Source organism: Glycine max, chromosome 20 (genome assembly GCF_000004515.6).
Source record: "Glycine max cultivar Williams 82 chromosome 20, Glycine_max_v4.0, whole genome shotgun sequence".
Taxonomy (NCBI): domain Eukaryota; kingdom Viridiplantae; phylum Streptophyta; class Magnoliopsida; order Fabales; family Fabaceae; genus Glycine; species Glycine max.
Window position 1 is genome coordinate 39,158,528 of NC_038256.2, and position 72,089 is coordinate 39,230,616.

General features: G+C 31.2%; 6 protein-coding genes, 1 long non-coding RNA gene and 1 pseudogene across 8 annotated transcripts in view; 6 read left to right on the forward strand and 2 right to left on the reverse strand.

Moving 5' to 3' along the window:
• Positions 1-3,717: 3,717 nt before the first annotated feature.
• Positions 3,718-4,721, forward strand: LOC100814868 (transcription factor bHLH36-like; annotated as a pseudogene).
• A 9,342-nt stretch (positions 4,722-14,063) lies between these two features.
• LOC100815397 (PTI1-like tyrosine-protein kinase At3g15890) lies at positions 14,064-16,115 on the forward strand. The gene is made up of 4 exons (XM_014772392.3): positions 14,064-14,339; positions 14,450-14,603; positions 14,748-15,010; positions 15,394-16,115. Exons 1-4 carry the CDS (start codon positions 14,284-14,286, stop codon positions 15,938-15,940), a joined length of 1,020 nt encoding a protein of 339 aa, XP_014627878.1. The 5' UTR covers positions 14,064-14,283; the 3' UTR covers positions 15,941-16,115.
• An 11,977-nt stretch (positions 16,116-28,092) lies between these two features.
• On the forward strand, positions 28,093-29,538 carry LOC100777262 (probable carboxylesterase 120). The gene has a single exon (XM_003556031.5). The coding sequence runs from the start codon at positions 28,417-28,419 to the stop codon at positions 29,428-29,430; it is 1,014 nt and encodes a 337-aa protein (XP_003556079.1). The 5' UTR covers positions 28,093-28,416; the 3' UTR covers positions 29,431-29,538.
• A 121-nt stretch (positions 29,539-29,659) lies between these two features.
• Positions 29,660-31,650, forward strand: LOC102669640 (uncharacterized). The gene is made up of 3 exons (XM_006606844.1): positions 29,660-29,718; positions 29,860-29,947; positions 30,040-31,650. The coding sequence occupies exons 1-3, from the start codon at positions 29,660-29,662 to the stop codon at positions 31,648-31,650; spliced, it is 1,758 nt and encodes a 585-aa protein (XP_006606907.1).
• Positions 31,651-34,022: 2,372 nt separating this feature from the next.
• On the forward strand, positions 34,023-35,441 carry LOC100777786 (carboxylesterase 1). Its single transcript, XM_003556032.5, has one exon. It carries the CDS (start codon positions 34,215-34,217, stop codon positions 35,202-35,204), a length of 990 nt encoding a protein of 329 aa, XP_003556080.2. The 5' UTR covers positions 34,023-34,214; the 3' UTR covers positions 35,205-35,441.
• A 10,657-nt stretch (positions 35,442-46,098) lies between these two features.
• GA20OX8 (gibberellin 20 oxidase 8) lies at positions 46,099-48,254 on the reverse strand. Its single transcript, XM_003555313.5, has 3 exons — positions 47,509-48,254; positions 46,879-47,200; positions 46,099-46,753 (listed from the first exon to the last, which is right to left on the reverse strand). The coding sequence occupies exons 1-3, from the start codon at positions 48,072-48,074 to the stop codon at positions 46,490-46,492; spliced, it is 1,152 nt and encodes a 383-aa protein (XP_003555361.1). The 5' UTR covers positions 48,075-48,254; the 3' UTR covers positions 46,099-46,489.
• A 6,591-nt stretch (positions 48,255-54,845) lies between these two features.
• Positions 54,846-55,365, forward strand: LOC102662235 (uncharacterized). The gene is made up of 2 exons (XR_420361.3): positions 54,846-54,954; positions 55,110-55,365. It is a non-coding gene; the product is annotated as an uncharacterized lncRNA (long non-coding RNA).
• Positions 55,366-61,681: 6,316 nt separating this feature from the next.
• The window catches only part of LOC100778321 (phosphoglucomutase, chloroplastic), a 10,765-nt gene continuing 357 nt past the window's right edge, over positions 61,682-72,089 (reverse strand). The window contains exons 1-22 of one of the 2 annotated variants that reach the window (XM_003556033.5): positions 72,050-72,089; positions 71,875-71,940; positions 71,224-71,268; positions 71,053-71,145; positions 70,893-70,945; positions 70,627-70,678; positions 70,454-70,522; positions 70,023-70,091; positions 68,730-68,852; positions 68,540-68,592; positions 68,047-68,125; positions 65,475-65,539; positions 65,327-65,394; positions 63,719-63,837; positions 63,568-63,642; positions 63,338-63,453; positions 62,830-62,971; positions 62,645-62,726; positions 62,515-62,561; positions 62,329-62,406; positions 62,114-62,219; positions 61,682-62,028 (exon numbers count right to left, since the gene is read on the reverse strand). The exon at positions 72,050-72,089 is cut by the window's right edge and continues 343 nt beyond it. In XM_003556033.5, coding sequence (XP_003556081.1) covers positions 61,961-62,028; positions 62,114-62,219; positions 62,329-62,406; positions 62,515-62,561; positions 62,645-62,726; positions 62,830-62,971; positions 63,338-63,453; positions 63,568-63,642; positions 63,719-63,837; positions 65,327-65,394; positions 65,475-65,539; positions 68,047-68,125; positions 68,540-68,592; positions 68,730-68,852; positions 70,023-70,091; positions 70,454-70,522; positions 70,627-70,678; positions 70,893-70,945; positions 71,053-71,145; positions 71,224-71,268; positions 71,875-71,940; positions 72,050-72,089 — 1,708 coding nt within the window. In that variant the 3' untranslated portion in view covers positions 61,682-61,960. Of the gene's footprint in view, positions 62,029-62,110; positions 62,220-62,328; positions 62,414-62,514; positions 62,562-62,644; positions 62,727-62,829; positions 62,972-63,337; positions 63,454-63,567; positions 63,643-63,718; positions 63,838-65,326; positions 65,395-65,474; positions 65,540-68,046; positions 68,126-68,539; positions 68,593-68,729; positions 68,853-70,022; positions 70,092-70,453; positions 70,523-70,626; positions 70,679-70,892; positions 70,946-71,052; positions 71,146-71,223; positions 71,269-71,874; positions 71,941-72,049 lie in introns of those variants that run through there. The other variant, XM_041013323.1, reaches the window with a different exon arrangement.

Genomic DNA, 72,089 nt, shown 5'->3' on the forward strand with positions numbered 1-72,089 from the left:
TTTAATCATCAATACTTTATTTTACGTCATGATTGTAAGTGAGCCGCCAACTTGGTTCAAACTCTACCAACCAATTGAGGAGAATTTTATGGTAAATTTGCCGTCTTTTTGTAGTTTTGTTACCCCGAAAGTGACTTGGATTGGATGTAAAAAAAATATGAACATCGTTATATAACTATTGAAGTTGTGATTATATTTTTTTAGTAAAAATAGTAACGACTATGTTTTAATATTGATTTTATGTGGTTCATCGTTATATTGTTTTTTGGTACTCCTGTCACCGAATTGTCACATCTTGTGATCAAGTTTAGAGCTCATAATAAAATTGACATTTGCCTGTAAAAAAAATTCTCTTAACTTATATACAATATATTTTTAATATATGTGAAACTAAAAATCAAATTCAAAACTATAATTTTTAACAATTCAGATTTCTTTCATTGGAACCGGTGGTGGATTTAAGACTATTACTTTTTACTATTAAACTTTGGAAACTATTTTATACTCATTATAAACTTCCAAATATTTAGAGAAAATAATATAAATCTAAAGAGTTTGTATGAAAAATGACAGAAAATTAGATTTATTTAATTCTAAAAATAAGCATAATTAATATTTTAATAAAAATAAAAACTAAAATTACACATTATATAATTTGTGTGCGCTTATCAATGGAAAATTGACTTGACATTATCCTTGGTTTTCTTTTGTCATCTTTCTGAATTTCTATTTTCATGCAGGCTTTACAGCTACTATCGGTTGACCAAACAAATGGATAATATATCTATAAGCCGTTAAAACTACAGTGAAAAGCACGTTTTGCATAATATGTAATTTAATTTTATTATTGAAACATTAAAAGGTCAAGATCATAGCATACGCAACATTTTATACAACTTACCTAACATGTGCGTAAATTGTAGAAATTAAGTAAATTTTTCCAAAATTGTAATCTTATATGTCTATATTGATTTCATTCATAGAAAAGCTACTAAGGGTTTTGTTATGAGTTTCTTTCAGTTTAGTATGGCACGTGTGTGTTATTAATATGAAAGATAACTTAATTTACGTATAATTTGTTAATAAAATAATATTTTTGAAGACTTATAATTTGGTCGATGTTAACCATAATAATGTCCGTACCAAAAAAATGGTCTATATTGTTATTATATTGTACAACATTGTGTCTAAAGAAGAAAAATAACTAGCATATCATAAATATTTTAGTTTTGCACATACATCACAAGTGTTATTTAAATACATGGAGGTCATGATGTCAAGAAAATAAATGAAATGATAAAGAACTAAACTTCAATTAAGCCACCTTAATTTAGAACTTTAGCTTATGATCGAGGATGTTATACAATGATTGGTTTGTTTTACACTCAGAATCAATATATTCTCTTCACAGTAATATATATAAAATCTATATCCGAAATTAATTTAGGCACATAAATAAATTTTACTTTTTTTCATAAAAAAATAGACCTAAGACTTACAAGGGCCTAAGAATTTCAATATAATTATAGATTAAAATCTAACTAATTAAAGGATTAATATCGCGTCAACAAGAAAAACTAATAAGCTGAATTATGAAGTAAGTGTCATGTTCAGCAAAATAATATTAATGCAATAATGCAAGCATGATTTGTATTATTGCTTTAGGATAAAACTTAGTTTTGGTAAAATAATAATATTGCAAACACAATGTGTATATTTTTTATAAAATAAAGCTTAGCTACACTTTTCTAGATATTTTAGTATTTTTATAAAAATTACAATTTGAACTTAATTAGTATTCTACACTCATTTTTAATATAAACATTTATTATATAGGCAATTGAAATGAAATTCTAATTCTAACCGAAGACCATAAAAACACTTAAAAAAACAGTATAGACATTTTGTAATTTCTTTCACTGTGTTCAATAAAAGAGTAAAACTATATAGCCACCTTTATATGGCTGAATTAATACTTTCAAGGTTTAGATTCGATTCACAACGTACCAACCGACAAAGTCAAAATTAGAGGTGTTCAATTGGATATGTAAATCAAAAAAGTTTCAAAAGACACTGTTTAAAATTTGATCATCTGATTATAAAAGTAGAGCAAACACCGTGTCCCACGATAACATTAATTAAATAAGAAAAGCACAAAAAAGAAAAGAAAATAGAAACAAGAACATTGATATGTGATAATTGGTAAAAATACTTAACGTGTGATTTTAGGCAATTATTTCACCTTTTCTCTTATTTAAAGACTTTATTTTTATTTATGTCTTTGTTTAGGTAAATTGTTAAGTTGTAGTTTGTCCTTTTTAGCTTGTTATTTTGTTAGATTTTACATTCTTTTGTATGGATCATTTTGTAGGATTTTTGAACTAGATTGAATAGCAATTTTTTTGGAACAAGGTTTAATGAAAGCTTAAAATGAAGATTTCAACTCAAATGTGCTTAAGTTAGATTGGAGGATCAGATTAAATTTTCTTTTTGGAGAAGATGGAAAAAATTGGTTTCAGCAAAATAAGTTTAACTTAAGCTGAATTTGAACAGAGTTGCAGAGTTATAATATATGTTTAAGCCTAAAGCTTTTTGTTTGAATAGACACACATTTAATATAGATTTTTTGTATCTTTATAAATAAATTTTCCCGTGTATTTTAGGACAAACTTTCCCATTTTATAAAAACACTTCCTTTAAGAAAATTCTTCTTTCCCACTCTTTTCCTCTATTGTTCCTCCACTTTCCTTGCCTTTGGATGTTATTCATGGAGATGGATAGTTATACCCTTAGTTGTTGGGGTTAAATTATATTTGAACTTTATACTCTCATGTATTTCTTTTGAAATAATGTTATATATTTATCTTATTTTTTAATGTTAGTTTTTTATTTATATGCTTCACGCTTGTTATGATTTGATCACTTATAGCTTGATTCTTAGATGAAATTATTATTAAAAAATATTTTCTTTATCTTGAATTGTGGTAAAATGCCCATTAAACATCAGAGCTAGAAATAAGAAGAAAGATAATGATTATTTTTGGGTCATTGATCTTAAAACAAGTTCTTCAAGGGATTGACATTTAATAGAAGAATTTAGGTCTTTTCACCTAAGAAATTAGGAAGAATATCATTTTTGAACTATCATTGATATTAACATTGGATTATAAGTTGAATATTATGTTTTAGTGTAAAAAGAATTTGGTTCGGAGAAATTTAATCCTAACAACCTTTATCACTTGAAATTTATATTATTTTATTGCGTGTTTAACTAAAAATCCAAAAAATATCATCATTTATAGTTTTATTTGGTTTTTTTTTGTTGAATATTTTGTTTAAATCATTCTTATTTATTTGTTAGTTTAGATAGTAAAAACTTATAATAATAATTAAGTATTGTATAAATCTTCCTGGGACGATAATTTTTATATATAATTTTTATTTTTGATGACTTGGTACATTTACCAACAACTCCATAATATGACAGGTATGATGGATTCTTATCTTATTCGGGAGGGAATTTGAGGATCCTAGAGTATATCAATCAAATACAGGAAGCGATCTGAAACCCTAATCACCAAACCCTTTCAGAGCCAAAAGTCAGATTACGATGAATCCTTTATACCCAATGTACTTTCAGAGTATTACACATGATAATTATTATTCCCTACCAATCCAAACTATACCCCAGAAAATCAGATCTTGCATGATCCTGTGATGGATGGCAATGCTCTAATTCATTTTACAAGTCAAATGGGAACTAAGGGCAAGCAAAGAGAAGATTATCAGATTGCAACCATAGATGAAAACAAGAAGTGGATGCATAGAGAGACTGAAAAACAAAGAAGGCAAGAAATGACCAGGCTTCCCACCACCTTTAGATCTCTCCTTCCTCTTGAATATATTAAGGTAATTAATTAATTAAACATAATAGACTCCCAATTATTTACCATTTTTATTTGTAAGTTTTCATCTCATTAGCCATATTGAAGGGTATTAATATTATTGCATTATTACAATATTGAGTACATTATATCTTGATGATGATTATCACCAGGGACAGCGCTCAATTTATGATCACATGCATGAGGGTACAAATTAAATCAAGCACCTTCAAAGTAAGGTGAAACAATTGCAAGCCAAAAAGGGTCAAGCTTATGAAGTTGTCTAATTTGAGACCTGTTGGTTCTGAGAGTGGAAGATTTAGTATTACCCATTTTCCAATATGTGTCATTGTTCATCCTTGTCCAGGAGATGTTCAGATTGAGTGCAGTTATAGCTTCGGGAAATATGCGTGTCCTTTGTCAAGAGTGTTAGACATAGTGCTTAAAGAAGGGCTTGATGTGGTAAACTGTACTTCCACCAGAACAGATGACAGGTTCATACACACTACCCGATCAGAGGTACCATAACATGCAGATTCATTAATTGTTAGTTGTCACTGAGCATGAAGTTATAATTATGTTGTCCCTAAGTTCAAATTTTGATTATTGATATCTTTTTATAATCTGCCTTGAAGGTTCTGCATACGTTGACTGCGAATAATTACACTGAACTGCAAAGAAAGCTTGTTAAGGCAATATCATCTTCAAGTAATATATTATTTTTACAAGATTTTTTTATATCTATTTTTTTCTTGATTTTGTCCAAACATTCATATTACAGCATTTGTTGCAATTGTAGGTTCGGAGGAGAGACTTTCTGAAACTGAAAACTGCTGATATCTTTAAAAAGATGTATTAATGTGTGGTGAAGTTTCTGAACTCGTAGACAATTAACTTTAGTCATCTGTACATATTATTGTACCACTTGTTGCTGGCTGACATTGACCGTTTGGAGTAGTCTAAAGTGAATCCAGTTGAAAGAGTAACGTTCGAAATGATCATGCAGTATGCCATGAGCTCATTTAATTTCTTTTTTGTGGAAATTAGAACCATATGTCATGCCTTACGGTTGAATGTTTTGCAATCACTTTTGATAATAAATGTTTTGCTTTCACTTGATTACTTTCCATTTTTGAATTCAACTATAATTTAAAGGTACATTGTCATTGCTAGCTAGTTGATAACATTAAAACTTCTTCGGATATACGCTGGCACTGATCAATTTGCTCAGTTAGCATGAGCGACAATATGATAATTGGAATAGTACAGCAGCTAGCTCAATGAACTGTGTCAAATAAGTAATTTGATAATATATAATGGAATGTAACTTTCAGGTGCCTTTGTTGCCTATAGCTAGTGGAAACGGAAGGATGAAACGATTATTAAATACTGTTATCCATATTGTTATTCCACTTCGTCCCTTCCACTCCTAGCTAGCAACGTCAGTCTTGAATATTAATCTTGATATTTATGACAAAAATTGAATGTTTTTGTCTTGACATATTTCCATAACGCTGAGTTTTGACATCAAACTTCAGCTGGTTTCTTCCCACTCAGATAAATTTAGTAGCATTTTGTAACAGTTACATTTTTGTAACATCTCATCATAGTAAATAGCTAGTCGATTATAATAGACATATTACAATTTTAAAATAACATCACCTTTCGGGGAAGGAAGATTTAGCTAAAGTGGCTTGAATAAGATGTCAACATTATCGGTTACGAAATACCCACCGTATATAAGGACGCTATTTAATATCAAGCATGTGGTGTAAGTTTCGGAGTTCATGCAAGAAAGCATCAATTTAAATATATAATACCTTATGTGTTTATCAGTTTACTGGAGTGTTTTGAAGATGAAAAGATAATCGGTGCACATTTTTCGTGTGTGTATATATATATATATATATATATATATATATATATATATATATATATATATATATATATATATATATATATATATATATATACCTGTTGCATAAGAAAGGTAACTTATTATGGTCTTGTGAAGTTTAATTTGCCTTTTTATATTAAGCTTCTGATATTATATAGAGAGATGTTGAAAGCTCAGGGCCTGTCAACTCATAATATTACTTCTGTAAAAGAACGAACATGTATATCTATAATATTGTTGTATAAAATAGTTCTAGCTAGAAAGAGTTATAAATTTTTTCACACTCGCTATTTCTTTGGTGTCTAAAATAAGGTTCATAGAAATATTTTTTTTACACTCATTTTTAGCACTCCTTAGATCTCTTTCTTATCATTTTATTATGTCTCATGGGCCTTCCAAATTAAGTCCCTTGCATAAGTACTTGTATACATAATGCAAAAAGAGTGTCAAAATTAAATGGCTTTATCCCCTATAATATTGTAAAACACGTACGTACAGCATGCACGTTAATTGATGGAAATAACTAATAATAAAAATGGTCTAATCATGTTATAAAATTACAGAAACAGGCATTACAGAAACATGCTGGGAATTTAATTAATGAAATGCAGTTTCAGTCATAATTGAATCTTAGAAATTATAAACATAATGAATTAAATTAAAACATTCCCTGCATACGTAAGTCACGGTCTCGAACAATATAAGAGGCTGGATTACATATATTAACACAAAACCTTCTAATTGTTTAGAGCATCTCTGAATTTATCTTTGTTTGGAAAGGTATGGATGTTAATTGTGGCAGTTGTGTTTTTTTTTATCCGTCTGTGGCAGTTGTGTTAGAATTAAATAAACTGTATATCTGGGCACCATTGAGTCAAACTTCATATATCAATAAACAAAATCTGTTTCGATATTTTCTTTTGGCATCCCACACAATTTAAAATCAGCTCAGACCTACTGCATATCAAGTGATTACATTATGTATTTGGGTCCATTTTGATGTATGAGTTAAGCTAAACAGTATCCCCCATTATTCAGCTACTATATTATGTAATGAATTCCATATCCTAAGATGGATTTGTAATCACTAAGTATCGACAAAGCAACTTATAATAGGAAAGCAAAGATATGAAAACTAAGCTAATCTTGGCAGTGATGCTTCTTTATGGAATTAATCTCCGACACATTCGTAATATTTTATGAGCAGATGCTTGTTATTAATGTATCTACTAATTCAATCTGAGGTATTAACACGTGCACGGTTAGCATATTGATTTCTATCATATGATCTTATCCAAATCTTTTTAACCGTAACGAGTATATAACCTTTAGTTTGGGAAGAAGATAGACAAATTCTTGCCACTTCAAACCAGTCATTGATTTCCCGGATCTAGTGAGCTCGGTAACTTTCCATATAATTAAATTGCGGCTCATTGTTGTCAATTGTCATCATAGCAAAAGTGGCACAACTTGCATCATTTTACATTAACTTAATAAAATTACAACATTGATTCAATTTTTTATTTTTATTTTAAAAAAAAAGCCTTTTGAATTTCAATTGCGTATATATAGTTATCTTGGCATGTCATTAACTAATTTATTTTCAATTTTTTTCTCCATCAATGACAGACTTAATTAGAGTTTTATTAATTATAGCATAACTTTTTGTATGTGAAAAATGTTATTTATACAACAAATTTTATAACTAAGAAAGAAAAGAAATAGATGTTTGAAAATGAGATGTCATAAATGATGTGATGAAAAAAAAAGGCAGAAAATATTATTGTATGAATTACTATATAAAATAACACATTATTATTTTTATGCTTTGCTTACAGTGTGTGCTCTGTGCACCAAATAGCTGCAACTGTCTATAGTATCCTTACCACTTCAGATTGAACAAGTTATTTTCTAAACCAGGGATATATATGTTGTTATGATCGAATTCAACGTTGTAGCCTTGTAGGAATTCAACTGATGTTATGAGAATAATTTACATTTAATATATAAATATATACGAATATTTATTAAAAGCTATAAAGAAATTTTTCTTTAATTTTCATTTTATTATTTAATTCTACTTATTATTTCATTATTTTACTATTTATATTTACTTAAATTTTGCATATTTTTATTGTTTTAATGTCTACTGTTATTATTAATATAATACATAAGTAATTCGATATATTTACTTATTTATTACTATTGCTATATTGTATTTGTTTTTCCTTCTTGTCTTAGTTCTAATTGAAATATTAGTTCACTCTAGAATGGACCTCCCAGACCAACGTACGTACAACTAAAAATCACCTCATCCGGGCCTTAAATTTTTATTATTTTTTTAAAATTAAAATTTAAAACTGATAACAATAGCAAACACTCACACAGGGACTTACATAACTAATTTAAAATGAAATAAACTATGAACAAAGTTTAATTAAATAATTATTTTACATTGCTCAAGGTTTTAAGAGGTTCAACTTTTTCTGCCGTCACAAAATATCTATTAGGATAATGTTAATTAAACTGTCATATTCTCAACCTATTATTCATTAAAACTTTTGTGATGGCCATAACATGAAAAGTTCTAATTAAAAGTGGGAAACAGATCGAAACTAAAAATACATTAATGTCATTATTTTGATGTGATTAGTATGTTATATATTATTTAATTATATAATGATATGTAATTTATTTTATCATATCAAATGGTTAAATTTAATTTTTTATTTTTGTAATTAAAAGCACTTTAATATCTAATTCCTGATCTTCCAAATTCAAGATTATTGAAGACATATCCTTCAATTGATTATTCAAGATTTGGGTTCAAAGTAAGCTGCTCAACACTCATTCTTCAGTTCTCAAGGATCTAGCCATGTGCTCGTTCAATGCACGAATATGAGTCAATCTTATTATGCATATTTCTGAACGAAGGAATCTTAATCGCATCAGACACTCTATCATGATACAATGGATCAACATAATAATTGACAAGAGCCTCTACATCATTATCCCTTAGTTCCTCAACCTCATCAACATCATTCATCAAGTCTATGAGAATTGGAATTGTCCCTGCCTCAGCAAGTGCCATTCTGTGATCTGTTCCATCCAAACTCAGTTGAGCAAATGCTCCAGAAACATTGATAGAACGTAGGGAAAGTTAGATTTAGAATTAGGATTAAGAATTAAAGTATACTTTTATAATACATTAAATTAAAAATATAAAAATAAAAATATTAAACTTGTAAAAATATTTTTAGACTTTAATTAAAAAATAAAAAATTTAATTTAATTAATGGATACGATCTGTTTGTTTTGTTATATTATTACCGAATTCATATATAACAAGATCATGCGCGGTACTAGCAAGGGAATGCCCCCACAGAGAAAGACCCAGTTTGTGGAGCACTGACGTGTTAAATTTCTCACGTAAAACAAATTAAATTTATTTATTTTATTTTTATTTATTTTATTTTCTTGTAAAACTGCCGGCACAATATGACTATGTATTTTACACAAAAACGAGTTAATATATAACATTTGAGTGTCTTGTCTTCATTAATAAACAATTATATCTAACACATGTTCATGCGAATGATGTGGAGTTTTGCTTACAAAAATGACACAGTTTGGAGTTTTGCAAATAGAAAAGCAATAATAAATGCTTAGAGCACTCATCAAATCTAAGTGTCTTTATCTGATTCGATTAAGATTAATTGAGGTTTAGAGTGATTGAGTGATTCATAGACACTGCTAGCTATGAGACTCGTTCAAAAAGAATAAACAAACGAATTGGACATACTACTTTAATATGAATGGAGGTTAGTCGAGTTAAGTTCAGCCGATCGAAGCTAACTTAAGGTTTGACTTGGGGTCTTATAGTTAATAAGTTAATTAGCTAATTTTTAATTTAATGATGATTATTAAATTAGAAGTATGTTGTAAATTATTTGTTTAATTCACTAATAAATATATGATGACGTAAAAATACATATTTGTATTTTTTTTGTTTTGCAAGTGAAAATGTATTATTGTATTATTTTTTCATTAACTAATAATTATAGTTTTAGATTTTTAGTAATTTTTTAACCCTTGTTATTATTTTTTAAAAGATTAAATATTTTATTAAAAATAAAAATATAAAGTAAAATATTTAAAATAAATACTGTAACATTAAAAAATAAAAAAAAAGGGTTAAATGGAAAATAAAGGTGAAGAATTTTCACCTTCTAGATGCTTGGGGTGATCCATGGTGTATTATTGTATTATGTATGTTGCTTAGGATAGTATCTGGCTATCTGCCACAACGCAAGTCCAATAGGAGCTGTTATTCTCTGTCACTGTTTTTTTACAGCACACACCTGTTATTCTCTGTCACTGTTTTTTTACAGCACACACCTCTATATTTTTTTACAAAAATACTCTTGATAGAAACCCACTTTTGTTATATATCTCAATAAATCTTGTTTGTGTATCTCGATCGGATTTTTCAAATTAAATATATCAATATTGTCAAGATACATGACAAAATGCATTTTCGTCAAGAGTATTTTTGTCCAAATATAAAAATAAAAAGTAAGGTGATAGAGAGCATAAGAGCTATTCCTAATTTCCTACTATATAACTAGAATTATAATTAAAAACTAAAAAGTTATGAAGAAGATGAAAGTAACAGTTATAAATATATTTCTTGATTTCTTGATACCTCAACACATTACAAACCATACATTAAAAAAACAAGTTAATAAATGACAATCCTACATGTGTCATCATCTAATATTTTGGCAAACTTAAAAAAAAAAACTAAATAATATTAAAACAATATCATAATATTTTATTATCTTAATCTCACCCAACAAAGTCCTTTAACAATTTTGGTTTCAATTTTCAAGGCATTTTTAGGTCCTCTTAGGCCAATCAAACCAAAAGGTGTGAACTTAACAAAAAGGAGTCTAAAAATAACAAAACCAAGGCCAGCTTATGAGATAGGATCCAAATGAACTGTTAGTTAGAAGGAGAGAATTGATATTGGCTACTCCAAAAGTTAATTTTCATCTCTCCCTACCATCAATGTGTAAATACCAAAATATTCTTTGTCTTCTCTCCTTTAATATTTATCTCTCCAAGAAATAAATATATAACAAAAACATAATTTCATTGTGATCTTTGTTAAGACAAATGATAAAATCTTGTTTTCATTATGTATTTTTTGGTTTTAAAAAAATACACAACCAAAACATGATTTCGTTATACATCTCAACGAAGATGACAATAAAATTATATTTTCGTTATTTTTTTATGTTTTTTATTAATTATAAATGCAAATGATCTTTTTTAAAGTAATTAAATTAATTGTGATATAATTTACTATTTTTAATAATACTCTATATTTTCAATTAAAATTAAATTAATTAAATACAAGTTAATATTTATAAAAGTAATCAAATTAATTATTATAATCATAATGTAACAATTAATTTGATTAACATAAAAAAAGGTAATGTGTATTGTCATTAATATAATTTATATCAAAATTAATTCAAGTAAAAAATAACTTATTTGTATAATTAATTTTTCATAAAAAATGTCTAATAGAATCATAATTTTATTATGTAATGCACAACAGAATCATAATTATGTTGTATAAATTTTTTTCACACTTCCTAATATAATGAAATTATAATTCCAGTGTACTTTGGAGGAAAAAAAAATCTTTGTAAATTGAGAATGTTGATAGGAGCAAAAGGCAATTTGTTGTGGTCAATAACAATCCCTTACTAAGATATGAGTAATGCGAAGCTCATGATCATTTATAGCAAAAAACATATACGTACAGTATATGTTTTGATTTGCACCATCAATCTAACAAGTTTGACTAACGAATCATGTGCCAGGTGTTTTTATCTTGTTGCTCTAGGTTATTGAGTTACTTGAAAGTTCAAAATTCTAAAAAGTTGGTTAAAAGTTAAAAAATTAATTTATTAAATTATAAGTTTTTGGTAATATTAGTGGTTAAAATATTTAAAAAAATATAAAATGACATAAATAATAAAATTATAATTTATTTAAAAAAGACAAGAGTGTTAACAAAATGTTATAAACTATTAAAAAAATTATTTACTAAATAAATAAATAAATTTTCAACTTTTAAAAAAATTAAAAACTAATCAAAATGAGTTGAGTCCTAAATGCAACTATTTCTAACTTATTGGATGCAGTCCATGTTATTCTTGAAGAAGCAGCCCCCTCCAGTGCCTAATAACTGAAAAAGTAATTTATCTTCATACTATCATGTGATATAAACAATAATTATGACAAAAAGCGTTTAACACAGAGATATGGAATACCAACAAAAAAAAATGGAATGCAACTCCAACATATATGTCATCTATCCTTGACATGATAAGAGACATTTACAAATGATGAATGAGAAAAAAAAAACATATGACGTACTAATTTTATATTGTAGTCGTCATAAAGTGACATATTACTTACCTTGATTGGCCAATAATAATTAGGATGACAACAAATAGGATATGGACATAAGAAAGCAAGCAAAATTGAGGAAAAGGCACATACGCAAGAAGTCTGTAGGTAAAAGTATTGAGTACGTCAACAAATTAAATTCTAATTAATCACGACAGAAAGAATCAAAAGATGATAGGAAGAGATAAAATATGAGAAAGTAGTAATATATTTAGAAATTGATTTCAAACAAATTATTTTAATGATATTATAATTATTAATTATATTTATATCTCCTTTATCTTCAAACATCACTTATTATTTTGATAATGGCTGGAAAAATAGACTAATAATGTAATGCCGGTCATTACCAGAATGGTGTGTAAAAAAGAAAGGAAAGTATATAAATATAAAAAATAGATCATTATGCATTTTCTTTTATTTATTTAATTTAATTGAAATATATTATTATTAAGGTAAAGATTTTCGCAAAAAAATAGTATATTTATAGAATAGTTTATCTGTTAGTCACGATAATTATTTTGTTATAATTTCTTTACCAATACAAATTAAATGGCATGTAGTACTTTCTGTGTTAATTTAAATCATTTCTTAAACAAATCATGTGATGCAATGCTTATTATAATGATAATGTAAATTGACATAATAAAGTTCAAAAAATAAACTAAGATGACAACAACGACCATATTTTACAAACTAATTCTATTAGTAATCTTATTTTATAAAAGAAAAATTGTATCGCTGACATCAAAACGCCTCATTGGACCCCTGTTCTCATAGAACTTGTCCCAAAAGCATAAGTAATTACCCATGACGATTCTTTTTTAATTCCATAATAATAATAATATGAACGATATGCTGATAATTGTCTTTGATTAAGACATTTTGTCAACTTGCTAGAAGCCGAATGTTTTACAGGCTCCATTAGCTTTGTATGCACTCCTCTATGCCCAGTTTTAAATTGTTCTATTAGAAAAAAAGAGAAGCTATGATTGCGTGCGTCACTATTAGAATATATAACGTTTAAGATTATTGTTAAATATTAAGGAATATAATTAATTAAATTTTTAAAAAATATTAGGTAATTTCTTAATATATTTTTTTATTTTTTAATTAATAATTTATTTATTCTTTCTACACTATTCACATTAAGTATTTATTAAGGATATTTTTGAAAAAAAAGTATTTAATGTAACATTAATTTTGTAAAATGACATATATTTTGAAATAAATTTTTTTCTCTAAGCATATATTCTGGAACGGAGAAAGTATATAGAAGCAATTAAATTTTGGTCAAAAAAGTAATTGAATAAAGAGTATACATAAATTTTATGTAAAGATTGGGTTTTAAAAAATATTCGGCGAGTGTGATTTCAACCACAACGTAAGGTTTTTGGCATGTTTATAATCGCAACGCAACCAAAATTGTGGTTATATATCAGCTGCATTTGTTTGCAACTTCTTGCAATACCATAAAACGTGATAAAACTGCAACTTCGACTGCAATTTGAAATCTCGTAAAAAAAGTTATAAAAAAAGAGTTAAGAAGAAAAGGTTTCTGAAGTAAGATAATAGAGATAAAAACAAATAGTTGTACAGAAAAAAGCAAGTAAAAATTTACTGTGAGAATAATATAACTCTTGAATAAAACGCTTAAGAATGTTTATTCCGACAGGAATATTTAATTTATAAAAGTGTGACATTTTCAATGGAAAATGTTGCTTGACAAAAGCTTGTAAACACTACCATACGCCCATTTGAGGCATATAATACTCACTGAATTGGCTTGTGTTCAAAGTCCTTGACTTCCAAGGCAGAGCCCTTTGTCGTCATCGTTGAGCCTTAATAGTTCTTAATTCTTATATTGTTTCTTTGCATTTGCCGATATATTTTTGGTCCTTTCTTGCAAATCCATTTTTTCTCGTCTTCCCACTTCCCTCGAAAATTTCTTATACTTATTCATCTATTTTCCAGTAGGGAATTCATATTCTGAATACCATAATCTTCAAGAAAGAAATGCAGTTTAAATGTTTCAGTTGTTTTCTTTGTGAAAAAGAGCAATCAGAAATACAGTATGCTTTCATCAGCTTCATTCATTTCATGTCCACAAATTTGTGATGATAAGTGTTACAAATATGTACATATTGGCTCGAGTTTCCTTATTCTTTTTTACTTTTTGTAGGAATGCCAACAACAAGAAAAATAGGGACTATCCATGGGAAATATACACCTTGAAGGAGTTGCTTCGTGCAACAAACAATTTTCATCAAGATAACAAGATAGGAGAGGGTGGATTTGGAAGTGTTTATTGGGGTCGAACAAGTAAAGGCATCGAGGCAATTATATACATATAAAATATTTGTTTTCCTTAATATTTTGATCATTTAATTTGTTTCTGATAAACTTAATTTAAGCTAAGAGACATCTTTCCTATGCACAAAAAACTTGCAGGGCTAATATATATTGAATGGAACTTGCAGATAGCAGTGAAGCGCTTGAAGACTATGACAGCAAAGGCAGAGATGGAGTTTGCAGTTGAAGTGGAAGTATTAGGAAGAGTGAGGCATAAGAATTTGTTAGGCTTGCGTGGATTCTATGCTGGAGGCGATGAAAGGTTGATTGTCTATGATTACATGCCTAATCACAGCTTGCTCACCCATTTGCATGGTCAACTTGCCACGGATTGTTTGCTAGATTGGCCTAGAAGAATGACCATAGCAATTGGAGCTGCAGAAGGCTTAGGGTATGTGCTCCTTTTACCTCTCATTAATTTACATCTATATATCTTTCCATGCTAGCATATGGTTATCAAATCAGATTAACCAACATCATATATTGAAATTTGAATATAATTTGTTGATCAATCCAATACCTTCTTATTAAAATTGTTCATTCATATATCATTTAAGATTGAGATTAATGTTTATGTGCTGTAGTCAACCAATCAAAAATCATGTAGATATGACTTTTCAAGTAGTTATTGTAAAAATCAAAAAAATTATTATGGGTGACAATTTCTAATTGGCTAACCATGCAAAAGCTTTTACATGTGTGTTTGTGTGTTAGTGTTATATTCAACTTATTAAACTTTGTCATCTATAAATGAGGTGTTTCTGTTTGGTTAAGGTATTTGCACCATGAAGCAAATCCTCACATCATTCATAGAGACATAAAGGCAAGCAATGTTCTCTTAGGCACTGAATTTGAAGCCAAGGTTGCTGATTTTGGTTTTGCTAAGTTGATACCAGAGGGTGTAAGCCATCTCACAACAAGGGTTAAAGGCACCCTTGGATATTTGGCGCCAGAGTATGCTATGTGGGGGAAGGTTTCTGGGAGCTGTGATGTTTACAGTTTTGGGATTTTGCTTTTGGAGATTTTGAGTGCTAAGAAACCAATTGAGAAACTCCCTGGCGGAGTGAAAAGGGACATAGTTCAATGGGTCACACCACATGTCCAAAAGGGTAACTTCCTTCATATTGCTGATCCAAAGTTGAAGGGGCATTTTGATTTAGAGCAATTGAAATCTGTGGTCATGATAGCTATGAGGTGCACAGATAATAGCCCAGAGAAGAGGCCTAGCATGGCAGAGGTGGTGGAGTGGCTCAAGGGTGGCATGGGGAGAAGAAAAAAAGAGATTCCATATTTGAGTTACAAGACTGGAGATGACAAATAAGAAGAAAACTAAGGAGAGATTAGAACAACGCAGTCCAAGTTCAAGATACCAAGTGATCATGATAAACTTAAACTAAGATAAATCCCTAACGTGTAAGTGAAATTTATAAGAGTGGTGATATGTCGATAAATTTACACATTATATTCCTTTTTCTATCACATCATATTATTTATTATATTTACATTTATTTCTCTTTTACTCTTTATATCTTAAATAAAGATAAATGTTTATCAATCTTTTTTTTATAGTGTTACATCTTTATATTTTTTTTTTTTTATCTTTGTGAGATTCTTAGACATACATTAGGAAACCCTAATTATCTTTAATTTAATATATTATTTTTAGTTTATATATCTTGCAATACTTTGTATAACATTAACATTACTTTGTCTAATTTGTAGATATATATTTTTTATCGGAAAAAAAAAGAGAGAGATGTATATCTACCTAATTTAAAGGTTTCAATTTGGACTGATTATTATATCCAAATTATTTTTGGACAATTGGAATTAATTTGGACATAATAGATAGTTAATATGATTTTTTTTATGAATTAGGACAAAATAGCTATCTTTTTTTTGTCAATTTTTATTTCAACTCTATGCAAGTCCTTATTATACACACAACACTTGAAGGCCATAATCTTATACAATGAACATTGTAGTTCATTCCATGAATTTAAAAGGAACAAACTTATTTCCAAAAATTAAATTCTGAAAAGTATGCAACTTTTTTTTAATAATTTTGGAATTTAATGTCTAGAATCATGAAACTAACCACTTATATAAAGGTATTGTTGAAACAACTTGACAAAAAAAAAAAACTTGTTCAATAAAGGGAGATTCAAGTTGTACCCAAACACTTTTGGAATTTAATTTTTTTAGAGGGCACAAAAATACTATACTTCCAAAATGCTTATTTCGTAAAACATTCAAAATCATTATAGAAGAGATATTCCAAACACCTTATGGAAAGGTGTAGTTCTTCTAGAACACTTATTTTCTAATCAAAATACCATATTTTGGGAATGCTTATTCCGTAATATGTTCAAAATTATTATGGAACATACGATCCGGAATAAACAATGAGGGGTATTTTAGGAATCACACATAAGTTTTGAATGAGAAGGGGTGTGGGATGAGTTTTGTGTGTTTGGCCTTTTGTGTTTGGGCCGCTTTTACCCTCTGTTTTAGCAATAAAAAAATAGTAAACTTCGGGCTAATTGCATTGGTATAAGTAAAAGGGATTATTGTTGGGGCACCCAGTACTTGAAGAAAAAAAAATTGAAATATCCTTGATCCGTAGGTCTTTTAAGTTGATCCGTAAAAGGTTTACAGATCAATTTGATCTGTAAGCCTTTTTTATGGATCAACTTGATCCGTAGAAATCTTATGGATCAACTTGATCTGTCTTGATCTGTAAAAGGCTTACAGATCAACTTGATCTGTACGATTTACGGACCATCTTCACATACATCCATTACAAATACGAAGAAAACATAGGGTCATTTTTGACATTTTTAAGAAATACTGGGTGCACCTAGCAACACCCTAAGTAAAAATGAGCCGTGTCCATCTTTATTTTTTGAAGTATCCAAAAAGGAAAAGTGATTTTCCATTAGTCATTCTCATAACAATACTATGTTTGTTGTTGTCAAGAATTTAATTTTTCAATGGAAAACAGGAATGCATATATATATGTTTAATTTTGTTTTTTATGAAATTTTTTTGTATATTCTCAAAATTATTTGGTCATTACAATAATATTATGTTTGCTGTTGTCAAGAATTAATATAACGTTTAATTTTATTTTTTTAACAAAGAAAAATCGCTGCGTGAAATTAAGGCTAAATTGGAACCAGATAATCCTATCAACTACTCGCTAAAAGTAGCCATAAAATAAATGAGGAGTCCCAGCCATAGCATAACTTAAGCCAGCCCAACGATTCCTACTTGCCATAGTTACTTGTCTGGTTACAATTGTACACCAATCCTTAATGTAGAAATCATCACATTTCACTAAGATTATTACTTGCCCCGTAGCTGCGAGCTAGTTGCTGTAATTTTAGACCCCAACAGACCATTCTCAGTTTGAGGCTTCCACGCCATACTATACTAATTTCTCACGTTCCCAACATTTGCATGTTCCTTTTACCTCCTCCTATCTGTTGTAAACTCATCATCCGTGGTGGGCCCGAGTCTATGTACCCCGCGAAGCACTGGATAATCCCCAGCTCAAGCTACCCCTCCTTGTTTATTTCCACGGTGGCCCCCAATCATCCGTGATTTCTGCCTTAAAACGGCGAAATCCACCCAATCCCTCGTCGTTTCAGTCAACTACCGCCTCGCGCCAATGGACCGGCTACCGGCGGCGTACGAGGACGCCATGGATGCATTGCACTGGATCAAAACCACCAACGAGGACTTCTTTACTTCGCACGTTGACTATTCCCGATGCTTTCTGATGGGAGAGCGCGGGTGAAAATATTGCCTACAACGCGGGTCTACGTGCGGCTACAGAGGGCTGATATTGGTTCAGCCGTTTTTCGGTGGGACCAAGAGGACCCCATCGGAGGTGAGCTAGGCTGGCCAACGATCTGGCTTTGCCTCTGATCTCGAGTATTCGAATCCAACGGTTCATGGTGGGTCACCGGTTATGGATGGAGGGGTGTGATGGGGACCTACTGGTGAACCGTCGGGTGGGGTTCGAGAAATTTCTGGAGGAGAAGGGTGTGCATGTGGAGGGGCACTTCTTCCGTGGAGGCTATCATGGGGTCTTTCTCAGTGACCCTTCCATGGAAAACAATTTGTACCATCTCTTCATTCAAATCCAAAAATGAATGGTTCATAAACAGAGATTAAGTAAATAAAATAAATCCTCAAACCACTAGTCCACTAATCATATACCATGTGATGTAAATGTTACGTGGTTTATGAAATAAATAAATAATTAATATATGTGGTTTAGATTTATATTAGTTGCTTTTAGATGTTTTCCATGATCAAATTTTATTAGCAATATTTAGAGCAGAGAAAGATCTCTCCTTGAAGTTTTATATATGCAATTGTGTTATACAATTATGTTATTCAACTCAAATAAAATTATCTCTAATAAAAATACATATAATTTAAATAATACAAAAAGTAAAGAATGAGCTACTTATTCAAAAGAATTAATTTCTATTGACTATGAAACATATTTTTATCTTCTCAATTAATCAAAAATTATAATAAATATAATTTTTCAGATATTTTTTTTTATAAAAATCAATAAATTTATTATATATATAATAATAATTTCTAAATTATAATTAAATAACAATATAAAATAAGTGAATACATAAAATATTTATTCTATTAATTAACAAAGGTCAAGTAACAAAACAATCAAATTTTGTCATCATATTATCGTTTCGATTCGTTTAGGGGAAGGAAAGCTCTTGCTAGGGTTTATTTTTGTTGATCAGCTGAATCTGTTATTATGTTTTATTTTGTCTCCAAGAGTATAAGACCATAACAAATTAGAAAAAAAAAAAAAACTTACATATATTTTCAGTTTTTCAAATTTGAGACATTTTTTGTTGTGGTTCCATAATTAAAAATTTGTTTCTTTTAGTTAGTCTCTCAAATTTGCATAATGCTAAAAGTAAATTTTATTCTCTTTTAATTCCTTTTAAATTAATTGACAAAATATGATCTGTTTGATTCATTCAACAATTTTGAATTGTTGACTAGTACTGCATAAATGGCTAGCTGTAAATGTCAAACTGCAAGGCAGTCCAAATTCAGCGAGGAAATGGATTTTGTGTAGTAAAAAATTCACGCAATCAGTGCTTTGTAAATGTTGGATAAATATTGATTAGCTCTATCTCAAATGTATGTTCTAAATGCAATTCATTGAGATAAAATAAGTCATTTGATCTTCATGCAACAATTCTGAATTGCAGACTGTGAATACGCGTTAATATCTACCACAGGCCATCCAAATCGGTGGATAATTGTAGGGTTTGCAATTTGCATTCAAGTCTCAATGAGATCCAGTGACGATGGAGGCACAGTGGCTAGTGAGACAGTGCTAGTAAGCAACTGTGTGCAACTTTGAGCCGTGGGTTTGGAGTTTGACGGGTGCAAATTTAGTGCACAATTTTTTAAGGCAAAGGTGGTGACAGCTTAACAATACATGCATGTGGTTGATAGCTAGCTACATTATTAGATCAATTTGGAATTGGTGACCATAACTATTGGTGGTGTTGATTGTTATAGGTCTTTAATGCGATAGATTTTGTAGTGGCTCAAACGTAGGGTTTGCAAATGAAGTTCAGTGAGATGAATCCTTGATGAGTTTGCAATAGTAATGGGTTATGGTAATTAAGAGCTGGGGATTGTATGGTGATTGATTGGTTGCAAGTTGAATGTAGAAATGGATTAGAAGTTGAGTGAAAGTTGATAAACGTACATTCCAAAATGAGGTATATGATGAGATGAAATAAGGAGAGATATAAAAATTAGAGAGAGAAAAATGATAATATGATAAATGATATGATGAAAAAGAAAAATAGAGATAAAAAGAAAATAAAATAGAAAAAATAAAAACTAAGTTAAAAAGAAGAGAAAGTAACATATGTTATATTTAATATATTGAGAAAAAAGATAAAATAAATAAAATTAAGAAGGATATAAGTAACATGTTATTTCTGTAAAAAAAATGCTATAAATATTTTAATTATAGTATTTTTAAAAATGGTATTTCTTAGCTTCTTAATTATATTTTATTCATCTTTTGTACTTAAAATATTTATTAATTTTTTTAATTTCTTCCATTCATAAGGTAAGTTTTAATTATTTTTATCTTTTTTATATAATATAGAGTTTTATTATTTTTACCCTTTTATTACATAAGATATTGATAATCATAGATATAATAGATTTATTTTGTTTGATCTTTTGTTATTTTTTTGGATATTTATTATCTTAAAATATTAAATTTAACCATTATACTATTTATAATATTTATTTTATTATTTTACCATTGTGTTTTAATAAAATCAAAAATATCTCAAAATAATTTTTTATCAAAAAAATAAAATTGAAATATATCAGAAATAAAAGAAATGAAAGATAGATGAAAAACAGTTTTAAGATTCATTCATTAAAGTATTACAAAATTGATTTATTTATACAAAGACAGAAAACAACTAACTTGAGTAACCAACTAACTTACTCAACTTCTAGTAACTAATTAACTATCATAACCAATTAACTGCTCAAATAACTTTTAGTAACCAACTAACTACTCAAATAACTTCTTGTAACTAATTGCAATTACTTAATCGTGATACCTCAAGTTGGCGAATAGATGTTAATCATTCCCAACTTGGCAATGAATTTACCAAAAATCGGGCCTAGAAGTACTCTTGTAAAAACATCTACAACTTGGTGTTGGCTCTTGACATACTTTGGACTGAACATATTCTCGGATGAAATGATGATCAATGTCAATGTGCTTGGATCGTTCATGATGAGCAGGGTTTGAAGCAAGACTTATAGCAGATTTATTATCACAAAATAGCATCACAGAGGGCACATCAACTTCAAAGTAAAGAAGTAACTTGTTTAACCAAACAATTTCACTAGTAACACAAGACAAGGCATGCTATTCGGCTTCAGTGGATGATTTTGAAACAGTGGATTGTTTCTTAGAACGTCAAGAAAGAAGGTTGTTTCCCATAAAGATACAAAAGTCAGAAATGGATCTTCTAGTATCAACACAGCTGGTCCAATCAACATCAGCAAAGGCAGTGGGGGTGAGAGAGTTCTGAGCAGGGAAAAACAAATCTTGTCCAAGAGAAAATTTGATATATTGCAAAAGATGATGAACAACATGTAGGTGATCAAGAACTCTAGGGGCTTTCATATATTGACTTGAGTGATTCACAGCAAAGGTGATATCAGGTCGTGAGATGATCAAATAAAGCAATTTACCAATTAATCTTTTGTACATTGATGGATCAGGGAATAAGTCTCCATCATGAAGATTGAGTAAATTACTCAAATAACTTCTTGTAACTAACTGCAACTGCTTAATCGTGATAAAATAGAGTAAATTACATACACCTCTCTTAAGGTCTAAAGAAATTACTTATGTATTTTCTCCTTTTTTAAAACCTACACAAATCTTTCTTAGCTTTAAGAAAATTATACACATGTACCTTTTATTTTTAAAATGTATTTAGATTTAATGTTAATATTGTTGATATGGAATTGGTTAAGTTGATTTTGTGTGTTGGATCATTGATGGCTTGGTTCGAATAATTTCATTTGATTTTCAAAACGTATAATTTTTCATTTGACTTCGGGGTTTGTTGGAATAGGGTGGATTTAATGATTTCATTGCTCATTGTTGCGTTTATTTGGCTTATAGGTTTACTAGTATTACAATTTCATTGAGTTTTCTACAATTTGATTTTTTTTATCAAAATCATTTGATACTTAAAGGATAAAGAAATGGACATTTTTTATAAGAATGCTCATTAAATGTTATGTGCAACACACATGACTTATTATAGTCAAATGTTTTGGATAATATTTAGGAAAATTTGTATAAATTTTTAAAATTAAGAGAAGATGTGTGTAATTTTTTTAAATCTCGAGAAATTTTTTTTGTAAATTTTAAAAAAGAAGAAAGAATATGTGCAATTTTAAAATCTCATATGAGATATGTGTAATTTATTGAATTAAAATTTATAATTTCATATACAAATGATCATATAAATACCCATTTAAATATATGTTATTTTATATGTATTAGTTACTTTAAATGATAATTTTATCAAAGATTTATACTTCAACATTTATAGTAGCATTAGAATACTTGTATATATATAAAAGGGTATTAAATCATAACTATTGTTTTATCCTGAGCCTATAAATTTTCATGGTAGCGACCCTGCTCTCTAAAATTTAAATTCAATATTTTTAATCCTTGTCATGATATATTATCTGTGAATGTGTTTGTTTGTCTAGTCAAGGTCATTGTAAATATTACCTAATACAATATATATGTAGTGTCATGTCAGTGAAATAAGTGACTCAATTTTTTTTTTACCTCTAAACATTATTATATATTATTTATCTGTTCTAGAATGAATGTTAATAATTAAAAATATAGTTTTAATTTTTTGAAGGTTGAAAAGTAAAGAAATATTTTTACAACAACCAAAAAAATATTAAATTCAAATTTGAGAAATAAAGCCAAAGAGAAAATATTTTAAGAACTAAAATTAAATTTTCGCTGATTTTACCTGAGGTGAAAACATTTTTTTTGTTGGGTGGTAACAGCAAAGACACAATAGTAAAAATAAACTCTACTTGTCCGCAATGTATGGAAGCTAACTAACTTCCCTCTCACATCTGCCGTATGAAAAAGCGTCAAAGAGGTAAGGGTTCCACTTTTTCCAATGAAAAATGTTGGATGAACGCCTACAATATTAATCAACACCGGAAGACTCCGTGGAGGCGCTGCACTGGACCAAATCCTCTAACGACCCTTGGTTGCGCCACGCCCGCTCTTATCTCATGGGAGAGAGCGCCGGGGGGAATATTTCCTACACCGCGGGTCTACCTGCAGCCGCGGAGGTTGATGAGATCAAACCACTCAAAATAAAAGGTTGATATTGATTCAACCGTTTTTCGATGGGAACAAGAGGACTCCATCAGAGATAAGGAATCTTTGATTGCCTATTGGCGTTGACCGTGATTAGGAGTATTCGAATCCAACGATCAAGGGTGGTGGACCGTGAGACTGCCCCAGCACAAGGGTTTGCACGTGGTTGGACTATTTTATGACATCATCCTGGATACCCCTTCTATGTCTGTCAAACTCTTCATTGATTTATCTTTTTGCGTTATTTGGATCGTGTTCACGTGATTTTATGTTCTATGCATCTAATACACAAGTAATAAAACAAATTAAATTATTTCTATCACTGTTGTAAAAAGTAATAAACAGGTAGTGAAGCCCCTTTCACTGTTGAAAGCAACGTGGAGAGAAAACTTAAGTTGAAAAATTGGTTCAAAAAAGGTCACTACTTACTCTAGATTCTTTTAACTAATTTATATATTTTAAAAAATTAATTAATTTAATTAATTATATTAAATTTGTTGGTTATTTATATTATTATTCTAAAATTAATATTTTTATCTCTTTATTCAATTAATTATTTTTTATTAATATTTGGAGAGATATATAAAAAAATAATTAATATATTTAAAAATTAGAAAAAAAAATTAAATAAAATCTTATAATCAACAATAAAGAAGAGAGTAATGATAAAAAATTACTTGGAGAGGGGTCGAGAGGACCAAACAAACTATTTAATTAATGGTCATTCAATTTCAAGTGGAGGATAATTTTATAATTTTTGTGCTTGGACTGTAATTATGATGATATGATGTGATGTTAAGTGGTTAGTAAAATAAATAAATAAATAATTTAGGTGGCTTAGACTTTGACTTGTATTAATCAGATTTGTTTCTCTCTCAATATCTTCCTCTTCAAAATTCTTGTCCGCAATGTTTGGAGTAGAGAATGAGCCAGCGTTAATCAAAAGAGGTTAATTTCTATATGATATATAGTGGAACAGATATTTATCTTATTAATAAAAAATGTAATAATTTAATTTTAAAGATGATTTTATATATATATATATATATATATATATATATATATATATATATATATATATCAATTTATGTTCCTACAGTCAGATTATGCTTTAGTGGAAGGAGATCTACTTGAAGATTTGAAATGTATTTTACCTCCCTAGATAAAATGTTAAGGTACATATAAGAATACGTTGCACCTAACAGATCTGATATTTTCTGAAGAATTATCATATCTCGAAATCTCATAATGCAGCAGGTGTGGGGTTAGGATTGTATCACGCGCATAGCGAGTGCCAGACCGGTGGCGTGAGGGACTCGGTCGGAGACCAAAGATGTCGTGGAAAAGAGTTTCAGTTGACCGATAGAGTCGAAGGGGTAGAAATTCTAATTATCAAATATATAAACTATTGTTTCTATTTAAAAAGTTAAGTAATTAACAATCAAATTTTATCATTATGGTTATCGCTATTTCTTTTCAATTCGTTTTGGAGAAGAAAAGTTCTGCACAAATTAAAATTGAATAGTCCAGTCTTGAGTGAATTTGTGATTGTAATAATTAGTCTATTATCTAGTGGAATTATTAATAAAACTTCATATTATGAGCTTTTAAACGTGTGGATATAAAAAACATTCAATAACTAAAATCTAGTCTACTCTTTGGTGAATTTGTGATATTAGATAAGTCTATTCTCCAGCGATATTATTAGTTCCTCTCACTATTTCGGTTCAATAAAACTTCAAATATGGTGGAAAAAAAATCAATAACTAAAATCTAATTTTCCATCTAATTTGAAACTAAACCATACGATATTGTAATAGTAATCGGTAATCATATCTTTTTTTCTCAAAAGTATATTAACTCTATTTTGTCAGCAAGGCTATTTGTTATAAATTGTCATAATATTTCTTTTGTTAACCATTCAATTCATTAAAAAAAAAAAAAGATCTGACTAATTTGAAATTCTATCGACAGATAAATAAAATCTGATATAAAATTATCTCTATGAGTAATCAAACTCAAATAATATCCGAAAGATTCAATCTTAATTTTAACACATTAATTATTTTTCAATTAGTTAATAAATGCATATAATATATATGAAATAACACAAATTACTGAGCTGGATCAATATATATTTTTTAAATAAATTTTAATTAAAAAATTAAAATGGCATTTGACGGAAAAAAAAGTCTTTGTTTATCTTTTTACCAAAATTGTTTCGTAAATTTTCTTGTTTTTCAGAGAATGAAAACACTCTTCTTATTCTTCACACATTCTCAATATTTTTTTTTTTTATTTTCACTCACACAGTCACACTAGTACCTCAACTCTCAAACTCTTATATCAATGTACTAACAAAAATAAAATCACACATGTCGACTTCATTGAAAACTTAATCGTTAAGGAGACCCACAGGTGGACCAAGAGACAAAGAGAGAATTGGTGAGACTGTGAGAGAAAAAGGTGTACACCTGATTGGACAATTTTATGGAGGGGTCGACATCACATTTTTGTGTCGACTCTTCAATGTCTATCAAAGTCTTTGATTTAATTAAAGCTCTTCATTAATGAGTTTGTTATTTAGATAATTGTCGGGTTATTTGTAACACTGGCTACATTTAGTATTATTGATTGTTCACACAAATTAATGAGTTATTTTAATTTGTTTTGTTGTTATTTGCATGGCTTTCAAAAAAAATTTAGAACATCACTAATTTCATTATTACTTTATATTAAGCATGTTTAATTGTAAAATTCTTAAGTGACAAGTTATTGAAAAGTAGATATATTTTATTGGTATATGTAATATTAATTTATTTATTTAAATTATCATCAACTACATAATCTCGTACCTATACAACTTCTAAATCCTTTTCATTTAGATATGTATTTGATTTGTTCATGTATCCCTCCTTTTGGAAGGCCTGCTAGGACTTGCTTTGTCATGCTACATTTCTTATGCACTAGTGATCACTTTGCTCCCTCACTAGCATCCAGTATGTTACATTATTCACTTATTTAGATCATATTCTTGTGATTTTATGTTGTACCTGTTTCGTAAAATGCTTCATCGTAATGGAGGCGGCCTAATTCAAAACACTCAAGTGAAGCGTATTACTTAACTTGTCTTCCTAGGTCAGAGACGAGATTATTTATCATCGTTTAACAACACATATTCTCCCGATATTTACAGTTCAGGGCATTTATGGCGTATCAAACCTTCCATCATATCCAGGAAATCTCGATATGTGATTGCGTTTGTGCTAACTTTATGGTGCGTTTGACCCTATGGAGATGGTTGGGTCGAATACCAATTTGATAGGACTAGATATCAATTTAAAAAGCCAATAACAGGGACTGAGTTTCATAGGATTGAAACAAAATCCGAAGGGTGCGCAACCCTCTTAACCTCAAGCATAATGCGTGTAGAGACTAGGTTACAAGGATTAGACTGCGATCTAATCCAAAAAGTACACAACCTTCTAGTCGCAAGCACAATGTGTGTAGAGACTAAGTTACAAGGATTAGAACATAATCCAATTTGGAGAGTATACAACCCTCCAACCTTAAGCACAATGTGCATAAAAGCTAAGTTAGAAGGATCGGAATCTGAACCAATGTGGAGGATACACAATCCTTCAATCCCAAACATGATGTGTATAGAGACTAAATTATAAAGATCATAACACAATTCGATTCGAAGGGTACATAGTCATTCAATCTTAAACATAATGTGCGTAAAGACTAATTTAAATAAAAATACTTGTATATTATCATGTAATTAAAGATTGTCATATGAATAATAAATTTATTGATTTTTTATAATAATTATTTTAAAAATTATTTTAACGATGATTTTGTGATTTATTAATAGTATAAAATTTTGATATACTAACAGTACATGATAATTAAACTATATTTTCAATATTGTAAATCAACAGATAATTAAAAAAAACGGTAAAAAAAATATAATTTAAGCAACAATTTTATAAGGAAAGAAAAATAATTATATTAATGACACAATTTCAGAGTAACGTTAGCGCCACAAGCCATTGATCCACTCCCGTAAAAAAAATATCAAATTAATGTTAATTTGATTAAATTGAGGCCAAACAAAAGTGTTTCATAACTCAGTTTAATTTAACCGCGTAAATTGTGTTCTAACACTAAACTTTTCCATCATGAAATACAGAAAACAAGTCAACAATATCTATTTTCTAGGACAATTTATATTCAAATTTTCACACCTGCATAAAAAAAATAATCAATTTTCACACAATACATTGTTAAAAGACAACGGCATAGTTGCCTCCAATGACCACTGTTTTTCTATCCTTCTCTGGTCTCACTCACTAGTCACTACTCGTTAGGCTACCCCACTAAATTTAATCACACACTCCTTTGCCAAGATTTTGTCACTTAGCTACTTGCTAGCTGTTCTCAATTGTCTTAAAGCAAGAACCACACCCACACACCAAAACCAAACCATTCTTTACTCCCTCCGAGGGTATCTGCAGACAGAAACTTCAATATTTATCTAACTCATGAGTCATCATATTCTGAAGTTTTTGAAATCTCGTACCGGTCTTAAAAATAATTCAAAACCTTTTTTTTTCTTCATACAAAGCATATGAAACGGGATGGAGAGGACAACCAATACTGTGATGATATAATAGTTTTTTTCTTAAAAAAAGAGAGTAAAAAATAAGACAAGAAAAGATAGTATTTATAAATAACTAAAGTTCTCTTGATATATTATATATAGCTATATATCAGTTCCAGGCATCATTTAACAGACTTTTCAATTAGCCATGTCACTAAAGTCAGTTACTGTATTGACTACATATCTCATCTATGCATCCATAGTTGCTAAGTCAGCTATGGATCCCTACAAGGCCCTCAACATCATCCTGAACCCAAACGGAACCCTCACACGCTTAAGCATTCCTCCACAAAGCCCTCCCTCACCGGATCCCACTCTCCCCACAGCGGTTCTCTCCAAAGATCTCACCATCAACCAATCCAAGCACACCTGGGCCCGGATCTACCTACCCCACAAAGCACTCGATTATTCCCCCAACACCAACTCCAAACTACCCCTCATCGTGTTCTACCACGGTGGTGGCTTTCTCTTCTACAGCGCCAACTCCACTTACTTCCACGACTTCTGCGTCAGGATGGCCAACGACACTCAATCCGTCGTCGTTTCAGTCGACTACCGCCTCGCCCCGGAGCACCGACTCCCCGCGGCCTACGAAGACTCCGTGGAGGCGCTGCACTGGATCAAATCCTCCAACGACCCCTGGCTACGTCACGCGGATTACTCCCGTTGTTATCTCATGGGAGAGAGCGCCGGGGGCAATATCGCCTACACCGCGGGTCTACGTGCAGCCGCGGAGGTTGATCAGATCAAACCACTCAAAATAAAAGGGTTGATATTGATTCAACCGTTTTTCGGTGGGACCAAGAGGACTCCGTCAGAGGTAAGGCTTGCCGAGGATCAGACTCTACCTTTGCCTATCACTGATCTGATGTGGAATCTTTCATTGCCGGTTGGCGTTGACCGTGACTACGAGTATTCCAATCCAACGATCAAGGGTGGTGCTAAGATTTTAGATCGGATTAAGGCTCTTGGGTGGAAGGTTGCAGTGTTTGGGGTTGAAGGGGACCCACTGGTGGACCGTGAAAGAGAATTGGTGGGACTGCTACAGCACAAGGGTGTGCAAGTGGTTGGACTATTTTACCAAGGGGGTCGACATGGCATTTTCGTGGGTGACCCTTCTATGTCTGTTAAAGTCTTTGATCTACTCAAAACTCTTCATTGATGAGTTAGTTATTTTGTGTTATTTGGATCATGTTCACGTGATTTTATGTTCCATGCATCTAATGTCGTTCTGGTACTCAAAGTAATAAAACAAATTAAATTGTCCGAAGTTTTTTTGTTTGATTATTATTTGAGAGTGTTCAGCGGAAACCTAAGTATATTCCTTCCTGTCATATGATCCAAGAAGACCAAGACTGAAAAAACTGTGTGATTTAGTATGTGTAAACCATATGGGTCTCACTACAGGTCCATCCTTCATCACCACCACCATCATGTCAATGGACCACCAGTATGTGTAAACTGGACTACGTGGACAATTACATTCAATAGGTGCTGAGCAATAATGACAAGTCAAATTGGATGTTCCTCGCTTTGACGGTCACTATCCATTGGGATGGATCTTCAAAATTTCTCAATTTTTTTATTACAGGGAACGCCGGAAGAAGACCGTATCACAGTCGCCTCCTTCTACCTTGATGGAGTTGCGCTCAGCTGGTTCCAATGGATGTTTAGGAACGGTTTCATCACGTCTTGGCCAGCTCTACTCTAGGCAATCGAGACTCGTTTCGCCCCTTCATTCTATAATGACCCCTGTGGCGCATTATTCAAGTTGATACAACGCGGTTCCGTCACGGAGTTTGAAAGATTAACGAATCGCATCGTAGGTCTCTCCCCACCTGTGTTGCTGAGTTGTTTCATCTCCGATCTCAACCCAAAGATTCGTCGAGAAGTACAAGCATTACAACCTACGTCATTACCTCACGCTACGGCTCTTGCTCGACTCCAAGAAGATAAGCTCAACGATCGTCAGAAATACTCTCGTTCCTCTTTTCCTTCTCCAGAACCACGAGCCTCAGCACCCCTTAACCAAAGCCAGACACCTCGACTTAAGACTCCATTTATTCAGCGTACCCAGGAGGATATGGCCTATAGGTGTGAGAAAGGCCTGTGTTACAACTGCGATGAGAAATGGAACTCATCTCATCGTTGTAAGGGTCGAGTCTTGTTCTTCATTGCCGACTTTGAGGACCCTTTTTTCCCGGAACCCAGCTCACTAGAAAAACCACCTTCCCCAACTGTCGAACCTACTCAATCCTTTGACCCCTCCTCACTGCACCCTCACATCAGCTTACACGCCATGGCTGGCGTCCCTGCTACTGATACATTCCGCCTCTACGGAGTTGTCAATCATGCTCGTGTCACCATTTTGGTAGACAGTGATAGTACTCACAACTTCGTACAACCACGAGTTGTGAAGTTCTTCAATTTATTAATGGAGGATATGATGCTCCTTCGAGTGCAGATGGGTAATGGCTCTGTTCTGGATTGCCGACAGCTCTGCTCCTCCACAACTTTGCTCATTCAGAATCATTCTTTCACGGTAACATTGTGTGTCTTACCGTTAAGTGGCGTCGACATCGTATTAGGGGTAGAATGGCTACGCACTTTGGGCCTAATCATTACTGATTACTCCTCCTTCACCATGCAATTCACCCACCTTGGTCAGCCTATTACCCTTCGCACTGATGTTCAATCAAATATTGAGCCAGCTTTGGCCCACCAGGTAAAACGCATGATCCACACCCATTCGACATCAACACTTTTCCATTTGTCTCTCTTACCCGTTAGCCAGCCCGAACCATCCATAGACCCGGTCCACCTCATTTCCGCCATTAACAAGCTTTTGCTGAAATTTAGCTCATTATTTCACCAACCCACGACCCTACCCCTACCTTGCCAACACGACCATCACATCAATCTTATTCCCTCAGCTAACCCCGTTAACGTTAGGCCTTACAGGTATCCTCATTTTCAGAAAATCAAAATTGAGAAACAGGTAATGGCTCTGCTTGACTCCAGCCTTATTCAACCAAGCCGTAGTCCTTTCTCTTCTCTGGTGTTATTGGTGAAAAAGAAAGATGGGATGTGGCGAATGTGTGTCAACTATAGGGCGCTTAACTCCATCACGGTAAGGGATCGTTTTCTGCTTCCAACTATCGAAGAGCTCATTGATGAATTAGGTCGTGCTTTGTGGTTTTCTAAGCTTGACTTACGTCAGGGCTTCCATCAGATTTTAATGGTGGATAAGGACGTTCCTAAAGCAGTTTTTCGAACCCACCATGGCCATTACGAGTATTTGGTCATGCCTTTTGGCCTTTGCAACACATCGTTAACATTTCAGGCAACCATGAACGCCGTCCTCAACCCTTTTTTGCGATAATTCGTAGTAGTCTTCTTTGATGATATACTCATATACAGTGAATCTCTTGCAGATCACCTTCACCACTTAGAGTGTGTTTTTAACTCCTTATCGCAAGCCCAGTATTACCTCAAACTCTCTAAGTGTTTGTTCGGCCAACGTCAACTTGATTATTTGGGCCACGTCGTCTCCGGTGAGGGCATACAACCTAACCCTTCTAAGGTACAGGCCAATCGTTGACTGGCCCACACCTCAATCTCCGAAGGACCTTCGAGCTTTTCTCGGCCTCATAGGATTCTATCAGAAATTCGTTAAGGGTTACGCAACTATCGTGGCACCATTGACAAGGTTACTTTGTAAAGATGATTTTTAGTGGGTGCAGGAATCCCAAGCTGCGTTCGATACGTTGAAAACAACTATGACTAAAGCCCCAGTGCTTGCCCTCCCCAACTTCACCCTTCCTTTTTGCCCTGGAAAAAGATGCTTCGGGCACTGCTATGGGTGTCGTCCTCCATCAACGGAGTCACCCCATCGCATTCTTTAGCAAACCTTTCTGCCCCCGCATGCAGCATGCATCTGCTTACGTGCAAGAGCTACATGTAATCATCGCCACCATCCGCAAGTGGCGTCAGTATTTGCTTGGCCACAAGTTTACTATTTTCACAGATCATCGTAGCCTTCGTGACCTCATGTCACAAGCAATTCAAACCCTGGAGCTGCAGTTTTATCTAGCCAAACTTCTTGGCTTTGACTATGATATTCAGTATAAGGCAAGAACCTCAAACGTAGTCGCGGACTCACTTTCACGCATCGATAACTCATCCTCAGCACAGTGTCTCTGTCTTTCGATTACACACCATGAATTCTTGACCCAGTTAAAAGAATCACTACTCTCTAATTCAGAGTTTCAGAAACAGCGAGAGGCCTTTCAATCTCGACCTGAGGAACACCCAAACTTTAAGCTTACTAATGACCTTCTATTTTTTAAAGGAGCCATCTAGATTAACTCTCGGAATCCATTCATACCATCATTATTGCACGAGTACCATGCTACACCTCTTGGCGGCCATTTCGGGGTCAAGAAAACTTTACACCACCTGCGTTCAAACTTCCGGTGGGATACCATGGCCACTGACGTCAAGACATTCATTCGTCAGTGCAATGTTTGTCAACAAGTCAAACACGTTGCACGCAAATCAGCCGACCTGCTCCAACCAATTCCAATACCTAATGGCATTTGGGAGGACCTGTCCATGGATTTTGTCACGCACCTCCCAAGCTCTCACGGGTTCACGGTTGTCTTCGTAGTAGTGGATAGATTTTCTAAAGGAGTCCACCTTGGTGCATTGCCAACACACTTTACGATGTTCAAAGTGGCCAACTTGTTTCTTAACACCGTATGCAAGCTCCATGACTTTCCCCACAGTATCATCTCTGATCAAGACCCGATTTTCATCGGCTCCTTCTGGCGAGAGCTGTTCAGGTTAAGTGGTACGACACTATGCATGAGCACTGCTTACCATCCACAATCGGATGGTCAGACAGAAGTCATGAATCGCACCATAGAACAATATCTCAGATCTTTCGTGCACAAATAGCCCGCGGAATGGTACAAGTTCTTAGCTTTGGCAGAATGGGCATATAACACATCCCAACATTTCAGCATTGGCGTCACCCCTTACGAGGTAGTATACGGCAAGCCTCCTCCTTCCATTCCTAGCTATCTCCTAGGTTCTTCTCGCAATGATGTAGTTGAAACGATGATACTCACAAGAGAGGAGATCCACGCTACCCTCAGGCGTAAACTCCTCAAAGCCCATAACGCTATGAAGCACTTTGCTGATAAGAAGCAATGAGATGTCTAATATGAGGTTGGACAAATGGTTTATGTTAAGCTCAGACCTCATCGTCAACTTTCACTCCGTATCCATCAACCCAATAAACTCACGAAGCATTACTTCGGGCCATTCTGCATAGTGGAACGCATTGGTAGCATTGCGTATCGTTTATAGCTTCCTGAAGGGTCCAAGATCCACCCTGTGTTTCATTGTTCGATGCTAGGTTCTCACCACGACCCCTTCGAACTACAAACTTCATATATACTAATAAAATAAAAAATTAATTAAAATGCATTGACATTTTTATACTCTCATTTAATTATATATATACTAATAAAATTATTAACTTTTAAAATAATTATTTTAAAAAAAATCATTTAGAGTAACTTTTAATTAAGAGTATTACTAATAACTTTTAATTAAAAGTATTACTAATTAGTGCTCTTAGAATATTTATTAAGAAACTAAAAGAAAAAACATCTATTTTTGACATAGAAAAGTATAAAACAATCATATGCAATATAATTTTATGCATATTATAATAAAAGTATTTTTTTTTAAGTTTGTTAACTAATATCCTAAGATAATAATTAACATTTAGCGTTTATTAATTAATGACGAAACAGACAATTTAATTTATGACTATTCAATTGAAAGTGGAGCATTTTATAATCCGTGTGTCTTGGACTGTAGTTAACTATTGGCATTGGCACTATAAGCATTCATTCTTTATCCCGTAAGTAACGTATGGATCGAAGGACTATGTCTATGATGTCTAGCAAAGTTGATCCCTTCCAGCATCTCAAACTCGTCCCCAATTCCGACGGCACGATCACTCGCCAGCGTGATGACCCACCCATCTCACCCTCACTCAATCCCACCCTTCCCGTCCTCACCCAAGACGCAACCATCAACCGATCAAACAACACCTTCGCCCGCATATTCCTACCCCGCGAAGCACTCGATTCCTCCCCCTCCAACAACCTCCCTCTCGTCGTTTACTTCCACGGCGGCGGCTTCGTCCTCTTCAGCGCCGCCTCTGACTTCTTCCACGACGCATGCGTAAACCTCGCAGACGACACCAACTCCATCGTCGTTTCCGTGGAGTACCGCCTCGCACCGGAACACAGACTCCCCGCGGCGTACGAAGATGCCGTCGAAGCGCTGCACTGGATCAAAGCACAGTCAAACGATTGGTTGCGCAACCACGCGGATTTTTCCAACTGTTACCTTATGGGAAGTAGCGCCGGAGCAAACATCGCGTACCACGTGGGTCTACGTGTAGCTGCGGAGCTTAACGTTTATGGAGACAATTATCTGGCGCCACTTAAGATCAGAGGGCTGATATTGAGTCAGCCGTTCTTCGGAGGAACGAAGAGGGTGCCTTCTGAGGTGAGGCTTGTGGACGATCCGGTTTTGCCGCCGCACGTGTGTGACTTACTGTGGGAGTTGTCGCTGCCCCTGGGGGTTGACCGTGATCACGAGTATTGCAATCCGACGGCTGGCGATGGGCCTGTGATTCTGGATCGGGTGAGGCAGCTTGCGTGGCGGGTGCTGGTGAGTGGGTGCCATGGGGACCCACTTCTGGATCATCAGATGGCTCTGGCAAGACTGATAGAGGAGAAGGGTGTGGCTGTGGTCACCCGTTTTGACCAAGGGGGATGTCATGGGATTGAGGTTCGTGCTCGTAAGCACCAAAACCAACTCTATAACCTAGTCAAAGATTTTATTGCATAATTTCTGACATGGAACTACCATTTCTTTTTAAGCTCTATACTGTATAATTACATTTTCAAAATATTGCTACAAATAAATGTTATTTTCTCTCTTTTGATACTCTCCTCCACCCCTCACTTAGAGACTGTTTGGTATTACGAAAATAGAGAGGGAGATTAAGGAAGAAAGTGAAAATGAGTTGTTTAATAATGTAACGGAATTGAAGGTGTGTATAATGGCACACATAGTATTTCAGTAGCCTACATTTTTAAATTTGAATTGAATGAGTCTCAATTTGTGTATTTTTGTCTTCACACATGCTCAGAAAACAAAGCGAGTATTCAAAGTTGAATGATAAAAGTCATTTTTACCCCCCTTTTTCTCCTATAGGTTAACAATGGCATTACGGTCATTGATGCCTTCTTTGTCAATCGTGTAGTCTTTGTAATCACTTTTGTTGTTATCGTGGTCGTTACGTGGGAAAGACAAGGGTCAATGGTGGTGCTTCAGGATTCCACACAATGTCGTTGTCGTACGTCAATTATTGTGGATGTCACCTAATCTTAAGACTAGTTATAAAGCCAACTGAATAATAATATACATTTTTTTTTACAATTATAAACAATTAAATTAAATGTATGAATTTTTTTTATCAATGGAAAATAAATACAAAAGAGCAAAGAAGAAACGCTAACCGCCCCTAGGATACATTGGACCCATAGCATCACCTAACAACAGATGAGAAAACTCCAAAGGACAAGATGACCAAGTGAACACATTTTCAGCCATGTTAGCACCATATATACTTAGGCGACCAATTAACACATCTATTTTACCCTTCTCTATAGGAATGCCGAATGACGAGATTCCAGTTGAAATTGAGTAATGAACGAATCTTAGTTACCAAGGGAGCATAAGGATGAGTTGAAATGACATCCTCTCTCATGAGTTGAAATGACATCCAATAAAGTTAAATGTATGAATTTAATCAATTAAATTAACTCATGCCACATATTTGTGTACGTACCCCCTATATATTTTGCCAAAAGTATAAGAGTAATTTTTTAAACGTATATTAAATTCTCTTCTCTCATTTTATTTAAATAAAATAACATTACTATTTTATTTATATTTTATTTCCCACCTATTTTTTTCTTAAACCAAAAGTATAAGAAGGTCTTTTTAATTATAACAATATATACGTGCAAATTTAATTTTACAGTAATACGTACCCATAATAATATCTTATTTAGAAAGGGAAAAAGAAAGAGTTTCTTGCTAATTTCTATGCAGGACGGACATATATAGTACATTATGCATGTATATCGTTGTTTCATAGTAACCAATGCCAAGAAACTTCAAATATATTCAATCTTAATTTATTTTGTTACTTATTTTATCATTTAATCATGTACTATCAGATCATATCATATCATATTATATACAAATTTTATTTGTGCAGAGACCAGGGATTTGTTAGTTGTTACCCCGTAGTTGAGCTTAGGCCCAGCTTGCTTCGATTGCTTAGTTTATTTCCAAAAGCTTTAAAGTTTGGACTTTACATTGATGTCATGTGTATAGGTCCAATACTAAAGCACAGTCATGAACAAGAAACCAGACTTTCAGGCACGCAGATCACCTCTTACGTCCATCAAACAGCTAGCTGTTCGTTGAAACCATTGGTCACTACGGAAATGTTAGACCACAGATATCGGGTGAAGATTATTTGAAGACTTCACATGCAACGTGCCTATTAATTATAAAGTCCTAAGCGGATACGTTATACACACTTGTGTATCAATTATTATCATCATTAGTTTAATTAATTACCCTTCGAGATTAACTTGTCAGTAGATTGGCTCAATTGAATTGAACATTCTTACAATTTCATAGAGGACAAAGTAGTATCATAGCAGGAAATACAAAAACGATACTTCGTGTAACGATGCAGATGGCTATGCCTCAAGCATGTCATTCACCACTTATGGTTATGCCTAGCACGATGCAGATGTGTCTGTTTAATGGCTTTTTGGATGGACCAAAGGTTCTCTAATAGGTTTTAATTGGTAAAAGACCTCGATTGTTGCTTCCACATACAGTCTCCCAACAACTATATATATTATGTAAAATAAATAAATACACAAGTCACAACTGTGTATCATATCATAAATAAAAAGTATACGCAAGTGCAACTAATTAATATTTTTACACTTCTTTTTCACTTTCATTATTTTTTAAATTCTCTCTTTCTTATTATTTCACACAACGGCCATCACAACAACTCTTATTTCTGTCTCTTCTCTTATTTTTTTGTTCATGGAGCCCATATTGCTCCAAGTGTGCTTGTCGTCAAACCCTAAAATATGTTTGACAGAAAAAAGAAAGTTATTAATATATAAGAGATTGAGTTTAATGTTTATGTGTGTACAACCATTTGCGTAGCGTATTGAGGTAAGGGAAGGTAAACGTAGGTTAAAAAATAAAAGAAACGAGAGTGAAAATGACTAATATATTCAGTCATGAAGCATGTGCTTTCCTAACGTTTGTTTTTTGTTTGGTCTCACATGCCCTAATGTTTTGGACAAAATTCTATCTTCGTCAACTATGGTTACAAACAAAAAGTAGGCCTCGCAATAAAAGTAATAAAAAGTCGGAAAATGATCGAGGTATACACATTGTTGGGATGTATGAGTGAAAGAAAGAGGTGAAAAAGAAAACACGGGGAAGATAAATAAAGTAATGGATGAGAAAAATGATCTGATAAAAAGCTGAGAGATAAGTAGAAAAAAAAGTGAAGCGGAAATTAATGAGATGAAAAAATATAGATGTATAATAACTCTAAAATTAAAACTCAGTATTGTTAAAAAGTCAAACAAAAGTTTTATTGTGCATCAAAATCCATGTTGATTAATGATATGAACAAAATAGTATTATATAAATAAGGATAATTCTCATTTTTTAATTAGTTTTTGAAATTGAATTAAATTCAAATTCAAATTTTAATATGATATCAATCAATTATGTGACTAAAATAATGTATATTAGTAGATAATCTTTATCTTACTAGTTAACCTTTTGAATTTGAAATATTTTTAAGAGGGTATTAGCTCCTTTTAGTAATTGTTAGATCAATTTAGTCATCTATTATACATATCAAATTATTATTGGATTACGTGTAAATCTCCTTATAAATAAGGAACAACTTTTAAATTAAGAGTTAATTTTTAGGGATTGAATTAACTCACACTCAAATTATATGATTGATTAATTAAGATCAGTGGTTTGTGTTTATAAATTTCTTAAACCATTCGGATGATTTCAATCCAAATTTAACAGTGTTAATCACGCCTTCAAGTCGATACAATTTAACATAGATGGAATTAACTAATAATAAACTTATCTTTAAACAAACCAAAAAGTTGCACTTATGTCCAATCTAACTGTGTAATTCACCCCCAAGAAAACACAAAAAGGAACTTTGATTTACTTGTAAATACTAAATAAGTACATGCACGTGTTGTGCGTAGATAATGTACCATATCTATACACTCCTCGTTTAACATGTGATAGATTTTCATCATTCTCCAACAGTAAATTCCCAATTGTCTAACAAAATCAGAACAACATATGAAACAAAAATAAAGGATAGAATATATTCGCAAACTCACCCAAATGATGTATATATCTTTTGAGACATATTTTTATAATGTTATCATTGTCTTGAGTTACTTGGAAAACTCTAAATCTCATGTTTCAATGAAAGTCCTAAGCAACAAATTTGCAATAGCTCTTTATTTAAGAAGTCTAGAAAAGGCCATCAGGCCATGAGTCATGTTCTCATGCAGTTGGAAATGAATATATGTTAAAGCTTTGTCGTTTCTATCACAAAGACACTTCACTATCTGCCTCACATAATTTAAAAAATAGAAATGACAAGACCTTAGAAGAAATTAGATTTCGTGCATTTGATTAAACCGTTTATGATTGTTGGACATCCTGGCACGTAATTATGGAATGAAATTTGAAGTAAAAGAGAATAAATCTTGCCTTAAACAATTATATTTTAGTGAGGAAAAGAACACGAGGTATTACCGTTTACCAACTCGATCTGATCATGCATTTTTTGTCGTTTCATGACCCTAATAGTTCTGAAAGGGCCATATTAGTTATAGCTAGAGTCAGCTAACCTTGTAAGTACTCAAGAGTTGTTAAACTATATATAATTATCATTTTTTCAGCAAAACTGTATACTTTTTTTTTCAGTTTATCAAATTAAGAAATAATTACCAATTAATCAATACGGGGAGGGAGGTGGGGCTCACTTCCATTTGTATACTCACTAGTGTATTTTACTAGCTGCAAAGAAAAAATTATTGAGCTTTTGTTGTCTTTTGTTGCAATCAAAATTATCAGATAAGACAAAAACATATGTTTCAATCAACAGCTGCAGTTACAAGAGTGAAGTATCTCTTGAATTATAGCTAGTAGATAGACTTGATCAAGATAATTTTGTTGAGATTCCATGAGATTGGTGTTATTAATATATTATCATTGTGTAATAATTAACGGGCAAAATATTTTAATGGCGTCTTTTGTTTTATTTGGAACTCCAAAAAATTAATATTTGACTAAGTTGATAAGTTATTTCAGTTAATATTTATTTTTTTATTAACTAAAAAAATTATTTGACTGTTTAATAAGTATTTTTTCATATTTTTTGAAATTATTAAAAACCTTATAGATAAAAAAAATATGATTGAAAAAGAAAATTCTACTAAAACTAATCAGTTTAATTTTTTAATTTGTTAAGTAATGTCTCAAGCAGTTTAATTTGTGTAGATTAAAAAAATATGATTACCCAGAAAGGTTTTACTAAAGTTAATATGCTAGATTTCAACAAATATTTATTAAAACCATATCAAGTTAGCTAAATAAGTTAAAGAAGTCTATTTAATCATAATAATAAATAATAAATTTTTGAGATGTACAATTTGAAAGTGCGTTTATGTTGTATGTATATGTCCATGGATATACAATTAATAAAACCCTATCAAATGCTTTGATTTATTAAATATTGGCTATTTTTATATTTTTTGAAAAACTATTATTCTTATTTAGTTATCACATATGACACAACTATTGAGCAGATAAATTAATTAATATGAAATTATTTTAACTTAATTAATTATCTCAACTTTAAGTCACATGTATATACGCAGTTACATTAAACATACAATAATACAAATAGAAAACTTTATTATCTCGTTACTCAGCTTGAAAAATATTAATTTTCTCCTGTAAAAAATATATTTGTGGTTTACACCCAAAAAAAAATATATCAACGGCCACAATTAAAATATACCCCTTAGACTCGGGGAAATTTTTTTAATTTATTAAAAACATTTTAAAGACTATATTTAATAACTCGTAATTTATATATACATAATTCATGGGATGGAAAATTCATCCTCTTAATCAGAATATCTTCTTCTATATAATTATTAAGAACAATAATCTATTATTTCTTTAAAATAATAATGACTTATTAATTATTCTCTTAAGTTTAAAATAGATCTCGCTTTATACTATTGTATAAGAATTGAGAAAAAATTAAAATTTAAAAAATAATGTCAAATCAAAATATGCTTTTCTTGGAAATGTATGCCATTAATACTTTATCTCATAAAAAAAAAGCAAATTTTCTAATTATCAAGACAAGATTGTACATTGTACGTTATTAAGCATTTAGTTTAGAGTGAGAAGGGTAAAATTAGAAAAAGTAATAAATATATTTTGATGTTGTAGAACGACAAATAATTTAGAACAAAATAATTTTATTAAAACAATACTTATTTAAAAGAAAGATAAAATATTTTAAATTTATTAAACACTCTTGATTACTTAAAATAAATACTAAATAACTTTATATTTCTGATAACTACTTTTATTTTTATTATTTTCCTAAGCATTACTAATAATAAAATATGGCAAATAATAAAATATATATGAATAGAAAGGCATTGTTGAGTGGAAGCAAAATGGAGGCAAAAGCACAAGATAGTGACGCGTTACCATTTACGTGCCACTTCTATGGTTACCAATTTTAGTCAGATCGGAAGCATAAGCTGTACTGCGTACAGCACTCTTTTCCCAAATAGTGTTAAAACCAAAACATGGAACAATTTGCTCTTGTTAATTATCTCAGGGTTACTCTGCTTCTTCTGGTGTCTATATATTTACGATACTCGAATTAGTGTACATGGCTACTTTTCCCTGTTTTTAATAAATTTATTTATAAAATGTGAAATGAGAAAGATGTCGAAGCGGAGTATATATCAATTGAAACTGGTTATTTTATTTTCTGCTTCTCTACGACACGTAACATGCTTTGTTTACGTCTGCTGCTTGCTCTTTTGTTTGGATTGATGATAAAGATTGGAAAAGGAGTGAAATGAAATGAGATGATAATTAAGTGTGTCACTCGATCATAGCTGTTGGATTGGAAAATAAAAAGGTTTGCTCAATTTATTGGTTAAGAAATTAGTAATAGAAAATTACATAAAAAAGTGTATTGAAATGATGAAGAAATGCATTAATAAAAGTTTTTAATTTGAATTTTTTAATACCATTTAGCATTTACTTAAAAAGTATGTTGGAGAGTAAAACAAAATAATACAATAAAAGATACTAGAAAACAAAAAATAGTAGCAAAATGAGAGGTTCTCTGTAAAAGAAATACTGAGAAATGTCGTTTTACGCAAGAGCGTAGTGTAATGCTTTGTCTTTTGCTTTTTTTAGTTTCTGGTACAGTTATTATTTATATAATGATAGGTAATACGACTGGTTCAATTGGTTGAACAATGCATAAATATTTTAGTGAGTTTTTGAAATAGATTAAAAAACATGGATTCAAATTTCTATTTTTACATCCATAGTTTAAAATAAGCAGAAGTTATGGAGATTAACTTGTCATTTTCATGAATTGATTTTGTAGAAACACGAAAGTAAACATGTTATTAGTGCATATTTGGATGAATATTGACAAAATCAATTTTAAATAAAATTAATTTTACAAAATTGATTTTGATTAAAATTAATTTAAAAATATTTTTTAAAATCAGTCGAGAAGAAATATTATATAAACAGGTACAAAAGGTACCCAAACCCATATATATTAACAAAGTAAACCTATCAAAAATCAACATGGTTATGTAGTATTAATCTCCCAATAACGAAGAGAAATATTTGATAACCATGAAGCCAAAAAATAAAACTGTCCCCACCAATGACTATTTCCTAAAACATCTCCCATGTATATTTTGAAATTGATGTAATTTACATTTAGATATTTTTATTATAAAATGAAGTTAAGAATAAAATTTAATATAAATTTTTTATCCAAACTAAAAATCATTTAAAATTACTTTAACTCATAATTAATTCTGTACCTAAAATCAATGAATGTTTGTAATAGATTTAAAAAAAAACATGAATTCAAGCTTCTCTTTCTACGTGCATAATTTAAAATATGCAGAAGCCATGAAGATTAGCTTCTCATTCTCACGAATCGATTTTGTAGAAACCCAAAACTAAACATGTTATTAATTTTGAAATCTTCTATAATGTGAAATTAAATATGTAAAAATAAATTTAAAATCAATTTTACACTCAAAATTAATTTTCAAACTTCAAATCAAATACACACTTAATTAATATCAGGTATTGTTATTGATTTTCACAATATAAAAAAAAATATAGATAATACTGTACTGATAACTATAATGTAGTATTAAATTGAGCTAGTTAGAATGATTAATAATAATATGGAATTATGGATGCATGCGAGAAGAGCAACAAATGGTTTCCACGTGATGACATTGCCAGGCCTTTCGGGAAGGGAAGAATTCGAATGGGGACTGTTATTGTCCGTACTCCTTATCAATGAGAGCAACTTTTGCATTTTTTGTGGATTATTAGTGAAGGGGTTATTACCTGTTTATACTTTTTTTTTGTTCCTTTTGTATTTTATCCAATCTAAATTTAATTATTCTGCTTTTAAATTTCTTTAATGAAATTCAACCTAACATGTGTCTAGTCCCGACACCCACGATTTATTTTTGCTCACGTAATGCAGAAGTGGTAACAGAAATATGATGTGGCTCACATTATGTTTGTTTCTAAGGAAAGATAAGAAAGAAGCCAAACAGTAATTCGAGTGAGTGAGATAAACTAAGTAACTGAGTGGAAGTCAACTCTAACACCTAATTATACATCAATCGTCTTTCTTTTATATTTTTATTTTTTTTCTTTAAAGGAAAATGATTAAAATAACATGAGAATTGAGAAGAAAGTTGCAGCATCTAAGGGACGACTTTAGTGAAAATGGCTTTTGCATGATCTAAATTACACGAGCCTCCAATTTCTTGCAGAAATGATGATTTCACACTTTCAACGAACGAATGTGTTCACTTTAATTATGCGGAAAAAGAGAGAGGAAGGAAGTAGATAAATTAAAGTAAAAAATAAATATAATAATTAATGTTAAAAATTAAAAAAAAAAGAACAAAAAAGGATGTTAGACAGTTATAATAATTGAACTGTGAAAAATTAAAATTAAAATTTTAAGTATGTTTGAAAATTGGGAAAAAGGGGGAAGAGAAGAAAGAAAATAGCGGACATACAAAGTTTATATTTATTTGGATGTTTCCAATTTATAAGGAGGAAAAATAGAGAGCTAATTAATTTAAAACAATCAATAATAACGTGAACTTATAATTTTATCTTTTTTTACAACCATCTTTAATTATTAAAATCTAATATAATTTTCTCCTTAAAAAATTTCAACTTGGAAGAACTTAAATATATATAAGAAAGGATTTAATAAAAGTCTCAATTTACTGATCTCCCATATTTTTCTAAAAGTCCTTGCCAAAGATTATACTAATTAGGACTTACAGGATGCTAAAATAATTTTCTTTGAATGAGTCAAACAATATATTGAACCTTCAAAAGGGAAACAAAATCTAAACATTCAACACGCACGAGAAAGCAATTGCAGTTCTAATCAAGGGATCTTAGATCCGAATAGTTGTTTTCAACTAGTCGTACGTAGCTTAGTCTTAGTGAAGGGTTATGAAGAAATACTCTATCAATATATTTAACAAAATAATTGGCAGAGGGTTTGACTTCTCATTGTCAACCATTTTGGGAGAAAATAATGGAAATAAGTTGGATGCAGGGAGAAGAATGATTATAGGTACTTAATAAAAAAAATATGAAGCTTAATACAAAAAAGAATGATTATAGGTAGGGTTAATTATGTAATAAAAAAATAAACTGATTATTAGATTAAATCAAATTGAAATTGCTAATTTTTTAACTAGAATTTATTTGCAATGTTAATTTGTTAATTATAATGTATTGACCGTATGTAAATTTTTTAAATTGTTATTTAACTATACATCGTTATATGTAATAAACTTGTTAATTTTTAATCATAACAATTACCATAAAATCGACTGACAGTATAAAACCTTTTATTTTAACAATGTATAACAATTCAAATCCTTTAAGTATAAAAAAGAAACAATTCAAATCTTTAAACTAACCAAATCAAATTTGTATTTAATTGGACCGATACATATATATATATATATATATATATATATATATATATATAATTGTTTTCTATGAATAAAATATTTATAAAAAAAATAATATTTTCTATTATATATTTATATATGTTATTTCAATCATTTTAAAATTAATTAAATATTAAAAAAAGTTTGAGTTGGATTTAATATAGATAGATAATATGTAATTCAATAATGGTTGAACTATACTCTTTATTAACCTATTTAATCCAAATATTTGTAACATTCTACATTTTTTTAATTTGGATTAAGTTAAATTGATCGGTATTATAATTTAAATTAGAATAGTGATCAACTCAACCCTAAAAAATTTACCAAACAAATGACTATTTTAATAAGTGTACAATAATGATACTTATATATATTATTTTCATTACATTTTTATATCACTTTTATATTAATAAAATAATAAGAAAAATATTTTTTAATTATACATATTCTCTTTATTTTTACTTTCATAAAAAAGTGTAAAAATAATTATGTGCAAATATGAAAGTTCATTTTTAATAATAGCAAACTTATTTTTACACTACTTATATTATATTTCTTATACTTTTCTAAGTAATAAATGATAGAACACATATTTAAATAATTTACTATTTTGTCCCAAATAAGTAAATAGTATGAATTTTGTTCTTTCTCACTCGTTTACCTCTCCTTAATCTAAACTCTATCTGATGTGAGATAAATACCTGAAAATAAACTTAAATGGTAAAGTCATTATCTATTTGAGAGGTGTATTGAGTGAATTGAATGTAACTTACATTCTTCATATCCTAATTATTGTTTAGTTATATGGGAAAGATTATCGAGTTGATAACCTTATCCATTAAAGATGTGTGCTTGCAATGGTGATTGATTGGTTGAGGCCGACTACCCATAGATTTGATATAGCACAAATTTGTTTGCTAAATTGACACAAATCTATTATATATTTCCCACAATTTTCTTTTTATCTAGATTTTTTTATACCATTTTTCTCTTTATTTTTCGTCTTTTCTCAAATCGAAAATACTGTTAAGATGTGATTATGTAAATATTACATTTTAGAATCTGCTCTTCCTAGATTTGTGGAAAATTACCATTTTCTTTCCATATAAAACTTAGGTGCAATAATTTATGTGGTTTTATTGCAATGATTAATGTTTGAGGCTCAATAATAAATTAAAGACTAAATGTATACAATTTATACTTTCTAATAAATTTTAGTAAATAAAAATATATTTAAAAGAATATATTACAAAATGTCATGTGATTCCATCTGACAACTAGTGATGACTATTATTGTCGTTATAGGCTGCAAGTTCATTCCCTTTAAAGGTTACATTTCCCGTGAGAAAAGTTGCTTCAATTATCATATCAATATGCACATTACATGAAGAACTCTTCTTCTATATCATCAAATTAATGAAGATTACAGAATCACCCGAAGAATTTTGTTTATTGATTCCTTTTGAACTATTTTATGTTCCCTGTTTGATTCATCACTCAATGCTAGTGTACCATAGCCCCATAGCCCTACTCAAAACATGAAGAAACTCCTACTCAGTGTCACCTTTATCTGCCTTTGTCAAACAATATTCCACGTATCACATTTTTGTTTTTTTTTTTGTTTTGGGTAGATCAAGGGCCCTTGATGTGCTTCTTGAAATTTCAGTTACTTTTCCGTTGCAGCCAGTTGGCAAATGCCTCAAGGGTTTTCATGTCAGCTCGGTAATGCTTTTGAGTGAACTCAAGCAGCATTGGCCATGTAAAATCAGGGTATAGCCTTGGGCCCAAATTGTCCACTAATTCACATGGTGGACTTACCACCTTGTCACTTCTTGGACACAAAAAGAAAGCAAGAGATTTTCTTGTTGTCTGGCTATTCACCACTGCCCTATGCAAGCAACTCTTGTATCTCCCATTTGAAAGTGCCTAATCAATAGAAGAAAAAAAAACAAGTTTGACATCAACACATGAACCCAGATTCAAGCTCACTGTTTGGTTTGGTAAGACAAACAAATGAATGAAAGTCAAGAGTAATTAACATAGTAACATACCATGAAGGTATCACCAACATTGACAACAAAAGCATTGAAATCCGGCTTGATGGAATGCCACTCATTGTCAACACAAACTTGCAAGCCACCCACTTGGTCCTGGTGAAGAATGGTCAAAGATGTTGGATCACAATGAGGTCCAGTGCCCAAAGTGAGGTCAGGTTTTTGACAAGGAGGGTAGTAATTGAGCCTCATTATTGAACTATTCTCTTCAAAAAACTCCCTAAAGCAGGCTCTACCAACTCCAAGGCTCATTCCTAGAAGCTCCATTATACCTAAAGAAAGACGGCTCATGGCATCACAGTAATCCTGGTAAACTTTCCTGTATAAATATGCAAAAAAACGAGTCAAACGAAATGAAACATAACCCACCAGGTCGGCCTTCCGATGGAATTTTGAATAGTTTGCATGAGGTGATAAGTTCAAATCTCAGTGTCGTTATTGTAAAAAAAAAAAAGAGAGAAAGAAACATAACTAACTAGGTTGGCCTATTGATGAAATTTTGGGTAACTTGCATGAGATCCTAAGTTCAACCCTCATTGTTGTTATTATAAACAAGGAAAAACATGGGTTGATGATATATGAACAAAAATGGTAAAAAAAAAAAGGTGAGACATATATTTTGATTACCCAAATTGCTCAAACTCATTGCCCATTTTACTGCACAAGTAGTCTTTGACAAGAGTTGGTGATGAGTTTTTGTCAGCTGAGTACTGAAAGGAAAGTGTCTCTTTCCAAGGGAGCTTTGAGGAGAACCTGCCAGTGAAGCTACTAGCATAACCACAGTGCTCCCCTGGCTTCCTCTGTGCCCTCTGTTTCTGAGACAGGGGAAGACCAAAGAAGTGCTCCATGTAAAGATGAGCATCAGATATCAACCGTTGATCAATCCCGTGATTCACAACCAGAAAAAAGCCATGCTTTTGGCATGCCTCACCAACAAGCCTTGAGGCTTCCGCTGCGGCAACTGGATCACCAGAGAGGAACCCTCCCAAGTCAATGAATGGGACCAACAACTCGGGTTCGTCCAAGCATGCTTTCTCCTCATCGGGCCAGATGAATTGTGAGGGTATGTGAAGTTGGTGTCTGAGGACTGAGGCATCAAACACCAGTGGCTGCTGTTCTTGTTGTTCTTTGGTTGTTTCTTGGGGTGGTGCTTGAGGCATCATGGGTATACTTGTTATGCAGTCTATTGCCATTGCATTAATTATTAATAATACAAGGTTGTTTGTTTGGTTAAGAGAGTGAAGAGGCAGAGAATGAAGTTGTTGTTGTTGTTGTTGTTGTTGTTACGAAGAGAGGGAGAGTGAAATAATAATAATAATAATAATAATAATAATAGGTTGGTAGAAGAGATGAAAGAAAAGCCAAGGCCGCTTGTTGGGGAAATCGTGGAACAAATATTGGAATCTTATATAAGCTGAGTATCAGTCGAGGACACACCTACACGCGCGCATACTCTGTTCTGGGTCACTGCCGCACCCACTCTGATGCAACTCCACTTCTACTCAACCATTGGTAAAAAAATTAAAAATATATATATTTATAAGAGATTTTTTTTTTAACAATATAATTTTATATATTCTAATAACATTTTTTTCTTTTAGATCATCAACCAATACCCTAAAGACACTAATCAACATTTACCTTATTCAAATTATAAATAAGAATAAGTTTTATGAAATTTTGTAGTTTTTAATCTATTTGAATTAATAATAATAAGTAATATATGTTTTCTTAATGGGTTGGGTTCTTTTCAAATGCTACCTTTGTTTTACACAGACAAAAAAATTAATAAATAAATAAATAAAAATAATAATAAATTTACAAAATTAACCTTATCATTATTAATTTATTTTTTGTTTTCTAACTCATATCTTAATATAAAAAAAGATATAAATAAAAAAAATAATTAATGTTATATTGTAAAACTAAAATAATAAATATTTTGGAACAATTAATTTTTCTTATACAACAATTATAATAAAATAGATGAAATATAATTTTTTGTCTTGGATCAAATCACAAGTATTCCTTAACTCACTAATCTCATTTATAATGTGTGATTGATGTTGATCCAAAAAAAAAAATCAATAAAAATTTATTAAATAGATTATTCTTTCACATGTAAATGTAAGATAACCTTGTACTATGGTATTAATCATTTGAATTACTTAAAATACAATTCCACCCAACTTTTTTTCTCCATTAAGAAGATGAATCCAATATGTTTACTAAATTTCTTTTGAAAAATTAAGTATCTTGATTTTTATATATAAAAAAAGAAGAACCAACGGAGTTTAAAACGAGTTAGATGAATGAATTTGTTTCTTTTTTAAATGGCTTTTTTTCCCTCTTATTTCTACTTCTCACTCTCTCCTCTCTCAATTCCCTCTTTTTCATTCCTCTTCGTACTCTCTCTTTTCTATTGGGTCATTTCTTTTAAATTAAGATAAATAAAAACCGCCAAACTACTTTATGTTTCTCTCTTATTTTTCTCCTTATTTAATTTTTTCATTTATTTCCTTAAACATGTTAATGCTTCGGACTAAGATCATTTTCGGTGACATTTTTAAAATCTTGAACAATGATTGTTTCACGTTATTTATCTCTCCACCATTACTTAGCGTTACAATAACAAAAAAAAAAACGTGTCTCTTTTTATTGGATGATGTGACATCAATTTCATATAGATAAAAAGAAAAATATACACACAGACAATTATTTTTGGGGAGGTCCTGCAATCGACCTTTTTAGAGGAAACAACTGTAGGAACTTGATGCGAATTGTGAAAGGCAAAAGCACAAGTAACTACTACAAGTGACAACTCCACTATGGCATGTCGTTAACAAAAAATCTTGGAAATTGGATGAATTCAAGATCATCTTGTTAGTGATTCATGAAAACGATGAAAAAAGTTGGAAAAAAAAGTGTGACGATAAAGAACACGCATACAAGACTACAAGTACATTATCAACTAGTGTGACAAGTCCTCTCAAAGCATCTCTATGTGGAAGCAGTTGCTAACTGTAACTAAACGATGGAAAGAGAGTGATATATACAGACAAGTTTTTCTGTTGATTTCAGCTATATATATAGAGAGAGAGACTACAGAGGAAGGAAGTGCAGACATGGCGATAAGTTTCCATTTCATGAAAGCACCACTACAACGAGCAATGACTAGATTAGTATAAATTACTTATCAATTCTTTCTTAGTATGAAAGTTTAAGATTTAGTTTAATTAATAATATTTAATAACCCATAAAATTAACTACGTAAAAATCCATGAATACCATAGTAAGCAATAGGTAATGAAAAATGTCTCTTATATATCATACTATATATAATTTATTAATAAAAAAACACTATATATAATTTGAGGATAAGAGATAATGGTGATTAAGTTTGACTAGTATGTAAACATGTAGTGCTAATAAATGCATAAGGTTGGGATCCCGAAAGGGTTTTATCTAAATACTTGCTGTGTTAATAGGGAAGGAGAAAAAAGGTGGACATTAGTGTTTTTTTGCCTACTATTGTATAACAAGCAATATAAGGTCAGAAATTTGCCCTAGGATCTGAATAGAGATGATCAATCCGGCAAGAGTTACATTTTTTGGAGTGGTTTCTTTTTTTGTACTGATTATTTGGAGTATTTAAATTCAGATTTTGCTTCTTTTCAGAGCCATGTACAAACATTTTAGGGTTTAAGGTGAAAATGTTAAATGAATCTTTTTTTTACAAGAATTTTAAAGAAACTTAGGATATTATATAAAATATCAATTTTTATATTAATCTTCTAGCTTTTTTAGCTGCAAAATTATTTATCAGAGTTTTATAATCAAACAATTCTAACACTTCACTTTCAATAGATAAAATAACTAACTCATTCAATCTATCTTGTAATATTGTTGATTTTAGATATAATTTAAGCAATTTTAATTTTGAAAAACTTCTTTCAGCAGTAACAACTGTTACAAAGATTATCAATAAAATTTTATATGCAATGTAAACATTTGAAAAAGAATCTAAAGTTTTAATATAACTCAATACTTTTATTGGTGTGTTAATTTCTTCTCTTAACATTTCTCTTAGTACTTTCAATTCTGAAAATAAATCAAGACTATCAATATCAGACTTTTTAGATAAATGATTTATGATAACCATTACATTCATAACTTAAGATTATGTAGTCTTATTAATGAAAAAATGATTACAAATAATAAATCATATCTTAACAAAATTTACCACTTAATAATTTAAATTTACAAAAAAATATTAAAAATGTAAAAAAAAAATGAAACTCTAGGGGGCCTAAAACAAATGCCTCATTGACCTTATGATTTCCACGGCCCTGCTTCTTTCCATAGGAGTGGATCGAGTTGAGAAAAAAAAAGAACTAGATTTAAGAATAGTGATAACGAAAATATAGTAAAGTTATCGTTAATTTTATACACATGTAAATGATTTTTAATTCTTTTATTTAATAATTAATATATAAATATTTTTAGTTTTTTCTTAATACAACTTGATCTTTTAATTTATTTTTTCCTATAGAAACTTAAATTTATTACTTATTGTGATTGATTGACTGTTTCTTGAATGGTCCCCGTAATAGACACCTAACTCTATCTTTGGATTCTTCAAAAAAAAAAAAAAAAGAATTCTATCTTTGGATGTAAAGACATCATGTGAGCATATGCTAAGGACATAAGGCCTCTAGAAATTAAACATGTTTATTTATTTATATATTTATTCAAAAGATAAAGCGTAATTAGATACAATTTTTTATGTTCTTTAACTGTTTCTACATATATATTTAAACTAAAATTAGAGTTTTATATCTGATGAGTTAGGTGAAAAATATTGTATTAAAGATTAATATAGATTACTGAAATTAAACTTTGATATTAATTAAAAAAATAACACTAAAAACACTTAGAGCCGCATCTAAGTTTTGTTGGTAAACAAAGTAGTATATGATAGTATGTTGAACTTGCCTATTAAAATGTCCGTGATCACAAAAATAGATACTATATAGTCTCAAAGTGAGTCAGTTAATTTGTCATCGAAGGGATATATACAAAGATAAAGTTTAATTTCTACACATTATCAACCGAAAGTCCACTTCACCTTATAAAAAAAAAATAGCGATTGGGACTCGAGAGAACAGAGATAAGAAATTAATTAAATACAAATATGATATTGAAATTTCCACCAGCTAACCATAATTCCTAGACTACAATGCATTCAGAATATAAAAGAATCTTTCAACAAAAATAAAAGCTTATCTGATTATTAACTGAGGTCGGTACATATAATCAGCAAATTTCTAGACATTGTTCAAATTAAGAATCATTACCGATTAAAATTAAGTCGTTTTAATAATCTCACTGATAATAAGTACTTGTGCAGGCTTAAGCTCATCGAAATCTAAAGTTAGAATCACGCATTATTCAGTAGATCGAGTAATTTGCTTTTAATTAATTTGTTCTTGGCAAATGCGATGCGCCTTTTCTAGTTTCGCTATCATGCACAAACTATAATAAAGTGACACATAAAATCGCAGTTCGAGTGGCAAATGGGGTTGGCCATGATTTTCCTTGCAATTACAGAGGAGCAGAGGCTGGATTAGTTCTGTCCAAGACAAACAATGCAAGTTGCCCCCAACAAGCAGAACCGATCATGTTGGGCCTAACTATTACAAGTAGAAAGTGGTTTCCATTAAATTTTGAAGACAACAGGGTTCATATATATTCTTTCATTTTCCACTAAAAGATGGCATCATTTACTAATTACTACTATCGCACACGTACTATCAATTGGTGGTGGGTCATATGGTGTTTTTGGATTTTATATAAGAATAAGAACTTGGCAATAGTAGCATCATATCCCGAATGGAGTTTAGTCCTCCATCTTGAAGTGAAATATAGTTGATTTTATGGTAGAAGTGATCACACACACAAAATAAAGTAAAGTCATCTACAATAATGATGTCTTTAATCACTCGTTACAGATATGTTCTCAAGTTGTTGGGATTCCAGACATCCTATGTGAAGAATTTTCACTATTTCATTTTAAAACTAATTATAATCAAATACTGAAGAGAAGTTCGGTTCGTTTTAATTTGATACAAATGTTAGTCACTAACATGTATTATTTATTCTTTATGAAAATTGTATAAAAAGCATTTTTGGTGCCAAGTTACAGGTATCTTTAACTTACTAGTTTAGGAGAAAAAAAAAAACAAACTAACTTGCTATTTTAAGTAGAAACGAACCGAAGTACTTACATTTTTATTCCGAAAAAGATTACTCGAGCACTGATATGACACTCTATAGATGAGCATATAACTGGCCCACTCCACTAGTAGTAGTTATGACTCCAAAAGTCCAGTTAATCCACTTCATAATTGATGTTCGCAAAGAAACACCACTGTTTGAAGTTTGAGCATTGCATAAAAAAATCTTAAGTACTTAATTAAAAAAATTATTTGATTCTTTTATATAAAATATTGTATTAATTTAAATGTATACTATTTGTATGACAAATGATAATAAAAATAATAAAATTTAAATTTAAGATAATTTAAAATGTAACATATTATATAAATATTTATTACATACTGATGCTCTTATTTCGAGTGAAATAAGATAAGCCTTTTCTGGTAAAAATAAAATAAAATGTCATATATGTCTAATGTTCTATTTAATGTTAATATCTTTATAGACTTGTTCTCCTAAGCTTAGAGGTATACTTTTAAAGATAAAATATGAGTTATAATATTGATGATTTTTTTTTTGTGTGTGTGGGGGGGGGGGGGGGGGGGAGTGGGGAATAGAATATTGAAAGAAAAAAGAGAATATTGATTTATTTTAATTAAGTTAACCGTTAATATGAGAATTCATGTTATTAAAAAAAATAACACGAGGTCAAGGATTAAATAATAAATATAATAATTTTTTAAAATTTAAATTGATAAATGAAAACGAAAACAAAACTGTCCTTATCTCTCGTTCTGTTAGTCACAGTCTTTCTCACTTTTGAGTTCCTCCATCAATGTCCCAAAGCTACTTTTGGCTTTTCAATTATATCAATTGGTAAAATCTTACACTTGTAGTATATTATTATTATTATTATTATTATCATTATTATTATTTCACTTTGAATTGTATAATACAACAACACAAATCATGATTGTCTCAAATACCTATTGCGTCAATTGCCTGAACATCCTAGTATTTGACATGTTGGATCAATTGCATATTGAATTGTTAAATATCACAATTGCTTGTCAATTGCTTAGTTTATCAATTTCTTTTAAAAAATGGCAGCCTGCATTAATAAACACATGTCATGCAAAATAATAATCAACATAATTTTTTTTATAGATACATACATGATTATATTTATCCTCATATATATATATATATATATATATATATATATATAAACATAGAAGTTTTTTAATAAAAAAGGGGTGGAGTGCGAGAGGAAGATGAAGATATCATTCCAACTAAATTAGTATCTTGACATCCCATCTTTAATTCCCCGAAAGTCAGACCTCATTTATCATTGCAACATAAAAGAAGATATGAACAAACATTGGGAAGGAACAAACCGTGTCCAAGGAATTAAAACCGTGCCTGATGAGATTCTATAAAATAAGATTAGGGGGAGAAACCCATCAAGGAATGCCTATGTTTTGAGCCCTAGTGTCAAACTTGTTGGCACAAGTATTAATTACCTTCCATGTGATATTCTAAAAGTTGTAAGAGTGAGGTAATTTTATTCAATTCATCCACGAGTAAATATAGGATCTAAAATTATAATTTTAAATTATTTTTTATGGATTTTATAATATTATATAAGATTAAAGATTTCTCTAATTTTTTAATGATAACCCTTATTTTAAAATATTATATAAATTTTAATAAATCCCAGGTGAATCTTAATTTTAAATATTTTATTCTTTTCCTCACATGATTCTACAACACCAAGGTTCACTTTTCTTCTTTTCTCTCTCTGGCTTCTTCTTCTCCTCTTCTTCTTCCCCCTTCCCCCTTCCCCTCCCCTTGGTACGTATTATTTTTGTTGATGTGCTTTGTTTTTTTTGTTGGTTTTTTTTTTTGTTATTCTTCATCTCCTTTTTTCCTCTGTGCATTTCAACTCTTCTTCTTCTGCCCTTTTTACTGTTACCAGATGAAGAATATATTTTTTTTAAATTGTGCAGATCTACAAAGTTCTTCCCCAAGAACTGAATCTCCAATGGAGATCTTGAATGATGCTTTTTTGTCGGATCTGGAAAAGTTCAGATCTATCTCAAAGATCCAACATTAAAGATACTCTTGAGAAAACAAGAGTGAACAGTTTGGAGTCTGCTCCAACCACAACCAGCAGGTCCAGATTTCTTCTGCGGCTTTCTCAATTGCAATTATAGCTAAACATGAAAGTAATTATTTGAAAAAGTTACAAAATTACATACTTTATTTCCCCCTTTCTTTACCACGTGGATGCACCACTCATGTCATTAACTTTTTGGATAAAAGCTCATCTGTAGTACCTCTGGAGCAAAATTACTCAGTTAATGCCATCAGTGTTCATATCTTAATTCATACTTTAAGCAATAAACTGCACATCAAGCCACAGTGTTTCTTAGTTTGTTTGTCTGAAAGACTAAATTTCTCGGATCCACGGTTAAATTTTTTAATTGCAAAGATCTAGACCATTTAAAATACTCCATTTTACATAAAATAAAACAGGATTTTTTTCTTCTAAAAATATATATGCCATTCGTTTACAAATGTACCCCATGCAGTTCAAATTTGATCTGTAGGGGGGACTCGGCTCAAATTCTTCAGCAATTTCACAATGTGGGTTGTAAGCCCTCCTTTATTTACCGAAAAAAGTAATCTGACAATCACCACATTTTTATTGTGCTTTCCCTCTTGCACATGTTCAAATTTATCTCACTTAATCTTTTTGTCCAAAAAATATACACCCAATTGTGTTTTTTATGGTTTTAGTCCATAAAATATTACTCTTGATAATTATTTGAATAAGAAATTTCTAATTAAACTAAAACAATCTCGTTCAACTGATTTAGTTTTATAACATTTTTATGGTTTAACCTACATTAACTTATATATTCACTAATTAAGCTGACTTATTTTAATATAGAATTAAACCCCCCTAACTTTTTCTAATGGAAGCTATCATAGAGTCTGGTTGTAAATGCATTATAGAGGGGATTAAAGAAAACTATATAGCTCACACTGAATTAGGTGTTATTGTCTATTTATGCAAACACAGGTTATTTTCTTTTTTAAACTTTGAGACAAATTTTGTTAGAAAACAAGCTAATTTCGTTGTTCATCTTTTAGTGAGAGCGGCAAAATTTCATATTTGTCACCAAATTTATTATTACATACTATCTTATATTGAGACACATCTATTATTTCCTCTTCAAAATTTTACTAATGAAAATCACATATGAGCTTAATTAGATCAAATTAATTCACGAGTCACAGCAAAATCCAATATTAATTCATTCAGCATATTTGTAATGACTTGGCATCTCAAACTTGTAGTAATGTGTCAGCAAACGAAGAATCAAATAAATATGTTCAACTTCCTCACCTAACAAATATAATCTATAATATTATAAAAGCAAAAAAGGTATTTAAGCCACACTTACTCTTGAGTCTCGATTGACTAAATACCTCTCAAACAAAGTTACCACAAAAATTAATTTCTTTTAAGAAAATATCAACTTATCTCTTATTATTAAAGTGAAGAAGTTATGCAATAAAAATTTCGTCTTTTTTACATGCAAATTTTGCCCTAATTCATATAACTTAATATCATATCTGAACTATTGAACATTTATACGGGAAATCATTCCCATTATTATAAATCACGTAAATTAAGAATACTATCAATCACAAGCTTGAATTTCACATTAATGATGGAGGATAATGGAATGAATTTTAATTATTACTAAATTTATACGTCATATAAATAAAAATTATATTAATATTATTATAAAAATTATGCGTGTTAATATGTAGGTGTGTATCACAATTATTTAATTGATATTTATTTTTTAAATTACAATTAATTGATACAGAGTTAGAAAACTTAATTTTATATTATTGAATCCTAAAAAGTATTAAGTGAGGTAATTTGCTATAGATATTAGTTAAACGAGGATTTTAGTCATAGCATAAATATTGTTTGTTTTTATATAATTAAAATTTTTAAGAATGAAATGTCTTTGAATATATAAACTTTATTTAGATTAAAATTATCTATCTTTAATTTATGTTAGATAAGAAATTACACACGTTGATATGCGTATATATTTTGATAAACAATTAAATATGTTTCATTTTTTGAAAACATGAATTTCCAATCCTGTTGAAAGTGGCTCAATATTTTAATGCATTTTGAAGAATGGAGTATTATTTATATTTTTTAAAATTGAGTTTATAATTTCTAATCTCTTATTATTAAAGCAAAGAGGTTCTGCAATGAAATTCTTCCTCTTTTCTGCATCCAAATCCCGCCCAAATTCATGTAATTTAACTATTACATCAGAACTTTTTACGTAAATCTATTTTTTTCTTATTTATTATATTTTCAATGATGAAATTACTTAAAATTTATTTTACTTGGATCAATTTATATTTTTTATACATTAATATCTACAAGTAAACTTTGTTAATTCAAACAGTAAACCTTACATAAATTTAATAATTTAATTTCTTAAAATTTTCTAATAATATTTATAGATATTTTTTATATATTCATAATAACACAAAAAAGGTATTACCCGTGTCCAAATAGTATTATAAATAATGTGAAACTCATAACATTTTTTTTAGACTCATTATCATAGGACTGATTAGTTGTCTTTGCTTTTAAGAGATATGATTCAACTTCTTATCTTGAAATTCTTTTGATAAAGATTACATGGTAAACTAATCCTTTTTTTCTTTTGCTATTCTTTTTGTAAAAGTCATTATCATATGAAAATTATAAGGCTTAAACACTTTTTTTTAGAAGATAAATATATATAAATATCTTTTACATTTTTGTCATATTAATTATATATATATATATATATACACACATATATAGGTGATTCCGATGTCCTAACATTATTGTATCCCAATTTCTATGTTCATACTATATCCATTGTTCATGTCAATGTCTTCTGGCAACATTTGTCCCCCAAATTATAAAATTTCCAAAATTCCAAAACTGTTAAATTCCACATTGGTCACTGCAGGATAATGGATATTGGGTGGAGAAGAGGGACAGAGGGAAGACAGCAATCAGGTCCATTTGTAGAGGCAACTAACATGATGGTGTAATTATCAGTGTCATGCAGATAGAAGGTAAGACTAATGAGCATTTCCTGGTGAGAAAATCCCAAGAAATTGACATCCCCAACAAGGTTGGGTCTTAGCTACAACAACAACTACGTTTTTCTATAGACACTGTGGTGTGTCACAATTAGGACAAACACAGTTACATCCTCTTTTTATCTCCATTATAAGATTGGTCACAATTGCTTCTTTCATGTCTGTGCCATTATTTTGTTGGTGGGGCTAGTGGGAGATTCAGCCATCAGAAATTGGGGGGCAGAGACAATCCCATTTTGATTTTGGTTTTGGAGTTTAGAATTGATTGTGATGATATCCAAAGTATGTTCACTTATATACTTGGAAATGTGACAATCATGAACCAGTTGCTTTTCAACCTCGATAATGTTCATTCGTAACAATTTACAAAGGAAAATCCTCTCCAACATGATACTCACCAAGTATTATTGTACACAATGCACAAACGCAGTTTGCGAGCGCTTATCTGTTTATAAAACATATTTTACCTTACTGAATAAGCATGTAAGTTAAGCGTCAAGTGTTTGGTTTGCTTGTAAGATAAACATTTTTTTGATAAATTTGATGAAAATTATTATCAATATAAATTTATTAAATTATAATAAAATTCATTTTTTTTATCTTAATCTTTCAGTTCATTAGGAGAGAAAAATCATAACTAATCTAAAATTTGACGAAAAAATAAATAAAATTTGATAAAAAAAAAATATTTTTACTAAAAATCAAACTCAAACATTATTTGAATCATTCAACCTTAACTTCAACCTTATAATTGAGCGACTGCTATTGAATTTAGTCATGAAAATACAACTGCATTGGGAGGTACTGCCGCCTCAAAACTGTAGCTAGCTCTAATGGAATGCAGCAAAGCAAACCATTGGTGAAACAATTACTTTAGTCATCATGAATTTATATATATATATATATATATATATATATATATATATATATATATATATATATATATATATATATATATATATTGTGTTAAATATTTATATTGTGTTTAAAATTTCAATAGAGCAAGATAGGGCTGACTCAAGATAGACCCACTAAGGCCTATGCTTAGATCCTATATTTGTGACAACCAAAATGAAAGTTTAATGTTGAAATGAAAAATTACTTGAAATATTAAATTTTATATAAACGGTAAATTTCTTGTAAAATGCACGGACGCAGAATTTATAAAATATTATTAACTATAAATTTAGTGAAACAAAATTAAGATTAACGTGTACGACTAATAAAAAAAATTAATGACCATATGAAAGTGACCATATATGAAACTAAAATAACGTCTACAACTGATAAAAATAACAACGTACGTCTACATGCTTCATGTTTTGTTTCCCAACTGGAAAGATTATTTCTAAAAAATTAGTGATCATATGAAAGTGAAGCATTTCCCAGCAGAAAACGGAAATTGAAAGAGCATCTATATTATCTGAAAATATTTGAAAAATGTAAATCACAAAAACATGTATGTATATATAAATATTTTAATATATGCAAATAATTAAAAAGAAAAAAAGAAGGCTAAAGAGGGTGGAGAGCAAGGACATGATCCCTGTCTCGTCCCATTCGTAAATGGAGAGAAGAAACTATTTGTCCTTATTTTCAGATCTTAGCAGATAATCGTCCCATGCCCATTGCCTGTTCCATCAATAATATGCCACGGTCCTTATCTAATATGTCTCAAGAATTTTGCTATGCATGATAATTGATATCATGCAACTTCCAACTTCAAATTCATATTGCTTTGTCGTTTGAAGGACCTTACCCTTGGTAGTTGGTTCAATGCCTTTTAACTTTTAAGCCACCCTCATTAATTCCAAGTCTGCTATGATTTTTTCTTATTTTATAAAAAATAAAAGTTTTAAGTTAAAATGTAACATACTTATAAAATAAATGGAGCTTTGTGAATATTTTAAAAACTAAAAAAAAAGTTGTGCAAGAAATACAAAATAAAAAGGAGTTTAAGGTAATTTACGTTTTCTTACTTTTCTTTCCTATATCACAAAATCTTTATCAAAACTTTTATGTATGACTCTCATAGGATCGATCCTATTACGTGATTGGACACTCAGTTTTAAAAAGAAATGGTAAATGGTAAATTCTAAAAATATAAAAGTTATAACTGCTTGAGTTTAATGCCTATGCGTCTAAGGTAAAATAATTTTATATTGTTATCTAATTATAATCATTATTTAAATTATTTTAAGATATTTATTTTAAAAGTCAACAAATTTTTTATATATGATAAATTATGATTGAATGATAGTATGAAATTTTTTACATTATCGATATATAATTTTTTTTTCTCTAACTATTTAGTGTGTCTCTAGTCAAGCAAATTCAATGTGCATATATCAAAATTTTCATGAAATGTACGAAGTTATACTTAGTTGCTTGAGATGGATCCAATTTGACATGACGATAATTTAAACGGACTTATGGGATTGCTATATGAAACTCTTTAGGCATACACTCAGTTCCCACATAAGCTCTCAGGCTAATTATATGTTACGGAACGCTGACCAGATCATCAAATCAAGGATGACCGATGGGATTGCTATATTCACGTGAGAACCTTGTCTCATCACATGGCACCACCTCATCATGTCTTTCAAAGGCATAACCACTATATAATGTGGTCAATGTAACCAATCCTATAGGCTTAAACCAAAGACAACTTACTAGAATGATGATAGGTTGTTCTCGCTCATTGTCTTTATTAATGGGACAAAACTTAAATACAGTTATACAAGTATTTCTTATGTTGTTTTATAACTAGAATTGAAGTCTGTCTTAGATAATGTGTGTAATAAAAGTTTCCGTTAAATATCAACATAGATTTATCAAAATAAAACTTTAATTCTAATTGAAAAACAACACCAAAACACCTATAAAACTAAAAATTTTGCTCTTATTAATAAACCAACAAAATTCAAAATGCTCCAACAAGTGGTCTTGCGGAATCAGCTTTGCATTTGACTTTAACTAGAAACGTACTTCAGAGCTCACCATAGTCAATCTGTTCATAAACATGTTTTATCTTTCTTTTTGCTGGGATCAACCATGTGAAAATCAGTGATTTGTCATTGTCACAAACCACTGAGAATACGAAGCAAATTCATCACACCGAGAAAACAGTAATCGACATCAATATTGCCATGGACAACCTTCACATCTAAAGGGACCTTGTCTCTGCTTTCATCTCAAGTGCTAAAAAATAGATTCTTGACAATAACATTCATACTTTTGGCATACTAGAGACATCAGGAATTAAAGAGGTCTACTAATTATAACAGAGAAGGAAGTTTAGAACACACGTGAAATTGGTATTCTGCTTGATGAGACGTAACTCCTGTTTCTCAACTTAGAAATTGGACAAAACTTTGAAAAGCTTAGCTCCTTAGAGCAGCAAACTATTTATTTCTTTTTAGTTTTATTTTATTTTGTTGCACAACGGTGCTTCATATTTTACACATAAATATTTAAGTACCATATCTTACAAGGGACCTATCGCTCCAAAATTCTTGAACAACCAAAAGTGACTGAACTCGAGCGAGCTTTGATATGGAAAGGCATGTAACAAACAACCTGCGTATGCACTCAACTTAGAGCACACCTTGGTACATAGGACAACTTGATCAAGTGGTTGTGGAATTGTCCATTATGTGATAACTGTAGGCTTCTCCCTCCCTGTGAAGTCTTTGAGCTTTGACATGGATATTGCCAAATCTGCATGATAATAAGAGCAATCAGTCGCATAGAAAATAAGTCATTCAAATGTTACTATATTTTATATTGGTAAAATGAAAATAACCTATTAATGGTTTTAAGGCAATTTGAGCATCAACATCATGTTTAGAGACATCTGGTTCAAACTGTTCAATGTACACTCTAACAGTTGCCCCTGCAGAACCAGTACCCTGTAAAAAAATAAAAACAGCACTGACTTAAATTTTATGCGTAGATTTCCAAGATGGATTCAACTTCTTTGAAAGGGACAAGGTGGACAAACAAACAGATTCCACATACTGATAAACGATATATAATCCTTGAACCATCTGTAAAAACAAACCGAACACCTTGTTTTGATACCACACTTCCATCTACCTGCACTCTAAATTGGATCAGAACCAAGCAATTGCAAGGTAAATGTGAATTATGATTGCTTGATCTCGAATTAGAAAAGAAAAAAATGGGCATGATGTAAAAACTCACAGGATCAGTGTATGCAAAATCATCTGCAAACTGGAGGACATAACTTCCTGTAGATGAATACTTTCCACACTTTAAAAAATTCTCAGGAGAGGATCGAAAAGATTGAAAGAAAGTGCCTGTAACAACTTACCATACTGATCACCAGGCTTGCTCTTAGACACAATATCTCGTAGGTGTTCTATCATCTTATTGGCACCTTCAGATTCACATTCCTATATATAGACTTGATTTGTTAAAATAGAGAAACATTACACTTAACCTAGTAGCTCAGAATAGGTTACAGAATTAAACTTCAATTGCAGCAATGATGCCTACCTCGTAGTCATATCTAGAGAAGAAATTCCTTCCATAAGTTGCCCAGTGCTCTGTCACGATGTCAGATACAGAGATCAATTTCTCCCCTGGCTTCTTGTCTTTGTTGCGATGTGCAATAATAGAAAGCCAAGCTAAGACAGCCCTGTAATTGGAAACCAATTATAACAGACAGACAATTAAACAACACAGAACTTAGATAAAGTTTCTTCCATGCTTGTGGTGTTGCTTATCAATAAAAATATAAGGTGTTACTTTTTATATGATCTTCCTTATTGAGATTGTCCCAGTGGAGGCATAAAATGTAATACATGTTTTATGTTTTTAGAGGGCAACAACATTACAAACGTCTAAGGAATTTTATTTAAGTTCTCTCCTTGACAATAATATGGCAGAACGTTGACGTTGCTGATCTCAAATTTTAATGTCTTTCAGATACATCAAAGTGGCTAGCCTAGAAAATAGAATTGAATAAAATAATTAAAGTTTGCAAAAACATGTGGAAATCTACCAAATGCCATCTTTCTCACGAATGTGGTCAGAACCTGTTCCAAAACTTTCTTCCCCGCAAACCGACAAATTCCCAGCATCCATAAGATTCCCAAAAAATTTCCAACCAGTGGGGACCTGAATCCCGGGTCCATCTTTTGTTATTTCAGAACTGTCTAAAAATATGTGAAGCCTATTTCATTTATATTAATAATTTAAGAAGAAAGAAATTGTAAGAAAAATAAAGCATGCCTCAAAGAAAGGGAGGTCCAATTTTTCAGCAACACGGTCCAAAGCACCACTTGTTGGCATTGATCGAGCAAGACCCTGCAATTAAAATACAGAATAATGGCACTTCTGTTTTAAAATGATGAATACCTAAACGTGTGCATAAAATTTCAACCTTAACACCATTCTTGAAGTATGGAACCGCTTCTCTTGCATTGGCTGCAATAACTGCTACCGAGTCTGAAGGAGTTACAAAGAAACTTCTTCCTAAAATCATATTTCTATCACCATCCCCTGAACAAAGATTGAAATACATGAACATCATCGAATAAACACACACAAAGGCAGACAAAACAATGTTACACAAGCATACATCAACCACATCTTATGCAATAATATGCTTAAAAATGACAGTGTAATATTACACGGATGCAGAGTTTCAAGATTACAGAGATAGAATGCAATGTCTCCATGTTATATCATGTCAACACTCAAACTACAAATACAACATAACCATTCAATTTTAATTGTTGGTTACATTCAACAAAAATTGGAAAGAGAGAAAAGAATGAAATAAATGTAGACTGATATTTTCATTAACATTGCTAATTTCCATTCATTCCATTTATATTCCCCAAACAAAGGCTAGAATTAGGTAGTAAATTTCAGATGAATTATGCAGCAAATTGTCATGTTCAGGTTGTGTTGTGCAATCAAACCCTTAGTGGTGATGCAACAAACTATAGGCAAGAATAGGTAAACCTTCAATTTCTTCTTATCAATCTATGCTTTCGTCAGTTTTCAATCCTTACCAGATTTGGTAGACAGAGTTAAGCATACTTTTTTTTTTTTAAACCCCCATCATCTCATGAGTTTTCCCATGAATCCATCTAGCCTAAAATTACAAATTCACATGTACTGTTCACAACACCAAGTAACCCTTAAAAACCTGTCAATAAAAACACCTAAAGTAAACCTATTAAATCCTAAATAAATAGTGATTATTTTTCCAAAATAAGCTGAACCAAACACGTATAAATCCTAAGCATTCCACTGTCCTATGTTACGTTGCTTGCACCACATTGACACAAATACTGGTTGAGAAGATTTTCTTGCAAAACTATAAAACGTATCATGAATATATATATATATATATATATATATATATATATATATATATATATATATAAAGCAGAATAGGAAATGAATCAAAAATAGACTAAGGTTGCAAAGCATGAAGCATCTTAAAACAGAGAAGAACTGGACACAATGAAATAATTGAATTACTACTTCAGAACAGGGTAAAAGAATGACATCAATTTTGGTTTTCCAACTATAACCAGGCAGAGCAGAAAATGGCAAAATGAAGCAAAGCAACTAAAAGCAACATCCACAAACAGTGGCTATTGTTAAACTAGTTCAACAGGAAAGAAATTTTTTACTGGAATATCTGCAAACAAACTACTTTTTTTAAGAAAAAAATTAATGACATTAAGACATTAAATTATTTCCTCTACAGTGTTAATCAACAATCAGTCTTATAAAATCAAGGTAAATACCAAAAACATACAGCTGGATCACAGCTGTATCAGTAAACTAAGCATTAGCTCAACATAAATAGCTATACATATAAAAGGACAACATAGCGTTTCCAAGATGTGGGCCCATGACCTCTGGGTCACAAGGCAGAAACAATACTGTTGTGCCAAGGAGCACTATATGTGTGTGTGTGTTAAAAATAAAATCTTAACAAAAAGCTGGCTACTGCATTGGTCTCACATACCATCACTGGCAGCTCCAAAATCAGGTCCATTTTCAGCATACAGAATGTTGACAAGATCCTTTGCGTATCTGTTCAGTAAAGATTACCATCAAAAATAATTTTCTTATGGATGAAAACAAAATATTAATGAATAAAGCACAAAACTCACGTTAGATTAGGATCAGGATGGCCATGTCCAAAATCTTCCAAAGGGATTCCATTTGAAATTGAATCCTATATTACATAATTAACATCCAATATCAGTAACTTCTTACAGATTTGTATCCAGTCCCTAAAGTAGCTGTTGGAAATCAACTAATCAAGGTATCTCATTCATTGGAAGGAGGATTACAGTCAACTATTCTACTTTTATTTCATTCCTGTAATTTTGAGATTCCTAGTAAATTATGAGAACATCCTATTTATTATTTCCTTTTTGGTTTTCTTCCTTCTTCAATATAATGTATCTTTGCTCATATGAAATAATACGGAGATGAAATCATTTTCTTCGTTCTCTGTTAATATGGTATCAAAGTTGATTCTTCATAAATGAAAACCAGGTGCAGCCCCACAGCTAACAGATGCAGCACCCCCAAAAAAATGTTGATCAGCCGCTCACTCCTCCTATCCGGCTTCTTATTCAAAACCCAAATAATCACTCTACCAGGGGGAGAGCATAATCAAAGCTCATCCTCCCATCTCTCTTCCTATATTCCTATATCTACCTCAATGCAAAGAGAAGAACTCAAAGATCCAGAAAATTCTACCCAATCAGAACATGAACCTACACAAAAACAAGTCAAGGGGGAGAACTAAAAAAAAAAAAACTCCAAGGTGAATTTCATTTTTTCCCAAAGTTTTCAACATGAGATCTCATGTTCTATTGAAAATTCAATCACCATATACAGAGCCAGATTGGGAGAAAGTCATAAAAAGTAACAAAGAAGGTATTGATACAATTGATGATCTTGATCTGCCCATTATCTCTCACACAAGAAACAAGTCAAGGGAAATTTCAATTTTTTCCAGAAGTTTTCAGCAGGAGATCTTGTGTTCCTTTGCAAAGTCAATCTCCATATATGGAGCCAAATATGAGGAAAACCCCAAAAGTAACAGAAGCGGTAATGATATACAATTGATGATCTTGATCTGCTCATTGCTCTAAGGAGTTAGGAGTTGAACACAGCATCCTATATCAAGTTATCTTTCATATTCTAACCTGTCTCCAACTAGAGGGTTGTTGTTCTAAAGGAAATGGATGCACTAAATGAAAATAAGACTTGGGAAATTACTCTTTCCAAAAGGAAAGCAGGTTTTTGGATGTAGATGGATTTTTTGCACAAAGATGAGTGCAGAAGGAAAAATAGATAATTACAAGACTAGTTGCCCAAGGCTATACCCAAACTCATGGTATAGATTATGAGGAAACGTTTGCCATGGTATACCCAATTAGATCCCAATTTCTTCTGTAGCAAATTTGTATTGGAGACTATACCAAGTGGATGTAAAAAATGATTTCTTGAACGGGAAGTTAGAAGAGAAAGTTTATATGAAACTACTCCTAGGATTTGAAGGATGGAACAATAATAGTGTCTATAGTCAGAATTTGTAGTTAAAGACCTTGGGCAGCTACAACACTTTCCTGGGATGGAAGTGACCAGAAGCAGGAAGGGTATTTTCATCTCCCAAACGAAGTACACTCTTGATTTGCTTAAAGAAATAGGGAAACTAGGAAGCATACCTACAGAACTCCCATGGTCCAAAAGTAGAAGCACAAGATCACTGAGGATGATCTACTTGTTGAAAAGGGCAGGTATCAAGGCCTTGTAGGTTAACTATTTACTTGTCTGTTGTCTCTTACTAGACCAGACATTGCCTACAGTATTAGAGTAGTAAGTCAGTTCATGTACTCTCCAAGAAAGGGATACCTTGATGTTGTATGTCAAATTCTCTGCCATCTAAAAAGGTACCATCTGCAAAAGGGCTACTATTTTAGAAAGCATGAAGACCGAGGTGTTGTGTTCTATACAAATGTTGGTTTAGTTGAGGATACAAAGTCTACCACAGGGTATTGTACAAAGGTGAAGGGAAATTTGGCAACTTGGAGAAAGAAACAAACTGTAATGGCTAAGAGCAGTGCAGAGGCAGAATATACAACAAGCGCTCAAGGTGTTTTGGAATTGATCTAGATGAATAGGTTACTTGATGATTTAATTATTCTAATTGAAGAACCTATGGAGCTCTTTAGTGATAGCAAGTCAACTATCTGCGTAGTTTACAGTCCAATTCAACATGATAAGATAAACGATGAAGCACATAAGGATTAATACAAACTTCATCAAATTAGAAATTGAAAATGGGATATTTACCCTACACTACATTCCAACAAAATTACAGGAAGCAAGTGTCCTTTCAAAGGCTTTGTTAAAATCTGACTTTGGGTCTAATGCTGACAAGCTGGGAAAGACTAATATATATTCCCCAGTTTCAGAGGGAGTGTCAGAAATCCATCTGTAAATTTTAGGGGAATAACGACATATCATTAATTGGAAGGATTGTAGTCGACTATTCTATTTTTATTTCATTCCTGTAACTTTGGGATTCCTAATTAATTTTGGAAATATGTAATTTATTATTTTCTTCCTTCTTTCTATATAATGTATTTCTTCTCATATGAAATAATACAGAGATGTGGTAATTTTTTCAGTCTGCTTTAAGAGTTTAAAGGAGGAGGACCATACCAGACTAGCACCGAGTTTATCAACCAAGATGGGTTTAGCATAAGCACCAGTAACTGCATGCATGGCATCAAATATAAACCTAAAACAATAAAAAAAAATGCAATAAATTTAAAGATTGTGGGATTCTCATAGAACCTTAAACATTATAACCAGCCATGACCCTTGAGTTGAGATAGCCCTACTCTCTGTTAAGAAAAATAACATGCATAATTTGGAAAATCAAATATTGTCACACGGGGATCTCAAATTATAATTGTAAAGAGAGTAGGATATTAAAGAGAAAAACCTTAGTGGTTCATGTCACTGTGAAGAGACTACATAGTACTAGAGTAGGGCTGTAGTACAAAATAAATTAGGTACAAAGCTATTATTTGTACAGTGACTTTGCCCTCTAAAACCAAAACAAACAAGTACACTAAAAGGAACAAAATCCAAAGCAACACCCAACCCATATATCTCAATATTTGCAATATTTAGAGAACAAGATGACTACCTAAAATCTGGACGTGAAAGAAGACCTTTGATTAGCTGAAAATCGAATACTGTCTGCAGGGAATATAAGAAACGAATAAAAAATTTAAATAAAAATCACAACACTGAGATCCAGTTCACATGAATTATTCTATTAGATTATAATGGTGTGTAACCAAAAGATTATAATGATGCAAACAAATTGTTTTCACCTCCAATAGCTCCAGATAGTCAGAGACTGGGTCTATTACTTCCACACTGAAGCTTCCAAACTTTGTAACCCCAACTTTTGATATGTCAACATCAAGAATGTCAGCTATCTTTATCACAGAGATCTGCGTCAACATAAAACATTTAACCACAATATCTAAAGCACTTTATCACTGATAAGAAAGGACTACTCCTCTGGGAGATGGTATTCCTAATAATGTATTAATGTCTCTTCCAGATCATTTTTTCACACCTAATTTTAAGATGCATTTTTACTCTTAAAAAAGTACAAAAGGGCAGCCCATTTCAGTGGCTCGTTAGAGCAATTTTGCAAATGAACAAAAGTCTCAACATTGTAACATACTAACAATTGACAAAAAGAAAAGAAATATATAAAGACCCAGAGGAAAATGTAATATAACAGGAAAAAATTGTGCATATGACTTATTATATACTTACTAATCAGAGGACCCCATAAAAATAATACAGCAAAGAAGAAATGTAACAGTAAAGTGTTTGAAAGAATTGAATAAATCATGTTTATTATATACTCTGCATTCTTCAAATATCCTACCTAATTTAATCAGATGATCAGTCTAAAATTACCTGAATGAATCTGCTTGTTTTAGTTCTTCCTCTCTTTTTTTCCCTTTTGTGTTAAAAAAAATTATTGAGAGAAGAAAAGTACAGAGTTGGAGGGATGGTACTCAGGTCCAGTTTTAGCATAAAGATGAAATGAACATTGACATCAAGTAAAACTTCACACCAGATAAACCCAAATCTGAACGGCTCTCAGGCAACTTTATCAGAGTTCCTGATAAACTTCAGAAAGAAATTTTATCTAATTACATGATGGCAATGCTTTGCATTAGAAGTTATAGTTTGCTTGACTTATCTAACTAGGAGCAATTTATATATGCACAATACAGATGATCTGCAATGTGTCACTCATTAACCATGTGTAATATCATGCTGTAATGAAGACTTTTAGGACTTAACAGAGATTTGGCAAAAATGTACAGCAAGATTGTTTAACTCTTTTTCCCAAGCTCTAGCCACATGTTGTAAAAGACAAATCATCATCAATTGATATTTGATATTTAACAGCTTAAAAGAAATTAATTCTTTATATGAGAAGACAACACTAAATTAGTAATGATATAATATGGAAAGGTCAATATTACACTAAATTTTCATCCTACAAAAAGACAACCTAGGTACAAGTCAAACATTTTAAAGAACAGAATGTAAGATTGGAATAGTAAGTCCTACTTGAATCATAATGGGACACTCACCGACAGGGTATTTCCATAAATCTTGTCAGTGATGGATTCTGGTGCAGGTTGTCCGCTGCTGTAATTAAACTGGAGTCAACAGCAAAGACATTTATTAGAAACACAGATTGACATATTTGCACATAAAATCTTAGACATTGACCACAAACATGTTAGAAAAAAAAAGTATGCTTCGATAAAGCTGCATTATTGCGTATGGAGTACAAAATTACAAATCCCCAAGGGTAATATCCATACATACACCCGCAATAAAATAAGAAGAAAACCAAGGTGGCCTCTGAATCGTAGTAGGCTTTTCACAGTATCAACCAATGCCCTCACCAAAGTTTAAAAAACAGTAACTTCAGGAGCACCAACTATCAGTATTGGTCATTGCACAATTGATTAATGACTATTTAATGGATGAGAATAACTAGCAAAGATTAAGTCACCTTAATACCCCAATCATATTCAGGTCCGCCAGGATTATGGCTTGCACTCATAATAAATCCACCATTTGCCTGTTAAAATTTGGGAAATCAGAAGAAAAAAGCAAGTGAGCTGGAAAGGTTATGCTATCCCTATATGCCAAAATACTCCAGGAGAAAAAGTTTAACTGGCATGCCTTTCTCTTTCTTATTACAGCAGAAACGGCTGGTGTTGACAAAATACCTTCCCTGCATTAGAAAGAAAAAATAGGCTCAATTTCGATTAAGAAGACTGCAATGTTAATACCTCCACAGAAGTAACTGTGAATTGAACAATAACTCATACACTAGCCCAACAAAGATGTTTTATCCTAATGATGCCATTCACTAGTAGAGCTTACATATTATCTCCCATTTGTTACAGCAAAATTAATATGAAAAATAAACCAATTAAGATACTTACTGTCCAACTAGAATTTTTCCAACACCATTTCCAGCAGCAATTTTGATTATTATCTGTAATGCACAAAAAATGGCATAAAAAATAAAAAATAAAAAAAAACGATTCTCTAAATACAAGCTTTAAATCTGATTGCTATAGTGATACATTCAAAAAGGATAACCTGTGCAGCTTCCCGATTAAAGTATCGCCCATCACCTCCCAACACCAACAAGCCATTCTTGTAATCCTCGGGAGGCAATGAATTAAACAGGGCCTACAGATGCACAGAATTTTCACTTACAAGCAAAATGCATAATTCATGCAATCATACATTGCATGGAATTCTACAAACCTGGATCCAATTTGCGAGGTAATTGTCTTGCATAAACACTTTCACCTGCAAAACAAATATGCCTATAATTAATTATATGGAAAATACTACTCTCACACTTCCAACATGGTGCTACACCCGTCAATACTTCCTTATAACTGTTTTCCAATGTGTTACAGTCAGTAACTTACTTTCAAACAATGATGAAAAGTAAATGATCGATACACAGAAAAGGCTATCAAACCAATATAGCAATTTACTAAAGAGCTAAGCATGAGTTACTAATTATGTATAAATGGAGTAAAGAGAAACAGCAATACAGCATCCTAATCATATAATTAACAAACAAAAAAAGGACACACACCCAACATTTCAACTTTATTTCATTTTCAAGCATAAATGTATCACCAATCATAACCTCGCCTCCATCCATATCAACACTAACACAATCCATATACTGCAAGCTTTCTGATCGAGCATAAATAAAGATGATGAAAGAAGGATCGAATTGATCACTTTGGTCCATTTCAAACACGAAACTCAAACAAAGTTACTATAAACAGAAAGTGAGCAATGAGATGCTTTCAATTTCATTGCTTTCCAATAGTTGGTGTTCCATTGCTAGACAAACAACAATGAAATTATGAAACTAAAACCCCACATTCCAGCTACCTTCTTTCGAAGCCCACTGGTTCCAGTCTTTTGTCCCTCGATGGGCTTGGTTGGAATCGATTTAATCTTGCAACAAAAGAAAACAAAAAATGTCAGATTTTAGAACTGTTACAGCGCATATTAGAAGGAACAATGGATGAAGAGAGAGAGAGAGAGAGAGAGAGAGAGAGAGAACCTTAATGCCTTCAGGTTCGGCAATGGTTGTGGAAGGGGTT

Bases quoted from the DNA above. Each gene is read 5' to 3' on its own strand.
- LOC100815397 (XM_014772392.3), top strand. From the start codon at position 14,284: ATGCAGTTTAAATGTTTCAGTTGTTTTCTTTGTGAAAAAGAGCAATCA. The intron at 14,340-14,449 runs GTATGCTTTCAT...TACTTTTTGTAG, and splicing joins AAAGAGCAATCAGAAATACA to GAATGCCAACAACAAGAAAA. The intron at 14,604-14,747 runs GCAATTATATAC...TGGAACTTGCAG, and splicing joins GAACAAGTAAAGGCATCGAG to ATAGCAGTGAAGCGCTTGAA.
- LOC100777262 (XM_003556031.5), top strand. From the start codon at position 28,417: ATGTCACTAAAGTCAGTTACTGTATTGACTACATATCTCATCTATGCA.
- LOC102669640 (XM_006606844.1), top strand. From the start codon at position 29,660: ATGGGTCTCACTACAGGTCCATCCTTCATCACCACCACCATCATGTCA. The intron at 29,719-29,859 runs GTATGTGTAAAC...TTTTTATTACAG, and splicing joins ATCATGTCAATGGACCACCA to GGAACGCCGGAAGAAGACCG. The intron at 29,948-30,039 runs GTTTCATCACGT...GCATTATTCAAG, and splicing joins CCAATGGATGTTTAGGAACG to TTGATACAACGCGGTTCCGT.
- LOC100777786 (XM_003556032.5), top strand. From the start codon at position 34,215: ATGGATCGAAGGACTATGTCTATGATGTCTAGCAAAGTTGATCCCTTC.
- GA20OX8 (XM_003555313.5), bottom strand. From the start codon at position 48,074: ATGGCAATAGACTGCATAACAAGTATACCCATGATGCCTCAAGCACCA. The intron at 47,201-47,508 runs GTAATCAAAATA...ATATTTATACAG, and splicing joins AATGAGTTTGAGCAATTTGG to GAAAGTTTACCAGGATTACT. The intron at 46,754-46,878 runs GTATGTTACTAT...TCTATTGATTAG, and splicing joins ATGTTGGTGATACCTTCATG to GCACTTTCAAATGGGAGATA.